The 70,137-nt window shown below is 46.2% G+C and overlaps 2 protein-coding genes, 1 long non-coding RNA gene and 2 pseudogenes across 3 annotated transcripts; 3 read left to right on the top strand and 2 right to left on the bottom strand.

The window, feature by feature from the left end:
* Positions 1 to 15,008: 15,008 nt before the first annotated feature.
* On the top strand, positions 15,009 to 38,908 carry PRIM1 (DNA primase subunit 1). The gene is made up of 13 exons (XM_002720916.6): positions 15,009 to 15,236; positions 15,736 to 15,893; positions 19,657 to 19,763; positions 19,834 to 19,907; positions 21,317 to 21,453; positions 21,897 to 21,955; positions 23,914 to 24,023; positions 24,827 to 24,918; positions 25,084 to 25,225; positions 29,050 to 29,119; positions 29,565 to 29,656; positions 35,765 to 35,863; positions 38,789 to 38,908. Exons 1-13 carry the CDS (start codon positions 15,134 to 15,136, stop codon positions 38,806 to 38,808), a joined length of 1,263 nt encoding a protein of 420 aa, XP_002720962.2. The 5' UTR covers positions 15,009 to 15,133; the 3' UTR covers positions 38,809 to 38,908.
* A 456-nt stretch (positions 38,909 to 39,364) lies between these two features.
* Positions 39,365 to 41,498, top strand: LOC149123494 (uncharacterized). The gene is made up of 3 exons (XR_016216816.1): positions 39,365 to 39,488; positions 41,184 to 41,289; positions 41,465 to 41,498. It is a non-coding gene; the product is annotated as an uncharacterized LOC149123494 (long non-coding RNA).
* A 2,915-nt stretch (positions 41,499 to 44,413) lies between these two features.
* NACA (nascent polypeptide associated complex subunit alpha) lies at positions 44,414 to 56,937 on the top strand. Its single transcript, XM_089308555.1, has 9 exons — positions 44,414 to 44,452; positions 45,261 to 45,332; positions 47,883 to 53,552; positions 54,720 to 54,805; positions 54,977 to 55,054; positions 55,314 to 55,460; positions 56,058 to 56,186; positions 56,492 to 56,614; positions 56,813 to 56,937. Exons 2-9 carry the CDS (start codon positions 45,263 to 45,265, stop codon positions 56,825 to 56,827), a joined length of 6,318 nt encoding a protein of 2,105 aa, XP_089164681.1. The 5' UTR covers positions 44,414 to 44,452; positions 45,261 to 45,262; the 3' UTR covers positions 56,828 to 56,937.
* Positions 56,938 to 57,379: 442 nt separating this feature from the next.
* On the bottom strand, positions 57,380 to 58,112 carry LOC138844360 (large ribosomal subunit protein eL22 pseudogene; annotated as a pseudogene).
* Positions 58,113 to 66,342: 8,230 nt separating this feature from the next.
* Positions 66,343 to 67,044, bottom strand: LOC127487427 (large ribosomal subunit protein eL19 pseudogene; annotated as a pseudogene).
* Between the last annotated feature and the right edge of the window lie 3,093 nt (positions 67,045 to 70,137).

The raw sequence follows: 70,137 nt of genomic DNA, 5'->3' as shown, positions 1-70,137 counted from the left end.
TGCATTTTGGATTTATGTCCATATATTCATATGGACTTATGGGAAGAACATTTTGATAGAACTCCTATTTTTAATGTATAAACTTATATTCTTGACTTTTAAATCCAATTATTAAAATCAAAATGAAGCTCTTGGAAGTTATTCTGTCAAAGGTGGAAAAATACGTGGCATAAGCCGGCACCACGACTCAATAGGCTCAATAGGCCTGCGGGGCCAACACACCGGTCCCAGTTGGGGCGCCGGATTCTGTCCTGGTTGCCCCTCTTCCAGGCCAGCTCTCTGCTGTGGCCAGGGAGTGCAGTGGAGGATGGCCCAAGTCCTTGGGCCCTGCACCCCATGGGAGACCAGGAGAAGCACCTGGCTCCTGCCTTCCAATCAGCGCGGTGCGCCGGCTACAGCGGCCATTGGAGGGTGAACCAACGGCAAAGGAAGACCTTTCTCTCTGTCTCTCTCTCTCTTTTTTTTTTTGACAGGCAGAGTGGATAGTGAGAGAGAGAGACAGGTTGGTTCAGCTGGATTGGAAGTGGAGCAACCGGGACTAGAACCGGCCCCCATATGGGATGCTGGCGCTTTAGGCCAGAGCGTTAACCCACTGTGCCACAGCACTGGCAGTATATATTATTTTTAATAAGAATTTTCTTTTTCAGAATAGATTTGAGAAGAACTATTACGTTTTCCATTAAATTTATAACTAATTTGTGGTGCACCAGGTAAAGCCACTCCTTGCAACACCAGCATCGCATATGAGCACAGGTTCCTGTCCTGGCTGCCCACTTCTAATCCAGCTCTCTGATAACACACCTGGGAAAACAGCGGCAGGTGGCCCAAGCACCTGGCCCCTGCCACTCACATGGGAGACCTGGATGGAGTTCCAGGTTCCTGACTTCAGCTGACCCAGCCTTTGCTGTTGTAACCATCTGTGGGGTGAACTAGGGAATAGAAGATCTCTCTCTGTCTCTCTCTCTCTGCCTTTCAAATAAATAAATAAATCTTTTTTTAAAAAACTAATTTTTTCTGTTACTATATACTTCAAACATTATATGGCTTTATTATTTCAGCACCTTCTTTCGTTCCCCAAAGCAATCTGGTTTTGACCAAAAATTCTTTGATCTTCCTATATTTGGGATCATATGCCATTTTCAACTTTTTCTTTTTTTTCTAAAGATTTATTTATTTATTTGAAAGTCAAAGTTACACAGAGAGAGAAGGAGAGGCAAAGAGAGAGGTCTTCATCCGCTGGTTCACTCCCCAACTGGCTACAACAGCCAGAGCTGAGCCTATCGGAAGCCAGGAGGCAGGAGCTTCTTCCAGATCTCCCACGCGGGTGCAGGGGCCCAAGGGCTTGGGCCATCCTCTACTGCTTTCCCAGGCCACAGCAGAGAGCTGGATCGGGAGTGGAGCAGCCGGGACTAGAACTGGTGCCTATATGGGATGCCAGCACTGCAGGTGGCGGCTTTACCCGCTACACCACAGGGCCGGCCCCTGAACTGTTTTTTTTTTTCTTCCAATTAACATTTTTAAAAATATTTTCTCATACTCAGAAATTTTCAAAACATTCCACTGTTTCTATTTATGATGTGCTGTTCGCCTCTCTGCACTTGTCTCCATCTTTCCCAGCCAAAAGTTTAAAATAAACAACTTGTCTTAAAAGCCGAAAATAATTTTGCTACATTAGAATCTGCTCTTTTCAATTTGACATATTGGTGCTGGAAAATTGTTTATATCCACTTGTTCTACAAATATTTACTATGTTTGGTGCAGGCATGATGGCACAGCTGGTAAAGCTGACACTTGTAACATCCATGTCCCATACAGAGTGCTGATTTGAGTCCCTGCTGCTTTGGGTTCCAGTATGGCTTCTTGCTAACGTACACCCCAGGAGGCAGCAGTTGTTGGCTCAAGTGCTTGGATCACTGTTACCCACGTGGGAGACCCGGATGGAATTCCAGGCTCCAGGCTTCAGCTTTGGCCCAGTCCTGGCTGTTGGGGGTATTTGATCGGTGAACCAACGGATTTCTCCCTCTCTATCATTCTACCTTTCAAGTAGATAAAAATAAATAAATAAACAAACAAACATTAAAATGTAAATTTACTGTGGTCTAGGTTGGCCTAGGGATAGCAGGTACTAAGGGACAAGACGATTTTTTTTAATAATTTTAATGTATTTAATTTCATTGTACTTTAAAGCTGCAAACAAACAAAAAAGACATATAGAGCTCTTCCATGCGCTGGTTCACTCCCCAGATGCCCACACCAGCCAAGGCGTGGGCCAGGCTGTGGCCAGGAGCCAGAAACTCCACCAGGGCTCCCACGAGGGCGGCAAGGACTCGCTCTGGAGCGCTGCTGCTTCCCGGCACGTGCATTCACAGAAGGCGGAGTCAGGAAGGGCTCCAGAACTGAACCCAGGCACTCTGCATTTTAATTGCTATGCTAGACACCCGCTCCCCATGCATCCATTTTTTAAATCAAAATGACAGCACACCATTCACTGTTTGGTAGTCCTTTTTCACTTTTTAAGTACACTGTGAATACATGTATGCAATTCTCATATCAGACTAAGTGTTAATAAAGTTTGGGTGACTTTCATTTAATATCAATGTTTATATGTATCTTATAAATATTAATTTATTGAATACTTTTAAATCTGTAAAAATTTACATATTGTTAAATATATTGTGAGTATTTGTAGTAAATATTCTCCTATGGCATGATTGCTGTGTTTTTGATATAATATTTCCCCTATTTTGGGAAATACACATTATTTCTTAATTTGTCTGTATTTCTTTTTTAAAATACAGTTGTGGGGCAGGCATTTTGCTTACCCATTAAGACACCACCAGTTAGGGCTGGCATTGTGGTGTAGTAGCTTAATCCACCGCCTGCAAACCTGGCATCCCATATGGGTGCCTGTTCAAGTCCCCAGCTGCTCTGCTTCTGATCCAGCTCCCTGCTGATGCACCTGGGAAAGCAGCAGAAAATGGCCCAAGTACTTAGGATCCTGCTCCCGTATTGGGGACTCAGATGAAGCTCCTGGCTCCTGGCTTCGGTCTGGCCCAGGCCTCTCCATTGCTCTTTCTTCCTCTCTCTCTCTGTCTCCCCCTCTAACTCTGCCTTTCAAACAAATAAAATAAAGCTTAAAAAAAAAAAACCCACCTGCATTCCATATTGGAGTGCCTGGAGTCAGGTCCCAGCTCCACTCTCAATTCCAGTCTCCTGCTAATATGCAGCCCACATGGTAGCAGGTGATGCCTCACCCATTTGGGTCCCTGCCACCTACATTGTGGGAGACCTAGATTGAGTTCCTGGCTCCTGGCTTCAGCCTGGTCCAACCGTGGCCATTGTAGGCATTTAGGGAGTGAACCAGCAGATATGAGGTCTCTCTCTCATCCATATTCATTCTCTCTCACCCCACCAATCTCTCTGTCTAAAATAAATTTGTTGGGGCCGGCGCTGTGCCAAAGCAGGTAAAGCCAACACCTGCAGTACCGGCATCCCATATGGGCACTGGCTCAAGTACTGGCTGCTCCACTTCCCAACCAGCTCTCTGGTATGGCCTTGGAAAGCAGCAGTAGATGACCCAAGTCCTTGGGACCCTGCACCCATGTGGGATACCTGAAAGAAGCTCCTGGCTCCTGGTTTCAGATCAGCCCAGCTCAGGCCATTGCAGCCATTTGGGGAGTGAATCAGAAAATGGAAGACCTCTCTCTCTGTGTCTGTCTCTCTGTAACTCTGCTTTTCAAATAAATAAATAAATCTTTTTTTTTTTTTTTTGACAGGCTGAGTGGACAGTGAGAGAGAGACAGAGAGAAAGGTCTTCCTTTGCCGTTGGTTCACCCTCCAATGGCCGCCGCGGCCGGCGCGCTGCGGCCAGCGCACCGCGCTGATCCGATGGCAGGAGCCAGGAGCCAGGTGCTTTTCCTGGTCTCCCATGGGGTGCAGGGCCCAAGCACCTGGGCCATCCTCCACTGCACTCCCTGGCCACAGCAGAGGGCTGGCCTGGAAGAGGGGCAACCGGGACAGAATCCGGCGCCCTGACCGGGACTAGAACCCGGTGTGCCGGCGCCGCTAGGCGGAGGATTAGCCTAGTGAGCCGCGGCGCCGGCTAAATAAATAAATCTTTAAAAAAAATAAATAAAATAAAATAAGTCTGTTTCTATCTATCAAATTAATTAATTAAAAAAAAAACATTACAGGAGGGCCGGCGCTGTGGCGCAGAGGGTTAACACCCTGGCCTGAAGCAGCAGCATCCCATATGGGTGCTGGTTCCAGACCTGGCTGCTCCTTTTCTGATCCAGCTCTCTGCTGTGGCCAGGGAAAGCAGTAGAAGATGGCCCAAGTTCTTGGGCCCCTGCACCCACGTGGGAGATTGGGAAGAAGCTCCTGACTCCTGGCTTCGGATCGGCACAGCTCCAGCCATAGCAGCCATTTGGGGAGGGAATCATCGGATGGATGATCTCTCTCTCTCTCTGTCTCTCCTCTCTGTGTAACTCTGACTTTCAAATAAATAAATAAATCTTAAAAAAAAAATTACAGGGGCTGGCATTGTGGTCCACCAGGTTAAGCCATCATCTGGATACAGTCATCTCATATCAGAGTTCCAGTTAGAGTCCTGGTTGCTCTGCTTCCAATACAGCTTCCTGCTAATGCACCTGGGAAAGCAGTAGAGGTTGGCCCTGCCACCCATGGAAGACCTGGATGGAGCCCCAGGCTCCTGCTTTTAGCCTGGCTCAGCCCAACCTGTTATAGTGATTTGGGGAGTGAACCAGTGAACGGAAGATCTGTCTCTCTACCTGTCTCTCTCTCTCTCTCTCTCATTCTGCTAGTCAAAGAAATATTTTTTTATAAAAATGTACAATGCATAAAGTACAGATCCAATCCCTTGAGATAAACACTAATTGGGATTATATTTCATACACATGTGCACACACATGCATGGATGGATATGTACCAATATAAATTTATTTTTCCAGAAGCTTCATATAACACTTTATATTTGTAATACTTAATAATATATCTTAGCACTGTGGCGCAGTGGGTTAATCCTCCACCTCTGGCACTGGCATCCCATTTGGGTGCCAGTTCTGGTCCTGGCTGTTCCTCTTCAAATCCAGCTCTCTACTATGGCCTGGGAAAGCAGTGGAAGATGGCCCAAGTCATTGAGCCCCTGCACCCACGTGGGAGACCTGGAAGAAGCTCCTGGCTCCTGGCTTCAGATGGGCGCAGCTCCGGCGTTACGGCCATTTGGGGAGTGAACCAGCGGAGGGAAGACCTTTCTCTCTGTCTCTCCCTCTCACTGTCTGTAGCTCTACCTCTCAAATGAATAAATACAAATCTTTAAAATAATAATAATAATAAATCTTAGAGCTTTCCTGATAAGTTGATAATGTAGAGATTTGCTGAAATAGTCCATTAACAGGAAGGTCAAAATTTTGTTTATACCAACCAGCACATCTAAATGAATATGTAGAGGCTCCCAGCATTATGAAATAGTGTAGTGCACAGGAAAATTCAGACCTACATAGAGAGCTATCACACTGTCTTGGGTTCCAGTTGCAATTTAAACACTGCTGGCCGGTGCCGCGGCTCAATAGGTTAATCCTCCACCTGCGGCACCAGCACACTGGGTTCTAGTCCCGGTCAGGGTGCCAGATTCTGTCCTGGTTGCCCCTCTTCCAGGCCAGCTCTCTGCTGTGGCCCGGGAAGGCAGTGGAGGATGGCCCAAGTCCTTGGGCCCTGCACCCGCTTGGGAGACCAGGAGAAGTACCTGGCTCCTGGCTTCGGAATAGCGCGGTGCACCAGCCGCAGTGCGCCGGCCGCGGCGGGCATTGGAGGGTGAACCAACAGCAAAAGGAAGACCTTTCTCTCTGTCTCTCTCTCTTTCACTGTCCACTCTGCCTGTCAAAAAAAAAAAAAAAAAAAAAAAAAAAAACACTTAAACACTGCTTCTTTTTCCTATGGCTTTAACTTAGCAAAAACAACTCCCTCTCAAAGCATCAGAAAAATAGCCTTTTTGCTTCACAATCTTGTTTTCTCTCTGTCTCTCACTGTCCACTCTGCCTGTCAAAAAAAAAAAAAAAAAAAAAAAAACACTTAAACACTGCTTCTTTTTCCTATGGCTTTAACTTAGCAAAAACAACTCCCTCTCAAAGCATCAGAAAAATAGCCTTTTTGCTTCACAATCTTGTATTTCCTACATTTGCCTCATTCAGCAAATATTTATCTATCAGTTGACTGGCTATCAGGACTTCCTGTGAGTGATCTGCCTGAACAGATTCTTTATAATAGTCTTTGGCCACAAGAAAACTCCCAGCAATAGTCACGAAAATATAGAAAAGCAAATCCAAATTACTAGTCCCTGTTGAAAATGCAGCATATGGCTTACTTTCTATGTTCAAAAAATACTTTTTGACTTGGGTACCCTGTAATAGGTATATAAAGAGGTAGGTCCTAAAGTTTGAGATTATACAGACCAAGAAATCCACTTAAATTTTATTTTTACTATTAGATATTTGAGGCACAAAAATAGTATCAAGAATATTAACACTTACACTTATATACCTAATATTCAGCTTAAGAAATACAACACTACTACAGTTGACATCTCGGTATACACATCCTCAGTCCCAAAAGGTAATCATTGTCAGGAATTGCATAATTATCATCCTCATAACCACTGTAGTACTTTCATTATTTACATATTTATCCAGACACAACATATAGCATTGCTATGGTCTGGATATGATATGGCACTTGAAAACATGCAGACTTTAATTCTCAAAATCATGTGTTAATAGTACTAAGAAAGCTGGAAATTTAATCCAATGACAGTATTTGAGAGGTGGTCCTAGTAGGAGGTCCTTGGGTCACTAGAGACATGCCCTTGGAAAGTAAATCTCACAAGAGATTTGGTTATAAAAGCCACGTTGGGTCCAGCCTCTCTGCTTCCTGGCTTGCTTTGTGATCGGTCGCAGACTGCCCAGACAATGGAGATCTGTGAACCTTCAAAACCATGAACTAAAATAAACCTCCTTCCTTTGTAAGTAGCTTCTCTCAGGTATTTTGTTAGAGTGATGATAAGCTGACTAACACAAGTATTTTCTGCAAGTTTTAACACCTTGAACAAAATGTCATACCACTAATCACATCTTCTATAACTTAATTTTTTCATTCATATGTTCTTACATTTTACCTACATTGATACATGTAATTCAATCTCATTCATGTCAACCATCATAAAAATAGATGACTGGATGGATTAATGGTGGATGGGCGGATGGATGGAGAGTTAGCTATAGGCAGACCAAACAATCAACCCATTCTCCTGTGAACAGGCATATAAATTGTTCTAAATTTATCATGATTTAAATAATAGAGCAATGAAGATTCTTATACAAGTCTCCTTTGCACTTGCATGATATTTACAATATGTATGTGATATTGAAATTGTTGCATCATGGGTTAAATAGTTCAACTTTTTAGTTATCAGCTGTTTCCCAAACTGCTTACCAAAGTTGCTATATAAATGTATACCTGCCTGCAGGAGGATGTGAGCTCCCAGGGATCTACAGCTTCATTCTTGGTACTGGCTGGCTGTAATTTTTGTCAACATTATAAATGTGAAATTGTGTCACACTATGGCTTTATTTTGCATTTCCATGACAACTAGTGAAAATTAACATATTTTGTATGCTTATTGGCCATTCTGATTTTCTTTTATTCTATTTTTGTCAAGATCTCTTTTGTTTGTAAATTGACAGGAGTTCCTCCTACTTCTTAATAATAAAACTTTGTGGTTCTCTATGATGCAAATACATCCCCCAGTTGGTGGATTATTCTTTTGCTCTAAGTAAGTTGTGTTTTGTTGTAGAGAAGGTCTTGATTTTATTGTAGTCATATTTAACAAAGAGAGAAGAGACAGAGAGAGATCCTCCATCCACTGGTCACACCCCAGATGGACAGGGCTGGGCAAAAGCCAGGAGCTAGAACACTATCCGGGTCTCCCAAGTGGGTGCCAGGGACCCAAGCACTTGAGCCATCCTCTATTGCTTTCCCAGGCACATCGGCAGGGAGCTGGATGGGAAATGGAGCAGCAGAGACTCCAATTGGCACTCATATGGGATGCTGGCATTGTAGGTGACAGCTTAACCTGCAGTAGCACAACACCAGCCCCAAAAATAAATTTTTGGTATCAAAATAAACTTACCTGTAAATCCATTTTTTCCACTAACTTTTTGAAGTTACATAACAGGTTATTGTGAATTATGAGGTTATACAGTAGGTTATTGTGAATTACGGTCACCCCACTATGCTGTGCAACAGTAGAACATATTTCTTTTCTCTGTGTTCCGGTGGCCATTATCCACCCTCCCTTGGCTCACTCCCACCCATGTCAACCTATAATAATCACTATTCTAAGTTTTTTTTTAAGCTTCCACATATGAGAGCGAGCATGCACTAATTGTCTTTCTGTGCCTGGCTTATTTCACTTAGCATAATGTCTGCCAGTTCCATCCACTTTCCTCAAAATAGCAGGTTTTATTTCTTGTCTAAGGCTGAATACTATTCCACTATAGAGTATATCACATTTCTCATGCATGCATCGGTGAGGAAGCACCTCCATTGGTTTCTTTTTTTTTTTGACAGGCAGAGTGGACAGTGAGAGAGAGAGACAGAGAGAAAGGTCTTCCTTTGCCATTGGTTCCCCCTCCAATGGCCGCCGCGTCCAGTGCGCTGCGGCCGGCGCACTGCGCTGATCCGATGGCAGGAGCCAGGTGCTTCTCCTGGTCTCCCATGGGGTGCAGGGCCCAAGCACCTGGGCCATCCTCCACTGCACTCCCGGGCCATAGCAGAGAGCTGGCCTGGAAGAGGGGCAACCGGGACAGAATCTGGCGCCCCGACCTGGACTAGAACCTGGTGTGCCGGCGCCGCTAGGCGGAGGATTAGCCTATTGAGCCGCGGCGCCGGCCCGGGAGATCTATTTTTATGTTTCTTTAGGAACCCCCATACCATTCTCCATCATGATGCCCACTGTGCTCTGTTGCCCTGCTAGTCCTCATGTTTAGACTCTAAAGCTCTTGGAAGCCCATCTGCAGCTGGCACAGGGAATGGTGCATGACAGATGTTTTGTAAATGTTGTTAGATGCACCAAGTAATACTAAATGAAAATATCCTGAGGGAGAAACAAGGAACAGGGAGAGTGAACCAAAAAGTAATAGGAGCTGACAGGAGCCCAGGGAAGAGGGGCAGACTGGGGCAGACCGGAAAGCATTCGGAGGGCGCTGGTGGCCTTAACAGGGAGATTCTTAGGAAGCAAAGGGCACAGAAGCCAACCTGCTGCAGGCTGACGGAGGCATTGGAGGGAGAAGGTGGAACCACTTGGAGGCTTTTTCCAAAAGCCTGGTCTGGGACGGAGGGGAGAGAAGGCAGAAGCCAGTGAAGTGCAGTGCAGGGTGAAGAGAGCACAGGGAAGGAGGAGAAAATAGTTGGCAAAGGCAATGAATGCTCCTCCCCCTTCTCTCCTTCTCCACTACCCCCGCCCACCGCAAGCCTTCTGCTCTCCCGGGTCTGAGAGCAGGTGTCCTCCAGCCAGCGGCCTCTGTTCCGCCCACCTGGCACTCTCTGGTGCACTGCAGTAAGGCAGAGGGCTCCCGCCTGCCTGTTTATTTCCCGAGGTCGGTCAAAGGTGAGAATCCACATCCCCCATTAAGGAGAGGCTTGGACCCACAGTCTCCCTGGGTGCCTAGGGACAAGAACACTACACTTGCAGAACAGACAGGCCTGGCAGAATCCCAAACTCCAGGTCAAACATGATCAAATACCTGTTTCAAATATCAACCCAGGGGCCAGCACTGTGGAGCAGTAAGTGGGTTAAGTCACAGCCTGCAGGTCCAGCATCCCATAGAGGCACTGGTTCGAGTCCCATCTGTCGCTCCCTGTCTTCGTGGAGGAACGACACAGGACCCTGCGCTGTTCTTTCGTCTGCTCGGCCCTCCCCGGGTTTGCTGCTGGTTCTTCCCGGGTTGGCTACCGTCCCTTCCACCTCCGTGGAAGGGCGGTTCCCCCTGCCACATTCCCCACTTCCGCGGGGGAGCGGCACACCGCCGGCCGGCTCTCTCGGGGGCTGCACAGGTGTTCCTCTTAGATGTTCCCCTTAGATGTTCCTGGTGCATGCCGTCTCTCTCCTCCTTTATAGTCCTTTTCCACCAATCCCAACTCTGCTACCCACACGCCGAGTACGCTGCTCTCCTCCAATCAGGAGCAGGTCCTACAGTTTATTGGTTGAACTGGAGGCAGCTGTGTAGAAGCTGTTTCCCTTCTCAGCGCCATATTGTGGGAAAGCAGATGCATAGAATAAGTCTTAATTCCAGTAACTTAGTCTAGTCCGAGTTGCTCCCAGTTGCTCCCCACACCATCTGCTCCACTTCTGATCCAGCTCCCTGCCAGTGTGCCTGGGAAAACAGCAGGAGATGGCCCAAATGCTTGGGCATCTGCACCAATCTGGGAGACCCACAGAAAGCTCCTGGCTCCTAGCTTCCACCTGGCCCACCCTGGCCATTGCAGCCATATGAGGAGTAAACCAGCAGATGGAAGATACCTATCTCTCTCTCTCTCTCTCTCTCTCTCTCTCTCTCTCTCTCTCTCCCCACCCTCCTTTCCTTCTCTCTCTGTTAACTCTGTCTTTCAAATAAATAAATCTTTATAAAAATAAAATCCTGGCAATAACAAATATGCTGGCACTCTTCCATTTTTTAATAGTTTATGCTAACAAGAGACATAAATCATATAATCTGAAATACAACCTTGATCCCATGTGGATAGTCTCCCTTTGTTTATTATGTTCCCGTATCAACAGAACAAATTCTCTAATATTCTCTTCCTTATCTGATTGAAAGGGAAAACTATCATAGAGGTACATTAAGTTTTCAACAGCTTATTTCAACAAGAATATTACTTCCAAGTTTGCTGATCAAATGTTGATATGATCAGTATTTTCTTTCAACCAAAGCTGAATAAAAGTGGAAGAGGAATAATTTTTACTTCCACATTCCTGCAAAGCTCAGTCCATGGTTTGTCTCTCAGCCGCATTCCCCACTATGCCTCCCCTGAGTCTGAATGCTGTCTGTGTGGATCTACTGATGGTTTCCTGAAAGCGCCATGCCACTTCAACTTTGTGCCTATGTTCTCTGTACCAATCTTATGCAAGTTTTAAGGACTATCGTGATATCAATATAGAATGCAGGGGCTGGCACTGTGGCGTAGCGGGTAAAGCTGCCACCTGCAGTGCTGGCATCTCATATGGGCGCCAGTTCAAGTCCCAGCTCCTCCACTTCCAATCCAGCTCTCTGCTATGGCCTGGGAAAGCAGCAAAAGATGGGCCAAATGCTTGGGCCCCTGCACCCACATGGGAGACTGGGAGGAAGCTCCTGGCTCCTGGCTTCGAATCAGCCCAATTCTGCCCTTTGTGGCCATTTGAGGAGTGAGCCAGCAGATGGAAGACCTCTCTCTCTCTCTCTCTCTCTCTCTCTCTGCCTCTGCTTCTAACTCTCTGTAACTCTACCTTTCAAATAAATGAAAAAATCTAAAAAAAAAAATTGCAGCTATGAGGGTGCTTCACAAAGTTCATGGAAAAATGGAATTGCAGAGTTTGTTTTGGTGCAAAAATTTTTGAAATTCATGCATAGTTTTTTCATGATATGCATTTTCTGTGAACTTTTTGAAGACCTCTCACATAGGATTTTATTTTTTTTTAATATTTATCTTATTAATTTGAAAGACAGAGTTACAGAGAGAGGTAGATACAGAGAGAAAGAGAGAGGTCTTCCATCCACTGATTCACTCACCAAATGGCTACAATGGCCAGAGCTGAGCTGATCCGAAGCTAGGAGCCAGGAGCTTCTTCTGGGTCTCCCACATGGGTACAGGTGTCCAAACCCATCTTCTACTGCTTTCCCAGGCCATCAGCTGGGAGCTGGATCAGAAGTGGAGCAGCAAGAACTCAAACTGGCGCCCATGTGGGAATGTTGGCACTGCAGGGGGCCTTTAACCCACTGAGCCACAGCACTGGCCCTTATTATACTTTTTTATTTGTGTCTATTGCCCCAACAAAAAAACTGCTTTCTTGGAAGCAGAAGCCATTCATTAGTTTTTTTTTTCTCCCTAGATTCTACCTAAGTGTCCAACACGTACGATATTGGTCAAGATTCTCATGTACATATGTGTGTGTGTGTGCGTGTGCATTTATACACACACACACACACATATATATGAGTACTTCACAAAGTTTGTGAAAAATAAAATTAAAAGATAAACTTATTTTGGTGCAAAAAAAATTTAGAAATCCACATACATACATTTTTCATGAATGTTTAAAAACCATCTCATATGCACAGGTTTCAAAATTTTTTGCACCAAAATTAATTTATTTTTTAATCCATTTTTCCACAAATTTGTTTGAAGTACCTTCATACAGCTATAGACTGCGATATATGAGAAGGGATTTATTAGGGGAACTGTGTCACACCATGGACGATAGGGGTGGGGTGGGAAGAAGTCCCATGCCAGGGACTCTGGTGGCTGCCCAACTCCAAGTCCAAAGGCCAGGGAAGGCCTGGCAAGCCTGGAATTCTCATGTCCAGGAGCAGAAGAGTGACCCTATTCCTAGAGAGCGGAAACCACCTTCCCTTTGCCTCATTCGTTCTATCCAGGTCCCCAGCTGATTGCCTGGGGCCGGCCCACAGTGAGGTGAGATGTCCTCTTGGTCCATAGATTCCTGTGCCAGTCTCCTTACAAACACAGATGCAACGCTTTACCTATAGTTTAGGTGTTCCTAGTCCAGGGGACACATAAAATTAACCATGGCAATACGTTCATTAACTATTTGCGAAATAAGTGAAAGAATGAAAGAGTGACTGATGAGTCATCTTCACAAAATAGATCATCCTTTTAGATGCTAAAAACACCCAGAATAACGTTAGAGTTGAATGGCAAGGGAGGTCCATGAGTAGGTTCCAAGCCTGCAAAGAACTTAGGGAGAGAGATCTGGGCTGATAGGCAAGTCCAAAAAGGTTGAAGAGCGTGGGCTAACCAGAAGCCGTAAGACTTGATGGAGAAAAGGGTTTTGTATCACTGTGGATAAAAGCACAAGGGGAAATTATCTGAATGGCAACACCGCCTCCTAGTGGCACTTGGGATAAAGGTCTCTACAGTTGATCTTAGCCAAAGGGCTGAGAAGCAATATAAAGGTCTCCACACCAAAGCATCTTTAAAGAACCTTGTCTTGTGTGGCTCTGGACTTTGGACTGTGTACCACATACTCCTTAGTTTATCCAATGTAACCCTCACAACAACCTCTTGTAGAAAGATACAGCAGCATACAGCTTAGGAGTTAAACATAAAGACTCTGGAAGCCAGGCTATCTGATTCTCTGCTTCATGCCTCTGCCACATACTAGCTCTGTGATGTCATTCATGTTACTGAAATTTTCTGCATTATGGGAGCACTTCAAAAAGTTCATGGAAAATGACAGTAGGGGTGGAAGCTGTGGCACAGGCGATTAAGCCACCACTTGTAACACCCACATCCCGTATCAGAGTGTCAGTTCAAGGTCCGGCTCCTCTGCTTTGGTCCAGCTTCCCACTAATGCATTCTGAGAAGCAGGGGGTGGTGGTTCAAGTGCTGGGGCCCCTGCTACACACATGGGAGTCCCAAATGAAGTTTCAGGCTCCTGGCTTCAGCCTGGCCTATCCCTAGCATTTGGGGAGTGAACCAGCAAGTGGAAGATCTCTCTCTTTGTCTCTCTCATCTCCCTTTCAAGTAGATGCAAATAATTTTTTAAATTACTTAAAAAATAGGGACTGCTGTTGTGCCAGAGTGGGTCAAACCACCACGTGCAATGCACGCATCCCATATGGGTACTGGTTTGAGTCCCGGCTGCTCCACTTTCAATCCAGCTCCCTGCTAATGCACCTGGGAAAGCAGCAGAGGATGGCCCAAGTGCTTGGGTCCCTGCACCTATGTGGGAGACCTGGAAGAAGTTCCTGGCTCCTGGCTTAGGAGTGGCCCAGCTCTAGCCATTGTGACCATTTGGGGAGTAAACCAGCAGATGGAATCTCTCTCTCTCTCCCTGTAACTCTTTCAATTAAATATATAAATCTTTAAAAACAAATAAAATCAACCAAGTTTTGCATAGGAAGCCAGATCTCTAGGAATATTCAAATAGGTCTGATATACCTAGAGCCCATTTTTTTACTACTTTGCCCACAGGCACGAGGAAACCAGTTCATTTTCTGAATTAGACTAATTAGCAGCTGACTAGAGAGTCTAGTCTTTCCTTCCTTTCCTACTATTATTGTAAAAAATAAAATTTATTCAGATGATGGTTTTCTTTTTTTTAAGATTTATTTTATTTATTTGAAAGGCAGAGTTACAGAGAGAGAGAGGGGTCTTCTATTCGTTAGTTCACTCATCAGATGGCCTCAACAGCCAGAGCTGTGCCAATCTGAAGCCAGGAGCCAGGAGCTTCTTCCAGGTCTCCCACGTGGTGGGCCATCTCCTACTGCTTTCCCAAGCCATAGCAGAGAGCTGGATCGGAAGTGGAGCAGCCAGGACTAGAGCCACTGCCCATATGGGATGCAGGCACTTCAGGCCAGAGCTTTAACCTGCTGCGCCACAGCGCCGGCCCCATCAGATGATGATTTTCAAGTGACAGGATACTTGGTCCCCTGTCTTTCCCTCTCAATGTCTATAACTCAGCCTCTCAAATAAATAAATAAATCTTAAAATGAAAAAAAGCCCATCTTTGTACACAAACAAGCTAATAATATATTTTTTTAAATGATATGTTACTTCTAAACAGCCATAAGGTTAGCATGGAACATCTTTTTCACTTCATTCCCTAAGTCAGAACGTTTCCAGCCTCGTGTCTCCGGGGATCCTTCCAGAATAGACAGGGACCACAACAGCGGTGCCCCTAGTGCTCCCGTGGCCTAGGCCAACCCTAAGCAGGAACTACAATTCCCAGCAGCCCCAGCGTCGCGGGGACGCGGCCCAACGCGCCTGCGCAGTAGTGGGCGCTCGGGTCGTGCCGTTCCCGCCAATTCTTGCGGTAACCCTGCCTGGACCTGGTTCTGCGCTCATGGAGTCGTTTGACCCAGCCGAGCTGCCCGAGCTGCTTAAGCTTTATTACCGGAGGCTGTTCCCCTACGCGCAGTATTACCGCTGGCTCAACTATGGCGGAGGTGATGGAGGCGGGCGGCGGGGCGGGAATTGGTTGCAAGCGGGGGTCTTAGAACGACCATAATGTGCCGCCTGCGCGCCGAGCGTCGCGCCGGAGCCTTCCCACCGCTCTGCAGTGGGCGCCCCCGAACTCCCATCCCGGGTGTGAGCAGCTGGCGACCCCTACGTGGTCGGGCGCACGGCGGGAGCGCGTTACCGGGTCGCAGCAGGAAACTGCGGAGGCGTGATCTGCCCGGGACGGAGGCGCGCCTCCTGGGGAAGTGCAGCGGAATTTATTCGTGCCCACCGAGGAGAGAGAAGTGACATTACAAGTTTTAATATCGCTTATCCCTCGTAAATGTGGGATGGTAAACCTCTTCAAATTAGGGACTAGGTCCTGTCTTTTTTTTTTTTTTTTTTTCACCCCTAACACATTGTGGGGCATCTTCTGATGGATTGATGTCATAATATCCAGAGCTGACTGCAGCACCGAATTGACTAAAATGCGCACTTGTTTTGCAGTGGTAAAGAATTACTTCCAGCACCGTGAATTTTCGTTCACTTTGAAAGATGATATTTACATTCGCTACCAGTCCTTCAACAACCAGAATGACCTGGAAAAGGAGATGCAGAAAATGAACCCATACAAGATTGATATAGGCGCAGTGTATTCCCACAGAGTAAGAGAGCTCTTCTGTGTTTTGTGGCTTTGTTTTGTAAACCAAGAATGGGTCGACGCGCCCAGCGTTTTTAGATTAAGTTTGTTCTAGAGTGTGGAGAGCCGCGGCTGTAGCCTGTTTGTGTGCTTTGGCTTGCTGTGTTGCTGACTGGAAATCTTCTGGAAGTGATTTGCTTGCATTCTCACTGGGACAAAAAATTGAGTTATCTGGTTGAAAATCGGACTGGGGAGGTCGTGTGGTTTAAGAGCAGGCAATACTCATAAAAGAAGCCTTCGCTTCCAGCACTGGAGGTGTTTTCGATCATCTCTCACACTTGTACCCATTCCAGTCCCTTTGACCTGGCCGTGGTAGACACCTGAAGTCCAGCTACCGCTGCCAACATCATTCCTCTCACTTGCACTACTATAAAATCCTCCTCCCAGGGGGTCCCTGGAGACTAGAGGCCGCTGTCAGCACAGCAGCCACAGTGTCCCTGGTCCTCCTAAACCAACGCAGATTTTCAGATTTTCTGCTCAAAACCACCACGTCTCGTCCACCCCCCCACCCCCGTTTCACTCAGACTAGATAGCTCCTCCCTCTCCTCTCCTCACGCCCCTCCTGGCACACTGGCCCTTGCTCAGGGCATTTCCACTGCCAACAACCCATTTCCCCAGATCACCACTTGGTTTATTCGCCCACCTCCTTCCAGTCTGACCCACATAGCCCCTTCTCAGTGAGACCTTCTTCATCCTGTCACTGGACCATCCTGAGTGCCTAGAATAACACCCACCAGAAAGAGTACACCATAAGCATTTGGTAAATGAATGAGCAAATTAAAATTTTCTTCATTCCCCTCCTTAAGCATATACATAGGATAATAGCTTCTTTATTAAGTTTTTTACGTGTTATACGGTTATCCATGTCTGTGGGAGGTTAGTTGCAGAACCTCCTGCAGACGTTAAAATCCCTGGATACTCTATTGTCTTACGTAAAATGGCATAATGTTTGCATATAACCTACACATGTTCTCCTGCATACTTTAAATCATCTCTAGATTATTTATAATACCAACTATAGTATAAATGCTTTATAAATAATTGTATTGTTTAGGGAATAATGCAAAAAGTCCACATATTCAGTGCATACGCAGGTTTGTGTGTGTGTGTGTATGATTGTTTTTTAATCTGTATTTTTTGTTGTTTAATCTTTTAATAAAATGTAGAAAGAAAAACTGGTTTACTCTACTGGTTTCCTCCCACAACAGTCAGGGCTGTGCCAGGTCAAAGCCAGGAGCCCAGAACTCATTCTGAGTCTCCCATGTGGGCAGGGTCCCAACTACTTAAGCCATCACCTGCTGACTCCCAGGGTATGCATAAGCAGGGAGCTGGAATTGGAGCAGAGGTGCCAGGACTGGAACCAGCACTCCAGTATGGGATGCAGACGTCCATGCTGCAGCTTGACCCGCTGTACCACAACCTATCCCAGTGGCAGTTTTAAAAGTTCTTCTGTTACACTTTTCTCTACATTGCTTTTTTTCTATTTTCCCCCTGTCTTTCATATTAGAGGCTTGCCTCAGATGTCTGGTTATTTTTTGCTTGCTGTTCATATTTAAGATTGGAGTACTAAAAAGCTGGCTAGAAGCTCCATACAGACATCTGTGATTTCTCTGCTGCAGGGGTGACCTGGCTAAACCGTGTTATTCTGGAATCTAACGTGAATTTCTCTAAATCTTTGTCAAAGAATGAAAACTCCATTAGTACAGAAATATTTGTTTTGATTGCTGATCTATACCTTGAGCCTAGAACAGTGCTTGGCCCGTCTGGTCAGTTTCTTCAGAGAAAAATCTTCCAGTCTCCTGCCTGGGTTGACAGTGGAAAGGTATGGAAGTGGAGCTCCACATTCCTCATATAGAAGTTGAACCCCCCTAATAGCAGGACAATACACTCTTGTTCAGCTGTGCCTATTGTCCCCTCAGCCTGGAGACTGCTTATGCTGTCCAGATAATCAGGCGTCTTCTGCCATTGACACAGAGAGCAGTCACCTGGCTCTGCAGGGATCTGGGGGGCATCCTGCTTCTTAAACAGGCTTTGAATCAATCTTTTTTCTAATCTCAGCATCACCACCACACAAATGCTTCCTCTTCCAGAGACACCTGGTATTGCTACTGCTGAGCCTCTCCAAGTTCTCAGGTGTAAATTGGTATCTCTTTCTTTACAATTCAGCTTTCATGAGTCTTAAGTTTTCTTCCTGAGTTACAAAGTTATAAATTTATAAAACATTCTGGTGGTAGTATCTCCTCTCTGATTTTTTTAAAAGCCTTATGCCTTAAAAAAAAAAAAAAAAAAAAAAGCTTTACTCACTTTTGTAGGGGTTTGAAGAGAGTAGAATAAGTACCTATATTCAGTCCACCTGCTTTATCTGGTAGACCATAGCCTCTTGATAATAAACCTTGGTTCAAACTACCTGGGGAGATTTTTTTTGAGTTATTGAAAAATTTAAGCACCGGCGCTGTGGTGCAATGGTTTAGTTAAAGCCCCAGCCTGCAGTGCCGGCATCCCATATGGGTGTCGGTTCATGTCCTAGCTGCTCCTCTTCCAATCCAGCTCTTTGCCTATGGCCTGGGAAAGCAGTGGCAGATGGCTCAGGTGCTTGGGCCCCTGCACCCACATGGGAGATCTGGAGGAAGCTCCTGGCTCCTGGCTTTGGATCCACTCAGCTACAGCCGTTAGGGGAGTGAACCAGCAGGTGAAAGACTTCGCTCTGTCTCTGCCTCTCTCTATAACTCTGTCTTTCAAATAAATAAAATCTTTTTTTAAAAAAGAAATTTTAAAATTAATACATATTTGTTACCTTCGTATAGTACCAAGTAAAAGTCCTTAAAACATCTTGCAATAGGGCATTATCTCTACATACTTGTCCTTATCAGAAACCTAAAAACAGCTCTATTGTAATTTCTCTCAGCCAACAAATATTAAGTGGGTAAAAGTGAAAGCTGTCTTCAATTCTGGATACGTGGGATCCAAAGTAATGCACTTCAGGGCCAGGCGTTTGACACAGTGATTAAGTCACTGCTTAGGATGCATCCATCCCATATTGGAGTCCTGGCTACTTCGGTCCAACCCAGCTTCCTGTTCATGTACGTCCTGGGAGGCTGCAGTTGATGGTTCAAGTATATGGGTCCCTGACACCCACGTAGGATACCACAATGGAGTTCCAGGGCTCCTGGCTTCAGCGTGGCCCAGCTCTGGCTGTTGCCACCATCTGGGGAGTGAACCAGCAGGTAGAAGATTGCTGTCAATGTCTCTGCTTTTCAAATAAAATGAAAATCGTACTTTAAAAAAAAAAAGTGATGAGGGGCCAACATCCCACATGGGCACCTGTTCCAGTCCCGGGTGTTCTACTTCAGACTCAGCTCCCTGCGAATGGCCTGGGAAAAGCAGTGGAAGATGGCTCAAGTGCCTGGGCCCCTGCCTCCCACATGGGAGACCTGGAAGAAGCTCCTGGCTTCAGCATGGCCAAGCCCTGACCATTGTAGCCATCTGGGGAGTGAACCAGCAGATGGAAGCACCCTCTCTCTCTCTCTCTCACTTTCTCTCTCTCTCTAATTCTGCCTTTCAACTAAATAAATAAACCTTTTTAAACAAAATGATGAACTTGGACATAGACTTGGCATTATATAGTTTCTTCATTTCGTTTTGACCACTTTTTCCACATAGCTAAAAAATAAACTTTTAGCTACATGGCAGCTACTGTAAAAACTAAGCAGTGTTTTTTGTACCTGCAGCCCAGTCAACACAGTACCGTGAAGCTGGGCGCTTTCCAGGCTCAGGAGAAAGAGCTGGTGTTCGACATTGACATGACCGACTACGACGACGTGAGGAGATGTTGTAGGTGAGCCCCGGGGCCTGGCTGCTGGAGCGGGGGACCTCACTGACGGGCAGTAATGGCTCCTCTGCTCCAGTTCCGCAGACATTTGTTCCAAGTGCTGGACCCTCATGACCATGGCCATACTCATCATCGACCGAGCGTTGAAGGGCAAGTATCAGCGGTGTCTGAGCGGGATCAACTGCGAGGCAGTGTTCTCCTCCGAAGAGTAGTCTCTGCGTTTGATAAGTTTCTAATACGTTTCCTTGAAGCACATAAGAGGAAAATAAATTATAAGGATGAAGTTGGAGTGGAAACATTACTACAGCTATTGAACAAGCCAGTTATTTTTTTCCAATTCAGTCATCTATTGAGCAGGGATAGGCACTAGGTACTATTCTAGGTGAGAGAAATAAAAAAGTTAATTTGTGTAGGTTACACAGTCTGAGGAGACAAGTAAGAAAAGTGAGGGTTAGATTCGTGGTGACTAATATGCACAGCGAGGTGTGGGGACACCGAAACAGCAGGGATGCAAGAAGGGCTGGGGAGAGTTTGACTCAGAAGAGACTCCCAGAAAGGGGTGGTGGCAGTCACAGCAAACTCAGGCTTGTATAGAGGGTTCATTGTGTGCCAGACGATGTTCTATTTCTACTCTTTAAATATTCCTAGACCAAGGTTTTTTTGTTGTTTTTTGTTTTTTTAAGATTTATTTATGTAGTTGTTTTGAAAGAATCCTACAGAGAGAAGGAGAGACAGAGAAACAGATCTTCCATCTGCTGGTTCACTCCCCCAAGACAGCCACAACAGCCAAGGCTGGGTCAGTCAGGAGCCAGGAGCTTCTGGGTCTCCCATGTGAGTGCAGGGGACTTAGGACTTGGGCCATCTTCTGCTTTCCCAGCCCATTTTCAGGGTGCTAGATCAGAGTGCTAGAAATGGAGCAGCTAGGACATGAACTGGTGCCCATATGGGATGCCAACATCACAAACTGAGGCTTTACCCACTATGCCACAAGGCCAGCGCTGTGGCATAGCAGGTAAAGCTGCCGCCTACAGTGCCGGCATCCTATATGGGCGCCGGTTTGATCCCAGCTGCTCCACTTTCCGATCCAGCTCTCTACTGTGGCTTGGGAAAGCAGTAGAAGGCCCAAGTGCTTGGGCCCCTGCACCCATGTGGAAGACCTGGAGGAGGCTCCTGGCTTCAGATAGGCATAGCTCTAGCCGTTGCGGCCAATTGGGGAGTGAACCAGGAGATGGAAGACTGACTCTCTCTCTCTCTCTCTCTGCCTCTTCTCTCTGTGTAACTCTGACTTTCAAATAAATAAATAAATCTTTAAAAATAAATAAATAATAAAGATAAGTGGTGATGGGTCAGGGACAGATGGAAGTGCTTCTTGGCAGAGGAACCAGGATTGGTAAAGACAGGAAGGCAAGACCATGAGGGACTCAGGAAACCGGAAGCCATTTAGTAGTGAAGAGGAGAGCACATGTAGATAACGGGTGAGACAAATGGAAGCCGGGAAGTAAGCAAGAACTGGAAGTTTATATATTTGTCTTAAAACCTGTGGTTGCTCCCCTCCTCAGAGGACTTTGGATTTAAGCATCGTCTCTGGGTGTATTCTGGAAGGAGAGGTGTTCATTGTTGGGTCTGCGATGAATCGGTTAGGAAATTGTCCTCCGCAGTGCGTTCTGGAATAGTTGAGTATTTGAGTCTTGTAAAGGTGAGGCCCTTTAAATTATAGTTTTATGTGTTTTTGTTTGTTTGTTTGTTTACTAGATGTTTGCAAGCCTGGTATGTTTAGTAAAAAAGAAAATTAAACCATCTTTACAGCATTCACATTCCAGAGTGGATTATTTTACCAAAAGATCAATTTAAGTCAATAGCTGCATTTAAGTATTTCGTAACTTGCTGTAAGTGTCCTCTTTTGTGGCAAAAGGAAAATTAATTTACTTTGCTATTATGTTGGTTAAAGTTAGCCCAGATAGTTACAGTTGTTGAAACTCTACAAAATAGGTTTCAAGCTTCTGTATTTTGACAGAATTTAATCAGTATTTTTGAATTTACACGATCTTAACTATAATAATAGAACACATTAAAGGAAATTTTAAATTATTTCTGTTATATAATATACATGAAGTATTTTTTTGATGGTTTATTTTTCAGGGCGGTCAAGACGTTAAGAAGAAAGTTCACCTAAATGAAAAAGTTCACCCTTTTGTCAGGTCAGAAAATACTCCACACAGGTTAAGCTGTGTCTCATTTGCCTGCGTGTGCGTGTGCTGTTAGAATTACCATGCCATCAGTTTTCACTGCAGGGTAGCATTTTACAACAGTAACAGCTACAGTTGCTTGAGAGCCTGTTTTCTGCAGCAGTATTCATGAGGGTGCTCTAACATTGTTCCCACTGTCTTTACCATCTATGAGAAACATGACAGTGTCTCCACTTATGGGATGAGAAAAGTATGATTCAGAGAGAGTCTATAATTTGGTGTTACACAGCAAGTCTTTTTTTTTTTTTTTTTTTTTTAATTAATATCCCAGGTTCTTTTACTTAGAGAAGAATTTTTTTTTTTTTTTTAATTTTATTTATTTACTTGAAAGAGTTACAGAGAGGCAGAGGCAAAGAGAGAGGGAGATGTCTTCCATCTGCTGGTTCATTCCCCAAATGGCTGCAATGGCCAGAGCTGAGCCAATCTGAAGCCAGGAGCGTCTTCCAGGTCTCCCACACAGGTGCAGGGGCCCAAGGATATGAGCCAGCTTCCTCTGCTTTCCCAGGCCACAGCAGAGAGCTGGATCAGAAGTGGTGCAGCCGGGACTCGAACTGGCGCCCATGTGGGATGCCGGCACTGCAGGCGGCGGTTTTACTTGCTATGCCACAGCACCAGCCCCAGCAAGTCTTTGTTAAATTCAGCATTCATGGCCCGGTCTGCCTGGCTCCAGAGCTCATGTTCTTCCATTTAATTCACTACTTCTCTAAGACAGCAGAAAGAATGTTGCATTAGGAGTAAGAATCCCTATTCCACCTATGACCTTGATGAAATATTGGAGCCTCCATTTCCTTGTCTGAGGAGAACCTCACCTGCTCTCAGTCATGGCAAAGACTACTGAAATGTTAGATGAGAAATACAATTTGCAAGCACTATAATTATTGAGATGTTAAAACAAGCAATCAGAATATAGACTGTATCCCCACAACCTACTACTCATGTCTTTGTTTTTATTTTAAAGATATACTTATTTATTTATTTGAGAGGCAGAAAGAGAGAGAGGTCTTCCATTTGCTGGTTCACTCCCCAAATGGCCACAATGGCCTGATTTGAACCAATCCAAAGCCAGGAACCAGGAGCTTCTTCCGGGTCTCCCACGTGGGTGCAGGGACCAAGCACTTGGGCCATCCTCTACTTCTTTCCCAGGCTATAGCAGAGAGATGGATCGGAAGTGGAGCAGCCAGGACTCAAAATAACACCCGTGGGATGCCAGCACTATAGGTGGTGGCTTTACCTGCTACGTGAAAGCCCTGGCCCCTACTACTCATGTCTTATGAAGTCCCGGCGTTGGTCACTTTCTACCATTGTCGCACAGGGGCTTGAGCCACCATCTGCTGCTTTTCCCAGGCCATTAGCAGAGAGCTAGATCAGAAGTGGAGCAAACTGGTGCCCAAATGAGATGCCATCATTGCAGGCAGAGGCTTTACCTGCTGTGCCACACCACCAGCCTGTTATACAACCTGGATGCCTGTTCTTTTCCAAGTACTATGCTGGGGTCTTTTTTTTCTCATGTAACACTCATAACCCTGCAAAGAAATATATAATTCTGATTTTAGCTGATTAAGTTATAGAATTTCTCTTTTTACTTGTTCAGTATGTTTAGTGGTGAATTAGAAGTCTTTGAAAATAGAATGGATTAAAATTATATCTTTGCAAAAAACGATGAAGAGAGGGGAGAGAGGGACAGGGATGAATGGGGGGAGCAGGGGAGTGAAGGAAGTGTGGTTGTCTTCCTGGAACCGTACCTATCAAATAAATAAAATCTGTTCTCTTCATTTTAATAAAAATTAAAAAAAAAATTCCAGAAATTCGGTAAAAATAAGCGTAGCCTCCCACCCAGTGGCAATAATACCTGTGTCGCATATGTAATGTTAAACAGTGTTGGGACTTTGTTGTCATTGTTGTTCCTGCAGAAGATCCATAAACATAATTAAAAAATACTTTGAAGAATATGCCTTGGTTGGTCAAGATATTCTTGAAAATAAAGAAAGCTGGGATAAGATATTAGCCCTTGTTCCTGAAGATATCCTTTCCTGAGACTATTTCTAGTTGTATTTATCTGTGATATGCATTTTGCTTGCATATTCTCTTATGCTTATTCCTGTAAATTTAACCCTTATTGCTCAAAATATCTCAAGTGTTTCTGCCTTTTTATTTTTCTTTTATTTCTTTTTTTTTAAGATTTTATTTATTTGAGAGAAGGAGGTCCTCTACTGGTTCACTCCCCAAATGGCCGCTAAGGCCAGACCTGGGCCAATCCAAAGCCAGGGCCTAGGAGCTTCTTCCAGATCTCTCACACAAGTGCAGAGGCCCAAAGACTTGGGTCTTTGCTGCTTTCCCAGGCCATAATAGAGAGCCGGATCAGAAGTGGAGCAGCCAGGACTCAAACCAGCATCCATATGGGATGCCAGCACTGCAGGTGGCAGCTTTACCCGCTACGCCATAGCACCAGCCCCACCTCCTCTTTCTATCATCTTCCTGCAGCACAGTCAGAAAGAGGATCATTTTTATAAGCCAGTTTCCTCATTTTGGAAATTGGTCCTAGAATGAATGGCTAAAGAATGTTTCATCATTTAATCAAAATATGTGCAGGCCAGGGAAATCTTTCCCTCTTGCAGCTGCTCTGACATTCTTTCTCTGATGTTACCGCTGAATTTTTACTGGGGAATTCTCTAAGGATATAAATGTTTAACGTTTATGTTTTAGAGGACCTTAGTAATTACTTTCTCAGTAGTTAGAAGTGTTAGAAAACATGATGATCCACACTGAAAACTGAGTTGTTCGTGTATATGCCCTGAGTGGGTGTGTTCCTTAATGATCCATCACCAATTCATGCTGATCTTCAACAAGGCTTCCAGAAGTGTCACAGCTCTCTTCAGCGTTGGGAGCACCTGAAGAAAACAATAGCCAAACATCAGGTATGTTCCACTGAATCTGTGTTACAAATATAATATGGCAATTCTTAGTTAAACTCTGTTTTGCTTAGTCAGCTAATGATGGTTGGAAATCATTTTTTAACCTTCCTCAAAGAAATCTTCAAAAGGTCCTACCAGTCCTCATAATGAGCTTACCTCTGTTTTTAGAATAACACCAAAAATGACAAATGTGCACCCTGGCTGGAGTGGGAGATTATGCTGCAGTACTGTTTTCCACGGCTGGATATCAATGTTAGCAAAGGAATCAATCATTTACTGAAGAGCCCTTTCAGTGTGCATCCTAAAACAGGTACTGTGTGACAACAGTAAGGAAAACTAAAAGGAAAATTAGTTGTTTTTCTGTTTCAGCGAGCATATCACTAGGTGTGAACACACGTGATGTCTGATTAGTAAAGGCTAAAGGATTGCTCTGTCAGCCAATACCTAAGTTAACATTTTGCATTGTTGATTAAGTAGCTACCAGGTGAGTTTCTGCTATGCAAACATTTTTCAGTTGGGTTTCTGAAAAGTCAGAAAGTGTTAGAATCAGAGTTGGCGAGTACTTCATAATCTCAGGACAACAGGTCTTGTAATACAAAGAAGACAGTGGCCCAGGAGTTTAAAATCACTTGTCCAGAGTCATAAACAAATGTCATATGTCAATGCCAGGAACAGAGTTCGCTCCTTAAAGTTCTGGGGCCGGCATTGTGGCATAGCGTCTTAAGCCACTGCCTGTGATGCTGGCATCCCATATGAGCACTGGTTTGAGTCCCAGTTGCTCCACTTCTGATCCAGCTCCCTGCTAATGTGCCTGGGAAAAGCAGTGGAAGATGGCCCAAGTCCTTGGGCTCCTATACGCACATGGGAGACCCAAATGAAACTCCTGGCTCCTGGCTCCATCCTGGTCTAATCCTGGCCATTGTGGCCATTTGGGAAGTGAACCAGCAGATGGAAGCTCTCTCTATCTCTCCATCTCTCTAACTCTGCCTTGTGAATAAATAAAATCTTAAAGAAAAAAAAAAACTCAAAGTTCCTTGCATTTTCCACTATGCTGCTTCCTTCAAAATTTTCTTAATAGTTCTGTCTTGGCCAGCACCACAGCTCACTAGGCTAATCCTCCGCCTTGCGGCGCCGGCACACCAGGTTCTAGTCCCGGTCGGGGCGCTGGATTCTGTCCCAGTTGCTCCTCTTCCAGGCCAGCTCTCTGCTGTGGCCTGGGAGTGCAGTGGAGGATGGCCCAAGTGCTTGGGCCCTGCACCCCATGGGAGACCAGGATAAGCATCTGGCTCCTGCTTTCCGATCGGCGCGGTGCGCCGGCCACAGCGCAGCAGCCGCAGTGGCCACTGAAGGGTGAACCAATGGCAAAGGAAGATCTTTCTCTCTGTCTCTCTCTCTCACTGTCCACTCTGCCTGTAAAAAAAAAAAAAAAAAAAAAAAAAAAAAAACTGTCTGCTCATTTACATTTTTCTTAAATAATACTTGATGGACTGAAGTTAAAGTAGATATAAAAGTAGCTATATTCTCATAAAACATTACTCCATCCAATCAAGGGACATATTGTAGAAGTGTATTTAGTTGTGCTCTTTAAAATTGTTTGGAAAGCAGAGAGAGAGAGATGGACAAAGAGGTCTTCGCTCATTCACTCCCCCGGTGCCAACAATAACCAGGCTACGCCAAGCCAAAGCCAGGAGCCTAGAACTCCATCTGGGTCTCCCAAGTAGGTGACAAGGACCCAAGCACTTGAGCCATCATCTGCTGCCTCCCAGAAAGCGCATTGGCAGGAAGCTGGATCAGAAGTGGGGGAGCTGGAACTTGAACCAGGCATTCCAGTATGGGATGTGGGTGTCCCAAGCAGCAATGTAACCACTGCACCACATGCCTGCGGCTAGTTGTTCACTTCAGTGTCAACAGTCCAACCCCACCACTTGTTATGAGATCTTAGACAAATTAACTCTTTTCTGTGCCTCGGTTTCTTCATCTGTAAAGTGGAAATAATAGTGTCTACCTCAGTGAGGTATTTTAAAGATATAAAATGTAAAGTGCTTAGAAAAATATCTGGCACACATTGCATTCTTCCAAACGGTTCGGTTTCCTTTAACAGTCTATAATGACTGCAGTTTATATGCTTACATAGCAGTTCTTCAAACCTGTCAACTATGTGTTTTTAGCTTCTTTTGCTAATGAGCTTAATATTTATTTTATGGGCCGGCACCATGGCTCACTTGGTTAATCCTCCACCTGTGGCGCCGGCATCCCACATGGGCGCCAGTTCTAGTCCTGGTTGCTCTTCTTCTAGTCCAGCTCTCTGCTATGGCCCAGAAGGACAGTGGAAGATGGCCCAAGTACTTGGGCCCCTGCACCTGCATGGGAGACCAGGAGGAAGCACCTGGCTCCTGGCTTCGGGTCGGCGTAACTCCGGCCATAAATCTTTTATGCTTAATTCTAAAGCTCCAATAGGTATCAGGTTTGTGTAAATAATTTTGCTCACTCATAAGTGTATACATTTTCAGGGCATCTGTTTGCCTTTTCTATCAAGTAACTGCAGTCCTGTTACTCTTTCTTCAAGTAACAACTCCTAATTTTCTTAATTATTCTAGTAGCATTCTGGCATTCTGTAGACTCATTTTGAAAATGTGGTCTCCCAGGTGTAGATGTTGTAGAAAAAGTAAGATACTGTTAACTACAATCATACATCATTTAACAATGGGGATACTTTCTGGGAAATGCATCATTAGGCAGTTTTGCGGCTGTGTGAATATTATAGCAGATGAAAGATTGTTTGTGTGCCTTCACTTGTCTCTTCTCCTCTGTCTGCCTTTCAAGTAAGTAAGTAAGTAAATAAATATATAAATAAACTGAGAAGGAAGTACGTAGTTAAGATGCCCAAATCTAGCTTCTGATTTCAGCTTCCCACCAATGTAGACCCTAGGAGGCAGCAGTGATAGCTCAAATAATTGGGTTCCTATAACATCGACATGGGAGACCTGGATTGAACTCCTGGTTCAGTTGTCCCAGCCATCATAGGCATTTGAAGAATGAACCAGTTCTCTGTCTCTCTGCCTCTCTATTATTCGAAAGAGATATGAAAGGCACAGTTAATGTGAAAATGTGAAAGTATATTTCTAAATACTGAGGTATTTTGTTTTGTTTTTTTTTTTTTAATATTTATTTATTTATTTGAAAGAGTGAGACAGAGAGAGAGAGAGAGAGAGAAAGGTCTTCCATCTACTGGTTCACTCCCCAATTGGCCACAACGGCCAGAGCTGGGCCAATCCAAAGCCAGGAGCTTCCTCTGGGTCTCCCATGTGGGTGCAGGGGCCCAAGGACTTGGCCATCCTCCACTGCCTTCCCAGGCCATAACAAAGAGTAGGATCGGAAGTGGAGCAGCTGGGACTCAAACCAGCGCCCATATGGGGTGCCAGCACTGCAGGCAGTGGCTCTACTTGCCACGCCACAACACCGGCTCCTTTTATTTTTAATTAATTTATTTACTTGAAAGGCAGAGTTACAGAGAAAGATCTTCCATCCACTGGTTTACTCCCCAAGTGACTGCAACGACTGGAACTGGGCAGATCCGAAGCCCGGAGCCAGGAGCTTCTTCCAGGTCCCCCACATGGGTACAAGGGCCCAAGGACTTGGGCCATCTTCTACTGCTTTCCAAGGCCATAGCACAGGGCTGGATTGGAAGTGGAGCAGCCGGGACTCCAATTGTTGCATATATGGGATCCTGGCTCCACAGGCGGCAGCTTTACCCCCTATGCCACAGTGCCAGCCCCTAAATATTGTCCTTAACAGATAAGTCTATTTCATCTGCTTGGTTCACTCCCCAAATGGCCACAATAGCCAGAGCTGGGTCAATCCAAAGCCAGTAGGATTCTCCGGTCTCCCACAGATGTGGATCATCTTCCGCTGCTTTCCCAGACACATTAGCTAGGAGCTAGATCAGAATTGGAGTAGCTGGGACTCGAACCAGTGCCCATATGGGATGCTGGCACTGCAGGTGGCAGCTTTACCCACTACACCACAGTGCTGGCCCCAGATAAAAATTTTAACCAAAAATAACTTGTAGAAGATAGCCAGTCTATGATGATTTGTATTTTGCAATCATCACTTTGTAATGTTTGGTTTTTACAGGTCGCATTTCTGTGCCCATTAATTTACAGAAAGTGGACCAGTTTGATCCGTTTACTGTTCCAACCATAAGGTATGTACCAGATCATTGAACACTGATTTGTGTGTGAGTGCTGCTCTGAATCTGAAGCCAGTTAGATTAGATACCTTAGAGACCAGCTGGAGGGGCATGCTGTATATCGTCATGGAGATGGTTCTAAGGTGAGATGATGATGCCCTGAAATAGCTGCTATACAAGCTGTTCCGCTGCCACGTAGGAAAAAGATTTTAAGGTCAAATCAATTTGGGAAATGTGGACTGAAATAGATTATTTCTTTTATATAGGATTTCCCTGTCTTTAGTATGATAATGCACATCAAAACCTCTAAGAAGAGACCATAGTTTTTAGAATATGCCAAATTTAGTTGGCCACATAATTTTTTCACAGAAAATATTGTAGGATTTGTGTTCTGTATCATACATACACAGGGTAATGCCGACCAGGACCCAGGTTAAAATGCTTATTCTGTTACTTGTAGCTCCATCTGCCGTGAGTTAGATGCCATTTCCAACAATGAAGAGGAAAAAGAGGAGAATGAAGCTGAATCAGATATCAAACGTAGAACCAGAGGTTGGTTAATATATTGAAACTTCAGATGATCACAGGCTTTTTATTTTATTGTTATTATTTTGTAAAGATTTATTTTATTAGAAAGGCAGAGTTACAGAGAGGGAAGGAGAGACAGAGAGAAAGATCTTCCATCCACTGGTTTATTCCCCAAATGGCCTCAGTGGCCAGGGGTGGGCCCAGCTGGAGCCAGGAACTTCATCCATGTCTCCCCTGTGGGTTCAGGGGCCCAAGTACTTGGACCAACTTCTGCTTTCGCAGGCATATTAGCAGGGAGCTGGATTGGAAGTGGAGCAGCTGAGACTCGAACTGGTACCCATATGGGATGCTGGCACTGCAGGTGGTGGCTTTACCTGCTACACCACAATGCCAACACAGGCTTTTTATATGGATAAGCATCTGTCACTCCAGTCATTAATTCTTGGATTTAGCAGAGGATACCTCAATGTTTTAAGCAATTTGAAAGCAACTCAGTAACAAGTAAGTTTGTAGCAATGTTTCTGCCTTCATCAATTGCCCAAATGGTATTTTTGCATCCAATATTAGATTCAACAAATATTTACTAAGCAATTTCTAAATGCTGGAATCTAAGAACAGTGAGTTGTCAGTTGTTACTGATAATTATCTAACTCAGCATCTTAGATTCAATAACTATTTATTTCACACCTAGTCTGCATGCAGTACTTATGTTCTTTATTTTGGATAAATCCAGATGGGTTTTATGGTAAATATGTTTAAGCTGTTGACTGCATTGTATATTCAAGAGTTCGAAGGAGCTGAGGAATCTAAATCTCCCTGCTACTCGCAGTTAGATCTTATACTAGCACCCAAAAGACGCTCTGTAGCAGTAGAATCAAATAGCACTTTTTGTAGCGATGGGAATGTTATGTATTCCACTGCCTATTACGATAGTCACTAGCCACATGTGGCTTCTGAGCATTTGACATGTGCCTGGTGTGACTGAGAAATTTTTAATTTTGCTTTCACTTAAATAGCCAGAATGGGATGCTGGCAATTGTACGGTACAGATATGTGGTCTGTTAGATCTTTTTTACTCAAATATTACTAACCTCTGTTAACATCCAACGCCTAATGTTGCTTCAGCCACTCCAGCTCTAACATGATACCAAAACTGTGGCTGGCATTGTGATGTAGCAGGTTGAGTTCACCATTTGCAATACCATCATCCCATATGGTCAAAGATTCAAGTCCCATCTGCTTCACTGCTGCTGCAGTTCCCTACTAATGTGCCTGAGAAAGCATGGAAGACGGCCCAAGTACTTAGACCCTGCCACCACATGGAAGAACCAGAATGAGGCTCCTAGCTTCAGCCTGACCCAGCTGTTTGGGGAGTGAACCAGCAGATGGAATATTCTCTGCCCCTCTTTGCCCCAGTCACTGCCTTTCAAATAAATAAAATATTTTTTTTGAAGTTCAGTTTCAGAATCATCTTCCCCTCAACCCCATCCCTCCAAAAATCCACAAACTTAGAAGGAATGACCTCAGATTTCTAAATAACAGAGAAAATGCTAATTTGTTAAATGTAGTTGTCATTCAAGAGCACAGAAGTCAGAATTAGGGCAAATGGCTGCTACTGTTTGCATTATGCACCTGTTAGCGCTAAATTTATTATTTATGTGTTTGAAAGGCGGAGCAACAGAGAAAGATTTCTGTCCTCTGGTTCACTCCCCAAATGACTGCAACAGCCAAGGCTGGGCCAGGCTGCAGCCGGGAGCCAGAAACTCACTCCAGGTCTACCACATGGTGGCAAGGGCCCAAGTACTTGGGCAATCCTCTACTGCCTCCCCAGGTGCATTAGCAGGGAGCTAGATGGGATGTATGGCATCCAGGACTCAAACTGGCCCTCCAATATAGGATGCCATGTTGCAAGTGGCTGTTTAACCCACTGTGCCACAATGCCAGCCCCTATTTTATTCTTTGAATAGTATGTATTTATTACTTTAGCACAGCTTTTCAAGCTGAATATTATCTTTGTGAACATCTTTTTTGTTTTACTCAAAGTTTTTAAGGAGACAAGTTTGGTTTCTTACAAGGAAAAACTTATTAGTAAATACAACTGCAGGAATAAACCGAATGGCCTGTCATTTCATGTATTCATAAATAGGCAACTCGCTGCTAGTCTGGGATGTTTTAGAACTGATGGACATTGGAATAGGTGACATGTAAATTCCTTATTATCTGTTTAGTGCCTATGATTTTAAGCCTTTGCCCTTTTCACAATAGTTCTGTTTGCTCTTTATATTCTTAAATCCTTAATGTTCTCCAACCTCCACTCTGTTCTAATTGTGCCTTTTTCTAAGATCCAACTCATAATCCACCTTAGTCAATATGCATGGATTCTTTGGATGCCTACAATTACCCCATGCCTGTTTGGCCTTTAATACATATATTGATTTTATAGATAGAATTTTATAGATAGATCTTGTTATTCAGAGTTAGACAGTGAGAGAGAGAGAGACAGAGAGAAAGGTCCTCCCTTCCGTTGGTTTACCTCCCAAATGGCTGCTACAGCCAGTGCGCTGCGCCAATCCGAAGCCAGGAGCCAGGTGCTTCCTCCTAGTCTCCCACGTGGGTGCAGGACCCAAGCACCTGGGCCATCCTCCACCACCCTCCTGGGCCACAGCAGAAAGCCAGACTGGAAGAGGAGCAACCGGGACAGAATCCAGCACCCCAATCGGGACCAGAATCCAGGGTGCTGGCGCTGCAGGCGGAAGATTAGCCAGGTGAGCCACGGCACCGGCCAATATGCCATATGCTTTTATAAAACTTAGAAAATGGGACCAGTGCTGTGTCATGGTGGGTAAAACCACCACCTTCAATGTTGGCATTTCGTATGGATGCCAGTTCGTGTTCAGCTACTTCACTTCCAATCCAGCTCCCTGCTGATGGCCTGCAAAATAGCAGAAGATGGACCAAGTACTTAGGCCCCTGCCACCCAAGTGAAGTTTCTGGGTTCAGCCTGGCACAGTCCCAGCTATTGTGGCAATCTGGGGAGTGAACCAATGGATGGAAGATCTCTCTATCTCTCCTTCTCTCTCCATAACTCAGCCTTTCAAATAAATATATCTTTAAAGATATATCTATTTACATTTATATATATATGTAACTTAGCATAGTACTTAATATATAATATGTGGGCAGAAAATATTTGTTTAAATAATTATTGACTGTTATATCTTCCAAATGGTAAAAAATATAAACCTCATCCAACAGGCTTAGAATCTTGAATTAAAAGCTCAAAGTACCATATAGCTGATCCCAAAATAAGCTGTTTCTTTGGTATAAATTTATTCATTACATGAAAATTCATTACATATAAAGTTAGAACAAAATTGTATATACTATCATAATTGCCACAGCTCAGATATTCATCCTTAAATATTGTTGTCAAGATGGTTTTTCCAATCTCAAGTAAACCCTGTAATTTTTTTAAGATTTATTTATTTGAGAGGCAGAGGGAGAGAGATCTCCCATCCACTGGTTCACTCCCCCAAATTCCCACAACAGCCAGGGCTGGATCAGGCCAAAACCAGAAGCACAGAACTCAATCCAAAGTCTTCCAGGTGGGTGACAAGGAGCCAAGTACTTGAGCCAACATCTGCTGTCTCTCAGGGTGTACAACAGCAGGAAGCTGGAGCAGAAACATCATAACTGGGACTCAAAAATACTGATACAGGATGTGGGTATCCCAACCAGCAACATAATCACTGTATTGGCCGGTGCCGCGGCTCACTAGGCTAATCCTCCGCCTAGCGGCGCCGGCACACCGGGTTCTAGTCCCGGTCAGGGCGCCGGATTCTGTCCCGGTTGCCCCTCTTCCAGGCCAGCTCTCTGCTGTGGCCAGGGAGTGCAGTGGAGGATGGCCCAGGTGCTTGGGCCCTGCACCCCATGGGAGACCAGGAAAAGCACCTGGCTCCTGGCTCCTGCCATCGGATCAGCGCGGTGCGCCAGCCGCGGCGGCCGTTGGAGAGTGAACCAACGGCAAAGGAAGACCTTTCTCTCTGTCTCTGTCTCTCACTGTCCACTCTGCCTGTCAAAAAAAAAAAAAAAATCACTGTATTATGCTATGTACATTTTAAACATTCTTTTATGAATCAGGTAAGACCCAATGCAGTGCATTTATCACCATTCTGAAGTTTAGTTTTGTTAGTAAAAAGCTATTTCTTGGGGGCTGGCATTCTGGCACAGAGAGTAAAGCTACCTGTGATACCAGCGTCCCATATGGATGCCAGTTCAAGTCCCAGCTGTTCCACTTCTGGTCCAGCTCCCTGCTAATGTGCCTGGGAAAAAAAGCAGAGGATGGCTCAAGTACCTGGGCCTCTGCCATCTGTGTGGGAGAACCAGATGAAGCTCCTGGCTCCTGGCTAAGCCTGGCCCAGCGTTAGCTGTTGCAGCCATTTGGGGAGTAAACCAGTGGATGGAAGATCTCTGTGTCTCCCTATCCTGTAACTCTTTCAAAGAAATAAATAATTTTTTTTTAAAGCTACTTCTTATTAAAGCCAGAGTTTCTAAAGAAGGGAATGGTAGGGCATGCATTTGGCAGAACAGTTAGAGTGCCACTTGGGATTCCTGCGTCCTGTGTCAGAACGCCTGGCTCCAGATCCCAGCTGCGCATCCTGAGAGGCAGCAGGTATTGCCTCCAGTACTCGGTCCCTGCCACACACCTGGAAGACTTGGATTAAGCTCCTGGCTCTTGACTTAGCTCTAGCTGTTTTGGGCATTTGGAAAGTAGACTGGCAAATAGAAGGTATCTGTTTCTATTTTTAAAAAAAGCTGGGGTGGGGGATGTTGAGTGGGGCTTAATAGAGTATGTTGGTCTGATACCAGAAAGCATGACTACCAGAGTAACTGTGGTTTTAGATGCTACAGAGCAGCCCCGTTCAACAGTGACCACATATGCCTACTAAGCACTTGAAATATGGCCAGAATAACTAAGGAACTAAAGTTTTTCCTAATTAATTTTAATTAGATTTAAAAGCTAAGGATAGGGGACTGGCACTGTGGTGCAGTGGGTTAATGCCCTGGCCTGAAGCACCGGCATCCCATAGGCGCCGGTTCGAGACACGGATGCTCTACTTCCAATCCAGCTCTCTGCTATGGCCTGGGAAAGCAGTGGAAGATGGCCCAAGTCCTTGGGCCCCTGCACCCATGTGGGAGACCCAGAGGAAGCTCCTGGCTCCTGACTTTGGATCAGCACAGCTCTGGCCGTTGCGGCCAACTGGGGAGTGAACCATCAGATGGAAGACCATTCTCTCTCTGCCTCTGCTCTGTCTGTGTAACTCTGACTTTCAAGTAAATAAATAAATCTATTAAAAAAAAAAAAAAGCTAAGGATGAGCATTTGACACAGCACTCAAAACACCACTTGGAGCACCTGTGTCCCACACTGGAGTGCCTAGCTCGAGTCCTAGCTGTGCTCCTGGTCCAGCTTCCTGCTACTGCAGGCCCTGGGAGACAGCAGGGATGCCTCAAGTACTTAGGTCCCTGCTGCCCATGTAGGAGACCTGAATGGAATTCCTCGCTCCTGGCTTTGATCTGTTACAGCCGTTCGGGGAGTGACCCAGTGGACGGAATACTTCTATGTCTCCTTCTCTGTTGCTCTGCCTTTCAAATAAGTAAATTAAATAAAAGATTCCCACTTCAAGGTCCCTGAGTTCAGTACTCTGACTTCTTACTCTACCTTCCTGCTAATGCAGACCCTGGGAAGCAGCAATGATGGCTCAAGTAATTGGGTCCCTGCCATTCACAGGGGAGACATAGATAGCACTCCTGGATCCTGGCTTTGGCCTGGCCCAGCCGCAGCCATTGCCTGCACTGTAGGAGTAAACCAGCAGATGGGAAGAGTAAATCAGTGGATGGAGCACTGTCTCTCTCTCTCTCTATTGAAATAGTACTTTAGATATAATGGGTTAAGTATCTTATTAGAATGAATTCTGCCTTTAATATGACTATTAAACTTTTAAATTATTTATGGTTTTCTCATATTTCTGTGGGGTGGCACTATTTTACACAATTCTTACAAGAAAGTCAAAGTTATATTTTCCTTTTATTCTTGCTGCTAACATGCTAATAATATGCTTTCTTCATTCAGATTATAAGAAGACCAGTCTGGCACCTTATGTCAAAGTTTTTGAACAGTTTGTTGAAAACCTCGATAAATCCCGAAAAGGAGAACTCCTCAAGAAGAGTGGTAAGACTGTGCCTCTTCCATTTATTCAGTCAAGTCTTAATGTAGCACTTTAAAGCACCCAACAAATGAGAGATTTCTGAACTCTAGTTTTTGCCTACCTCCCAAAATGTACTATTTTACCAGCTTTAATTTTTTAAGTTTTTATTTATTTATTTTAGAGACAGATAGAAAGATCTTCTGCCTTCTGGTTCATACCCCAGATACCTGCAACAGCCAGGGCTGGGCTGGGACCACAGCCAGGAGCTAGAGTGTCAACCCAGGTCTCCCACATGGGTGACAGGAACCCAGTTACTCAAGAGTCATCACCACTGCCTCCAAGGGTTTAACATATATCTATTGAACACATTTTCTCTGTCAAGGTACTATGACAAGCAAAGATGGATTATACAAAAATGAATTCCATACAGTGGAAAACGATGGTATGTGAACTCCTTTCAGTGAGCTGCTGTTGGGAATTCTAATCCCCAGTGTCTTGAAATCTGAGTAGGATTTCCATAAGCAGAGATTTGGTGAGATAAGGCTACTGCATACAGAAAGGAGAAGAGCTGTTCACTCTTCTTTTTTTTTTTTTTTTAAGATTTATTTATTTATTTATTTGAAAGGCAGAGTTACAGGGGTTGGGGAGGGAGGGAGGCAGAGAGAGAAATCTTCCATCTGCTGGTTCACTTCCCAAATAGCTACAACAGCCAGGGCTGAGCCAAGCTATAGCCAAGAGCATGGATCTTCATTCAGGTCTCCCATGTGAGTGGAGAGTCCCAAGGACTTGGGCCATCTTCTGCTGCTTTCCCAGACACATTAGCAGGATTGGAAGTAGAGCAGCTGGGAACTGAGCCAGCACCAATATGGGATGCTAGCATTGCAGACATCAGCTTAACCCATTACGCCATGACGCCGGCTCCTAGCTGTTCATTCTTGATGGAGCAGCAAGAGCAAAGGAATAGAGGCAGAAAAACATCCTATCACTCTGGAGGTAATCAAATCTATCAGGTAGTAGAGCTAACCTGGAAAAAATTATGTCAGGATGTGAGGAGGTGCAAATCTGAAGAAGCAGGCTGAAGCCAAAGTGTGATTGGCCTTGAATTACTCCAGACTTGGGAGTTCAGGCTTCATTTGCTGGGAACAGGAAAGTCATTAGAGGTTGTGCAGGGAGTGCCTTGATGTGTAGGTTTATGTGGAAAGAAAAATCTGGGGGAAAACAGGATGGGAAAGAACCTAAGAGGCCAGTTGGGCTATTGCCATTAGGACAGTAGCATTGGAGTTTCCAAAAGATACCAATACTGGAACCATCCTTGACACTTGGTAATGATTTAGAAGTGGAAAGGTCTGGGTACTGGGGCCAACGCTGTGGTGTAGCGGGTAAAGCCACTGCCTGCAATGCCAGCATCCTATATGGGTGCTGGTGGTTCAAGTCCCAGCTGCTCCTCTTCTGATCCAGCTCTTTGCTATGGCCTGGGAAAGCAGTAGAAGAGGACCCAAGTCCTTGGGCCCCTGCACCCGCATGGAGACCCGGAAGAAGCTCCTGGCTCCTAGCTTCTGATTGGCACAGCTCCAGCTGTTATAGCCATCTGGAGAGTGAACCAGCGGATGGAAGACCTCTCTCTCTTCTCTCTCTCTCTCTCTGCCTCTCTGTAACTCTGCCTTTCAAATATTTTTTTTAAAAAAAAGGAAGGGAGGGAGGAAGAAAGAGGTGTAGGTATTGTGGTACAGCAGGTTAAGCCTCAGATCGGGATCTGGCAATCCTATGGGAGTGCCTGGGTGTGAGTCCCAACTCTGCTTCCAATCTAGCTTCTTGCCAATGCCCACCTTTGAAGGCAGCAGATGGCGGCTTAGGTAGTTGGGTCCCAGCTACCCATGTAGGAGACCCAGGTGGAATTCCAGGCTTCTGGCTTTGGCCTGCTCCAGCCCTGGTTGTTGCAAGCATTTGGAAGTGAACCAGCAAATGGAAGATCTCTCTCTCTCTCTCTCTCTCTCTCTCTCTCCCTTTCAAGTAAATAAACATTTAAAAGAAGTAAGGCCCATTGTTGTGGCACAGCACATAAAGCCATCACCTGCAACACTGGCATTCCATATGGGTGCCAGTTTTGAGTCCCAACTGCTCCACTTCTGATCCAAATCTCTGTTTATGTGCCTGGAAAAAAAGCAGCAAAGGTTAGCCCGAGTGCTTGAGCCCCTGCCACCTACATGGGATTCCCAGATGAAGCTCCCAGCTCCTGGCTTTGGCTCGGCTCAGTCTGGCTGTTGTGGCCTCTTACAGAGTGATCAAGCAGACAGAAGTTCTCTAATTCTCCCTCTCACTCTGTAACTCTGACTTTCAAATAAATAAATATTTTAAAAAGAAGAAGCCATAGTAGAGAGATGCAAGGTAGAAAGGACGGTTTCAAGATGAGGAACTGATGGAGTCCTGTAGTCCTGTAGGATACAGCAATGAGGAGGTTCAAAGAGAACAGCAGTGTCAAATGAAGAGCTCTTTGAATGGGAGACCTGAGCGTATGTGTGAGCCAAAAGGAAAAAAGTCGGAATACTGTTCAAGAGATTGATGGGTACGCTAGGAAACAGAGGCAACGTTACAGAAATAGACTCCCTCTCCGCTTTATTTTCTAATTAAATGTGTGATAGTTTAAGGAGTACTGCCTAAGATAATGCTCTACTCAGACACTCAAATTTGTTCTTACTGAATGAACAATGATGACTCTGAACTTGGAAAGCCTTGCTGAGCCACCATTCCAACTGGCTGTATTAAGTCCTTTGTATTCTCGTTGTTCCATACTGGCTCAGCCTAGAATGTGGGCTTCAGCAAATGTGAAAGCAAATCTTCATGCATGATGTGAATTTAATGGAGGCATTAAGCAAATCAGAATGTGAAAATAAATGGGTTTTGTTTTCTTTTCTCTTACTGTCCCTTGATGAAAATATATTTTATTTTAGATTTACAAAAAGATTTCTGAAGACAGCGTGCCTCAAACCAGTGTGGATATCTTCTGTTTTCACCCAACAATCAAGTATTTCTAGAGACATTTTAATAAATATGGCAGAACTGTGTAGGCATCTTCATGCTCAAAGTAAAATTTTCTTTTCTTGAGAAGTAATTTATGTTGAAAAGACATCTTGAGACAACCAAAGGGGAGGGTTGAGCTTCCTGGAAGGAGCAATTAAGGAAAGAATAAGTAGACTGCAGACAACTTGTAAATTTAATATTATACAAAGGTCCTAAGACATCAGATAGAAATGCTGAGTTCTGGGGCCAGTGCCGTGGCTCACTTGGTTGGTCATCCGCCTACAGCGCCGGCATCCCATATGGGCGCCGGGTTCTAGTCCCAGTTGCTCCTCTTCCAGTCCGGCTCTGCTGTGGCCCGGGAGGGCAGTGGAGGATGGCTCCCTGCACCCGCATGGGAGACCAGGAAGAAACACCTGGCTCCTGGCTTCAGATCGGCGCAGCACTGGCCGTAGCGGCCATTTGAGGGGTGAACCAACAGAAGGAAGACCTTTCTCTCTGTCTCTCTCTCTCTCTCACTATCTATATCTCTACCTGTCAAATTAAAAAAAGAAAAAAAGAGCCCAGGCTCTATTAAAAGAAAAAAAGAAGAAGAAAGAAAGAAATGCTGAGTTCTACCAGCTGCCATGTATAGTAAGTAAGCAGTAATATGTCCAAGACTTTCATCTCAGTCCACTGGATACCATCTCTATATTTCTGGGTCATTGAGGGCTTTGTCCTTAAGTCTTTTTTTTTTTTTTTTCTGACAGGCAGAGTGGACAGTGAGAGAGAGAGACAGAGAGAGAAAGGTCTTCCTTTGCCGTTGGTTCACCCTCCAATGGCCGCCGCTGCAGCCGGCGCACCGCGCTGATCCGATGGCAGGAGCCAGGATCCAGGTGCTTTTCCTGGTCTCCCATGGGGTGCAGGGCCCAAGCACCTGGGCCATCCTCCACTGCACTCCCTGGCCATAGCAGAGAGCTGGCCTGGAAGAGGGGCAACCGGGACAGAATCCGGCGCCCCAACCGGGACTAGAACCCGGTGTGCCGGCGCCGCAAGGTGGAGGATTAGCCTATTGAGCCACGGCGCCGGCCTGTCCTTAAGTCTTAAGACATTTAAGTTGGGGCCAGTGCTGTGGCGTAGCGGGTTAAGCTGCCACCTTCAGTGCCAGCATCCCATATGAGTGCCAGTTCGAGTCCTGGCTGCTCCACTTCTGACCCAGCTCTCTGCTATGGCCTGGGAAACAGTAGAAGATGGCCCAAATCCTTGGGCCCCTGCACCCACATGGGATACCCAGAGGAAGTTCCTGGTTCTTGGCTTTGGATCGGTGCAGCTCCAGTCACTGCAGCCATCTGGGGAGTGAACCAGCTGATGGAAGACCTCTCTCTCTCTCTCTCTCTCTCTCTCTCTCTCTCTCTCTGCCTCTCCTTCTGTCTCTCTGTAACTCTTTCAAATAAATAAATAAATCTTTTTAAAAAAAAATTGGTTAAGTTGATTAAACCTGGAGTGTATGTTCAGACACTTCCTGATTCGCCTACTGATATTTTCATTGGTCAGGTGACAGCCTTCTTTTTCTTTTTTTAATATTTATTTTATTTATTTGAAAGAGGTAGAGCCAGAGAGAGAGAGGGAGGTCACTCCCCAAATAACTGCAATGTCCAGAGCTGAGCTAATCCGAAGCCAGGAGCCTCTTCTGGGTATCCCACATGGGTGCAGGGGCCCAAGCACTCGGGCATCCTCTGCTGCACCACAGCACCAGCCCCCTGCCCGTCTTTTTAAAATCACTTTTTGGGCTAGCGCTGTGGCTCAGCCTGCAGTGCCAGCATCCCATATGGGTGCTTGTTGAAGTCCCAGCTGTGCCACTCTGATCCAGCTCCCTGCTAATGTGTCAAGGAAAGCAGCAGAGGATGGCCCAAGTGTCTGGGCCCCTGCAACCCACATGGGAGACCCAGGTGAAGCTCCTGGCTCCTAGCTTCAGCCTACCCCAGTCCTGGGCAGCCATTTGAGGAGTGAATCAGCGGATGAAAGATTCTCTCTATATAACTGCCTGTCAAACAAATAAATCTTTAAATAAGTAAATAAAATCACTTTATACTGTGTATCTAAACCTACCAAAAGTTCAACTCGAAAGATATGTTACTAGATTAACAATATTAGGGCCTAGTAGGGTTGTTTTCACAACTACAGCTATCATAGCTCCTAAATTTCCATCAGAGAACAAAGGGGTTACTGTAAAGAGCAGCTTAGAAAAAATAACCCAACTTTATTTACATAAAACCTGTTTTTCTCAGAACACTTGGACTTCTTACATATCTACATAACTTGTTTCTTCCATGTTTGATTTTGTTTGAGGGATTCTAAGTGTCATGTTGCTCTCGCCTGGATTTACAACAAGATTAAACAAGACAGTCCTAGTGTACTTTCTATCTTCTGAGAAGAAGGAGAGGCAAGCTGTCAGGTTGGTGCTGCCGTTTAATGGAAATTTTCCTTCATGTTTCCTTTAACATAATTTCTTTTTTCTTTCTTTTTATATAAAATGGATTATAATACAGTCAGCATGCTAAAATGCTTTGCATTTCTTCAAACTTTTTTCCTGTTTTTTAAAAAAATACTGGGATTATTGACTGGCATAGCTGGTAAAGCCGCCATATAGGCACCAGTTTGTCTCAGCTCCACTACTGATCCAGCTCTCTAAAGTGCCTTGGAAAAGCAGGCGAAGATGGCCCAAGTACTTGACCATGTGCACTCAAATGGGAAACCTGGAAGAAGCTTCTGGCTCCTGGCTTTGGCCTGGCCCTGGCCATTGCAGGCCATTTGGGAAGTGAACCAACAGATGGAACATCTCTCTCTCTCTCTCTCTCACTCCCTGCCACTCCTCTCTCTGTAAGTCTACCTTTCAAATAAATCTTAAAAAAAAGACTGATGTGCCAAGTTCCTCATTAGTTGAGCACCAGGGCCGGTGCTGTGACATAGTGGATAAAGCCGCTGCCTGCAGTGGGTGCCGGTTTGAGCCCCGGTTGCCCAACTTCCAATCCAGCTCTCTGCTATGGCCTGGGAAAGCAGTAGAAGATGGCCCAAAACACTTGGGCCCCTGCACCCATGTGGGAGACCCAGAGGAAGCTCCTGGCTCCTGGGTCGGATCGGCACAGCTCCAGTCATTGCAGCCAATGCAGGGAAGTGAACCATCGGATGGAAGACTCTCTCTCTCTGCCTCTCCTCTCTGTGTAACTCTGACTTTCAAATAAATAAATAAAATCTTTTAAAAAAAATAAAAAATTACTGATGACTTACTAGTTCGTCTTAGTGAGAAAGACTGGTATTAGGCTTCCAACAAGAGACACAATACTCATGGTTTTTAAATTAACACTTCTAATATCAAAGTACTTGGACAAAAGCTGGTATACTTGTCAGTGAACTTATTACAGAACATACTACACTCGTTTGAAGAAAAACCATTCTCAGAGAATGCTAGCTTTCTTTTTCTCTGACTTTCCAATTCACATATACTAAAATGTAGAACCAAAGGGCCTCATCCCCAAACTTGGAAATGTAGAAATAAGCCCAGAGAAAAAGAAAATACATCCTTAGGCTAGTGACTTCAACACAGAGTTAGGGAAACTCAGTGTTGGGGAGGAAGGGGGGACGGTCCCTGTAGGAGGTCTGAGGAGATGGCTATTTCTAGTCCTGACTGTAAACAGCAGAGATCGCATATTTACTTCGCTAGAAATGAATCTTATCTACAACTTCAATAGTAACTAACATTTGCTCAGCAAATGACATGTATTACCTAATCTTCCTAGTGGTCCCCATTTGACATATAAGGAAACTGGCAAAGATGAATTAGCAGGGATGGGGGACCTGCCAACGGCCATTTGGATATTTATGATATTTGCAGGACATACAAAATTATCAACTCAAAAATTATCCTACTCTAGGGGCCAGTGTTGTGGTGCAGCAGGTTAAGCCGCCACCTGCAACACTGGCATCCCAAATAAGCACTGGTTTGAGTCCCAGCTTCACTTCTCCCTGGATGTGCTTGCAAGGCAGTGAGAGATGGCCAAATACCTGGGCCCCTGCCACCCATGTGGAAGACTTGGACAGAGTCCAGATTCCTGGCTTTTGCCTGGCCCAGCCCCAGCTATTATAGGCATTTGGGGGAGTAAACCAGCAGATGGAATTTATTCTCTCTCCTCCTTCCTCCCTCTGGGAAGCTACCTTCCAAATAAGAAAAATCTTAAAAAAAAAAAAAAAAAAAACTCTCACTGTCCACTCTGCCTGTCAAAAAAAAAAAAAAAAAAAAAGTTATAGATGTTACTAAATCTTGAGTCCTGCCTGTGGTTCCCTTGGCAGCATAGGCCTACTGGCCAGACCCCCCGCCACCCCTGGAAAGTGAGTTGAGATTCAGATAAAGAAGTCTGACTTCCGAGTCTGTTCTTAATATTTCCACAATACTGCCTCCTGAGAATTTCAAAATTTCCCATTCGTAGTAAGCTCAATCTCATTTAATCCTAACCCTCAATTTACTGTGGCAAAGCTGTCAGAAATTTTAAAACAGCTTTCAGGGTATTTTAAATTCCCTACTTCCAGGGCAGGCACTTGATGTGGTTAGGACCTGGCTTGGAACACCTGCATCCCATACTGGAGTGCCTGGGTTCCCATCCTGGCTCTGATTTCTGATCCCAGCTTCCTGCTAATGCAGACCCTGGGGAGCAGCATGTGGTGGCTCAAACGGTTGGGTCCGTGCAAACTATGTGGAGACCAGGATGTAGTTCCTAGCTCCTGGCTTTTGCCTGGCCCAGCCCCAGCTGCTGCAGATATTTGGAAAGTGAGCCTCTCTCTGTACCTTTACTCTTGCCTTTCAAAGAAATAAAAATAATTTTCACTTCTCGCAAAAAGCAGCCGCCAACTGTCTTAAATGGCTTAGAGAATTCAAGGACGTGTTCGCTGCGTCCTATTCCAGGAGAGTATGGGAGTCAGTGGCCCTTGTCTTACCGAAGTGCTGATTTCACATCCTACTTTTCAAGACTGCGTTAAGGACCTGCACTCCTAAAATGGATGTCTAAGGATATCCAGGACGCGCCCAAAAGAGCAGGCAGAAAAAACTGCGTGTGTGCCTGTTTTCCCGGGAGGGGGACACGCTGTAACAACTTCAGCGTCGTGTACTCCAATAGAACTACGTCACTTCTTTCCGGCGTTGTGAACACCACCTCTGAGCCTCTCGCTCTAATTTATGGTCCCCCATCTTCCCGCTGTGGTGTCACGCAGGGAAATCGCGAAGGCGCCTTCCCACAGACGCCAACCGCGAGACTTTGGCGACCGAAAGCCGGAGCCTGCTTCTCACGGTTTCTCACACACGCTCGCGGGTGTCTGAGGGCCGCGCCGAGTTCCGGCCGGACGAGCTCGCCCAGTTCGGAATTCTTCCCTTATTTAGACCTCGCCGCCACCCCGGCCCCAGGCACAGCCGGACGGTCACGCAAAGGAAGTGGCCGCCTGCGCCTCCTGACCCGGAATCGGATCCGGGCCCCGCCCCCCGCGCGCCGCGCTGCCTTCTGCAACAGGCGTGGGTCACGCTCTCGCTCGCTCTCTTTCTGCCGCCATCTTGGTTCCGCGTTCCCCGCACAGTAAGTGCTGTCTGCGCCGCTACTCTCTATCCGCAGCCATCCGCCCTTCTTGCAGGCCGGGCCGCCCCTGGGATTGAGAGTTCAGGCGAATTGGAGGCTTTATGAGCCCACGGGCTTTCTGCTCGTCCCTGGGCCTCAGGACAAAATGGGGACTGCCGTTGGTGTCGGGCAAAAGCAGGGCATAAGGGCCGCGGGGGCCGTGGACCCTGCGTCCGGGCCTGGAGACATGGGGGGCCGTTGTCGTAGGTGGGCGGAAGCGGAGTGCGAGTGCTGTTGGGAACGGCTTCGTAAGAACCCGGAGGTTACGGGGTCACGGCCTTCGAACCCCTCACACCGTACTTATGTGACAAGCGAGTGTTGGGATTTAGACGCCCCCACCCCCCGCGCCTTCTCCCCTGCTGACCCCCGAAGACTGGGCAGAGGGGAGGGGGTTCGAGGTAGCGTCTGAAGCCCCCCGCGCTCGGGAGCCGGACTGGAATGCCGCCCCTCGGGTGGAGAACGCACTGGCTCCCGCTGGCCTGGTGGGGTTTGGAGTGTGGGATAAGACGAGCCCGGGCCACCGGGACGACCCGTGTTTGCAGTGGGAAGCGGCTCGAGGAGAGGTGATTGGCTTGCCGGAGGGAGTCCTGAGGGTCGCGTCGATTTCTGCCCGTTCCCTGCTGCCTTGGAGGGGCGGGTTGTCGCCAAACTGTCGCGTGACTTGTTTTCTCAGGAGCCCTCCGCGGAGTTCTAGAGGATACTTGACCCTGGGTTAAAGAGGGGACTCCTGCCTGTCCATTGAGGCCTCCTTTTTATTCCCTTCCTTCAGAAATGCCCGGCGAAGCCACAGAAACCGTCCCTGCCACAGAGCAGGAGTTGCCCCAGCCCCAGGCCGAGACAGGTAGGTGCCCTTCGCCCGCCTGCGCATCATTAACACGGACCCTGAGGCCTTTGCTGGGGGAGGGGGAGTGAGGAAGGGGATGTGGGCTGCTGCCGCCTTTCAGAGTTAGCTGTCATTGAAGTTGGGGTTGCAGCTTTACCGGGTAACAGCCATCCTGGGAGGATTTCTTCAGGGGGTGGGCTAAAAGATAGTACCCTTAGGATGTGTGGACATTAGGAGCCCCCTAGCCTATTTTGTGATTTAGCCAACTGCCTCAGAAGAGGCTGTGCTGGGCTCAGGGATTCCTGCCTATGAGGACTGGGTCACACAGGCAGGCCAGGGAGACCTGAGCTTTTGAGAAGTTCAGCCAGCAAGTTGGATCAAGGTTTTAGATAGCAGGGCTTGGCACAGTGCCTTCATCACATGTCTGGATGACACGGGTGCTGGTGGTAACCGTGTCCTGCTGGGCCCCAGAGCTCTCCGAAGTCGGTTCGCTTGCCTTATGGGTGGGTGCTGAGATATTTCTGGTGTGCTGGAATAATGCCTGTACTATCATCTGGCACTCGGGATTGATTGAAACAAAGCCTGCCTTTGCCTCGTCTTAGGTGTTGGAAATAGTGGATGGAGAATATGGTGTGAAGGCAGGTTTTGAATTCTATTTAGAACATGTCTCTGTAGAAGACTTGAGGTGGTAGTCTTGCTAAGTCGTGCAGTATTAAATGAAAGGCATCTTCAGGCTGTGACCTCCGCTCCCCTGTGTTTATGGTAAATTTAATATTTCTTCAAGTTCCACCTGTCGCTTAAGGGCATCTTTTGGAGTTAAAATAGAGTTGTTTATGGCTGAAAGCATTGAGGTTCTCCCTCTCCACCTGTCTGATTTTAGCAGCTGAAGGGATTACTACAGCTGCTAAGAGAGGAGGGGGCCGGGAGCTGGGGTGTGAGCAGTGTGAAATACTGACCCACACAGATCTTAAGGAAGAGGGAAATAAAGGACTAGTGTAGATCCTGTAGTTTTAATGCTAGGCGGTATATTTTAGAGATTGTTTCGTTGAACAACTTATTTACAAATGTAGAGAGTGAAGTTCAGGTACATGTAGGGTATTCTGGTTTCAAGCTTTCTAACTATAATGCCATATACTTCGGAAGCAGTCCCCAGACAGTGTTACTTAAACATACATACACCTGAATAGTCTGAGCTTGTCCAGGTTTATAATAAAGCTGTGCTGGCTAGAACACAGGTTCTGTCTGTAGTTAAATAGAATGAATGAAGTAACTAGTTCAGGGAACAAAGCAGGTAAAAGTGTATTCTAATCCTGAGATTTTGAGCTATCAATTCTCTGGAGAAAAATGGTTGAACCATTTGCGATTCTACAGTGGGACGCCATAAGAACTTCAGAATTACTGGTTAAGTGAATTTTGAATGCTACTGGCTTTTTTTTTTTTTAACACCCCTTCTAGGCATTGAGCATTTGTTAATCTAACCCTGTGTTACTCCTGAATGACAGACAATGGTGTTTTGCCCCTCTATGACAAAACCTTTTATGCAGTTTTACTGTAGTGCCAAGTATTGGTCTGTTTTGAGAGAATGAAAAATAACTTGTCCAAATTAGTGGGTAAGGATCCAGTATATTCTCTCCACTCTAATTCTCTCCTTCCAAAATAGAGCTACAGTCTGGTTTAACAAGTTGGGTTACAATTTCATAATACAGTCCCTACCCTTGTGACTAAGCTGTCTCCCTGGAGGTTTTATTCATCTTTGATTGATGTCTGAAGATCTAACATTACCAAGGAAGATTTGTAGAGACTAGAGGCCAGCCCAATCATGGTTGGTTTTGTTTGTTTTCTTTTTGGTTTTGATGAATAAGTAACTTGGCATAAGGAAGCTAAGGGACTTAGTAAAGGACTAAATTGTACCAGGCACCCATTTCCTAAAACTGTTCTAGCACAGATTTTTTTCCTAGTGGAAGCCTGGAAGTATACACACCCTGATTTTCTGTTTTGTTTTGTTTTGTTTTGTTTTTTTCCGTATTCAGCTCTGATTTGCCATTGTTGTCACTGCGAGTTCCAGTTTTCAGTATCTGTTTCGGTCAGACCACGCTCCTTGGGTGGACAGGGCAGCACAGCTGTTCTTCAGTGGTAGTTCTGTCGACTGTGTGAAATGCTTAGGAGTGGGGTCCGTTTCAGGAGGCAGTTGGAGGGCACAGTGGAACACACTACAAAGCTGTTCCCAGCCTTCTGGGCCTGTGCTCCCTCTTACAGATAAGCTTGTCTTACATTGTCCTCCTGTCCTATAATAGTTGGTTTATTTTAGTAGAACTTGGGAAGTGTGGGGAGACGAGGAGAGGAATGTATTCTCTTGAACACTGATAGGTGTTTTGGGAAGGTTTGTTGCCTGTCACCTTCATCTAATCCTGTGTGGTGACTCTCAAATCTCAGATTTTAAGTTCCAGTGTTCCCTGTGAGGCATGTTGTGCCAAGTTGGGCTGCATAACTCACCTTTGTTTTTGTTTTTGTTTTTTTTTCCTTCCCTTCTTTATCTCTTTTTTGCTTTTCCAACTGTGCTTTTTTCAGCTATGCGTGTCACTGCTGCCTTAGGGCAGCCTGGACCTGCCCTTCCCCCTCCTGGCTCCCTTGCCCCCCAACAGTGCCCTCTGGCAACTGCTAACCAGCCTTCCCCGTTCCCTCCTCCCTCTGCTATTGCCTCAACCCCCTTTGAAGTTCCTTTTCCCCAGTCATCTTCTGGAACAGCCCTGCCTTTGGGAACTGCCCCTGACACCCCGGTTTTCCTGCCAAACCTGATAGGGCCTCCAATCTCCCCCGCAGCCTTAGCTCTGGCCTCTCCCATGATAGCTCCAACTCTGAAAGGTGCCCACTCCCCTTCAGCTCCCTTGGCTCTGGTTGCCTTGGCTCCCCACTCAGTTCCAAAGAGTTCTACTTTTCCACCTCTTAGCTCACCACCTGCAGTTGCTGTAGCTGAGTCAGGCTCAGTGACATCTAAATCAGGCCCCACTGCTCCAGAATCAAAGACTTCTCCTATTCAAATTCCCCCTCAAGGAGTCCCTAATCCGAAAGGTATTGCCAGCGCTCTTCCCTCCAACCTTGTAACCCCCTTGGCATCTGTTCCATCTGGAGTAGCCTCCTGTCCTCAGACACCACCCGCCACTCCCCTGACCATTACTTCTCAGGTCACTTCCTCAGCTCTGACTTCTCCACAAAACCCTGTAAACCTCCCCCTGAAGGAGCCTGTTAGTCCACCTGCTGCCTTACCCTTTTCAACCCAGTCTGTTCCTGTGGTAACCTCTTCTCAAAAGACTGTGGCTCCCAGCAGCCCCTCAGTTTTCCCCACCATGCTGGGTTCTCATCTTGGACCTTTACATCCGAGTTCTTCTGTTGGTTCTCCTGTACAACCATTAGGTCAGAGAGAGCCTAATGATCCGTGCACACTGCGTACCACTTCTCTAGAGCCTTCTTCAGGAGCATCTTACCTCTCTCACAGGTCTGCCGTTCCTCCCCTTCCTTCCAGAAATGAGCCAGTGACTACTCTTCCCACAGGAGCTGCAGCTTCCCCTCTGGCTCCATCAGTGAACAAAGGGCCCATAATCTACAGTCCTTCTGACTCCCCAGATGTAACCACTTCTTCACTATCTCCTACATCCTCTTTTGTTCTTAAAGGCTCTCCTAATGCCACTCAGCAGCAGCCTTTTGGAACGCAGATTCTTCCTTCTTCAGGAACAGGCATTGGAGAAGCACCCATTTCTTCTGTTGGAACCTCCCCATTTGTGATGACTACTAACCCCTCTACAATTTCTGCAGCACCTACTACCTTTCAGGTAGCTACTTCTGTCTCTTCTCCAATCTCATCTGGTCCAGTAAGTGGGAAAGAACCAACTTCCCCTAGCGCCATGGTTGCGGCACCTGTGGCTCCCCAAGTGCTTGCTCCTACTCAAGCAATAGCTGGTTTGGCAGAACCAGTCTCTCCTCAGCCAGTCCCTGAAGACTTCAAAAATCTCCCCACTTCAGAGTTGGTAAAGTTCCCAACCCAAAAAGATCTTCAAACTATATCATCCTGTCCTGTAGGAGCCCCTGTTTGTCCAGCCCAGGCAGGACTCTCTACCGAGAATGACCCTACTCTACCACCATTGGCCTTGGCAGCCCCTAAAAATTCCCCTTGTCCTCAAAAGACAGCATCTTCTCTGGACATGCCACTTTCTCCAGAAGCTGCCCTAGCAAAGAAAAGCCCTGTGGGTGCTCTCCCTGTAGATAAGTCAGCAGTTGCTGCTGCTGCTCCTCTAGGTGGTAAATCCCCAGCCTCTATCATTGAGACAGATTCTCACATAAGCACGGACCCTGCTAGTCTGCTTCTCAAAGGTTCTTTCACCACCTCACCCGTGGTTCCATTTTCTTTGGAAAGTAGAGACCCTGTGGCTCATAAAACTCCCACAAGTGCCTCTGCTGTCACTATAAGCAGCCATTTCCCAGAAGGAGCTGTCTCTTCAGCTCCTACTACAAAGGGAACTTCCACTCTTCCTACTTCACCTGTGACTCCTGAAGCCTCTGGAAGTTGCCCTGTGCCTCCTGGCGTTTTATCCTCCCAGACTATTTCTGCTTCTGCAGATGTCTTGGCCCTGGCCCCTGAAATTCCCAAGTCTATGCCCTTTCCCTCTCTTCCCCCAGCTGGGACTTCTCCAGGCACAGAGAAAGTTTATGGTATTTCTCAAACCTCAGCACTGGCTCCTGTGACTTCCTCTCCTGAGGGTGCTGGTGCCTCTGTCACGGCATCTTCCAAGGGCTCTCTGACTTGCCCGGCTGGCTCCCCGTCTCCTTCGGGACCTCTTGCATCTCCTCAGACTAAAACACCTCCAGCTAAGAAGGGGTCTGCTCTTCCTGATGCTCCGGTTGGGAATCTCTCATCTGCTGTTCCTTCAGCGGAAACTTCCTCTCCTCCAGAGGCCAGTCTGTCTGTGCAAGGCCCCAAAAGCTCACCAGCCAAGAAGCAGTCTTCTATTTCTCCATCCTCCCAAGAGGCTCCCCCTCCCCCAGCTACCCCATCCCTTAAAGGAGTCCCTGCTAAGACTTGTCCCTCTCCCAAAAAGGCCCCATCCTCCACAGAGGTCCCTGTTCCCCCAGCTGTGACTCCCTCCCCTAAAGAGCCCCCAAAAACTTTAGCCCTCAAAGAGGTCCCAGCTACCCCATCTACCAAAGAGGACTCTCCTCCCCCAGCAGTGACAATTCCCTCCTCCAAAAAGGCCCCATCCCCCAAAAAGGTCTCCACGCCCCCAGCTGTGACACCTTCCTCTCCCAAAGAGGTCTCAGTTACCCCATCTCCCAAAGGGACCTCCACTCCCCCTGTTGCAACTCTGCCCTCCCCCAAAAAGGCCTCAGCCCCAAAAGGAGGCCCGGCTGCCCCACCCCACAAAGAGGCTCCCTTGCCCCCAGCTGTGACACCTCCCTCCCCTAAAGGAGGCCCGATTTCCCCATCCCCTAAAGGGACCCCTATGTCTCCAGCTGTGACACCCCCATCTCCCAAAGAGTCCCCCGTTCCCCTGGTTGCATCTCTACCCTCTCCGGAAAAGGCCTCAGCCCCCAAAGGAGGCCCAGCTACCCCACCCCCCAAAGAAGTTCCCATGCCGTCAGCTGTAGCACCTCCCTCCCCCAAAGAAGTCCCAACTACCCCATCCCCCAAAGAGTCCCCCACTCCCCCAGTTGCAACTCTTCCCTCTCCCAAAAAGGCCTCAGCCTCTAAAGGAGGCCCAACTACCCCACCCACCAAAGAGACCCCCGTGCCCCCAGCAGTAACACCTCCCTCCCCCAAAGAGTCCCCTCTTCCCCCAGTTGTAACTCTTCCCTCCCCAAAAAGGGCCTCAGCCCCCAAAGGAGGCCCAACTACCCCACCCCCAAAAGAGACCCCCGTGCCCCCAGCAGTAACACCTCCCTCCCCCAAAGAGTCCCCTGTTCCCCCAGTTGTAACTCTTCCCTCCCCAAAAAGGGCCTCAGCCCCCAAAGGAGGCCCAACTACCCCACCCCCAAAAGAGGCCCCCGTGCCCCCAGCGGTAACCCCTCCCTCCCCCAAAGAGTCTCCTGTTCCCCCAGTTGCAACTCTTCCCTCTCCAAAAAAGGCCTCAGCCCCCAAAGGAGGCCCAGCTACTCCACCCCCCAGAGAGGCCCCTGTGCCCCCAGCGGTAACCCCTCCCTCCCCCAAAGAGTCCCCTGTTCCCCCAGTTGCAACTCCTCCCTCTCCGAAAAAGGCCTCAGCCCCCAAAGAGGCTCCCTTGCCCCCAGCTGTAGCACCTCCCTCCCCCAAAGAGTCCCCCATTCCCCCAGTTGCAACTCTTCCCTCTCCAAAAAAGGCCTCAGCCCCCAAAGGAGGCCCAGCTGCCTCAGCCCCTAAAGGGACTCCTGTATCTCCAGCTGTGACACCTCCCTCCCCCAAAGAAGTCCCAACTACCCCATCCCCCAAAGAGTCCCCCACTCCCCCAGTTGCAACTCTTCCCTCTCCCAAAAAGGCCTCAGCCCCAAAAGGAGGCCCCACTACCCCACCCCTCAAAGAGGCCCCCATGACCCCAGCTGTGACACCTCCCTCCCCCAAAGAGGGCCCAGCTATTCCAGCCCCCAAAAAGGCCCCAGCCCCTAAAGGAGGCCCAGCTGCCCTATCCCCTAAAGGGACCCCCACTTCTCCAGCTGTGGCACCCCCGTCTCCCAAAGAGGCCCCCCCTCCCCAAGCTGCAATTACTCCCACCTCCAAAAAGGCTCCATCCTTCAAAGGAAGCCCAGTTACCCAACCCCCTAAAGAAGTCCCAACAACTTTAGCCCCTAAAGAGGTCCCCACTCCCCCAGCTGCAACTCCTTCCTCCCCAAAAAAGGCCCCAGCCCTCAAAGAGGCCCCTATTTCCCCAGCTGTGGCACCTCCCTCCCCCAAAGAGGCCCCAACTACCCTATCCCCCAAAGGGGCCTCTACTTCCCCAGATGCTACTCTCCCCTCCCCCAAAAAAGCCCCAGCCACCAAACCAAACCCACCTACATCACCTAAAGGGGTTCCCACTCCCCCAGCTACAACTGTTCCCTCCCTCAAAAAGGCTCCATCCTCTAAAAAGGCCTCTACTACCCCAGTTGAGACACCTCCAGCCCCTAAAGGGGCCCTGACTCCTGCCACTTCTCCCCCAAAAAAGGTCCCGACCCCCAAAGCAGATCCAGCTACGCCATCACCCAAAGAATCTTCCACTTGCCCAGTCATGACTCCACTTCCACCCAAAGAGGCTTCCACGCCTCCAGTTGCAGCTCCTCCCTCTCCCAAAAAGATGGTCGCCACTCCAGCCCACAAAGGCGTCCCAGCTGCTCCACCCTCCAAAGAGGCTCCCATATCCCCAGCTGCAACACCTCCCTCCCCGCAAAAGGCCAGAGCCACTTCAGCACCCAAAGGTGGCCCAGCAACCCCATCCTCCAAAGGAGCCCCGGCTGCCCCATCCCATAAAGAAATTCCCAGTCCTCTACCTGTGACTCCTGTCTCTCTCAAAGGCTCCTCTAGTTCCCCAGTGTCAGTCAAAAGTACCACTGAGGCCATTGCCCCTCAGGCCTCTGAAGGGCTACCAGCTCTCAAAGAAGTACTTGTTGCTCCAGCTCCAGAAAGTGCACCCGTCGTGACAGCTCCCACTCAGAAAGGTCCACCACCCAAGAAGAGTTCTGCTACTTCAGCTCCTGTGTGCTTGGATCCTTCAGCTAAGACTGATACTAAAGGACCTGTTTCAGCATTGGCTACAGCCCCTCTACAGACAGTCCCCATTCACAAAGACTCTGCAAAGGCTGCAAAAGTGGTCCCTATTTCTCCTGTGAAAGGCAAAGATTGTTTTCATTCCCCAAAGGGTCCCTTGGCTCCTCCCCCTGAGTCTGAGACATCTCCCCCTCCAGCAGCAGCTGCCTCTGAGAAGGGCCTTCCTAAAGCTGGATCAGCATCTGTCTCTCCAGCATCCACCCCACCAGTCTCTCTGCCTCTTGCTCCCTCCCCAGTTCCCCCTCTGCTTCCTAAACAGCAATTTCTGCCGTCCTCACCTGGGCTGGTGCTGGAATCACCCCCTAAGCCCGCAGCCCCTGCTGATGAGGATGAGCTGCCGCCTCTGATCCCCCCGGAACCAATCTCTGGGGGAGTGCCTTTCCAGTCGGTCCTCGTCAACATGCCCACCCCTAAACCTGCTGGGATCCCTGCCCCAACCCCCTCTGCCAAGCAGCCTGTTCTGAAGAACAACAAGGGTATTTGCCTTGGTTTGCCGTGTGCATGGTGTGTTGCCCACACCCCTCTTGGGGGCTACCCACCAGTACTAACCCTAGGATGCGCCGCTTTCTCCAGTGTATCTGCTTGTGTTTAGACGTAGAACATAGAGTGATAATTCTAAATGCAAAAGCTCTAGGAATGAGAGATTGAATCTTGGTGTTCATCACCTCAGGTAGTTTGGTATGGTCCAGAATAAACCCTTGGTCTGCCATCTATTTTACCTACCTGATGTGACATTGAAAACCAAGACCTTGCAGACTTTGATTTGCTCTAATCCCTATCACATCACTAACCTTGTCCCTGGGCCTGGGATTTGCTAACTATTGGGGAATCTGAAGTTAATGTCAACTTCTTTTCACTTCTTAGTAATGACCAGTTGCCCAGGAACTCCCTTTTCTTTAAAATGTAGAGACCTGTTTTTTATAGCCTCAGAATGGTGCAGATGTACGCTTTTTTCCCTCAGTAGTCTTTATTGATGCTTGGCCTTTCAATGAAGAGAAACTTAATGTGTTTGGAAGAAATGGAGGAAGTCATAGGACAGTATCTAATAGAGAAAATGACTTATTGGATCTGTAAGTTGCCACTGAGAATCTTCCAGCTATGCTGACTGAATCAAATCACTATGATGGATGGCTTGAAAATAAGGCTGAATGTGTGTACACAACTGCTTCTGGCCTCCTCCAACCCAGTTTAAAGGATGCAGGGAAAGCACCCTGCTTTTTCTGCCTCTACAGTGTAATTCTATTGTTTTCCACTTAAGTATATATGGAGATACCTTCTACCAGAACTTTTCCAGGATTGTTGTGCTATTGGGTACAATTGGAGTTAATGGGTCATTGGTGTTTATTTGTGCCAAGAAATAAAGACCTCAAGGGAAAGAAAGCAGTTATAGTGCATAAACTGCTCGGCTATATCTAGTGATTACCTCTCGTTTCTGGGACTAGGACTTTAATAGATATGTACACACTACTTTATGACCGAGTTCGAGGCTCTCAAGCTGGCCTCACACAAACCAGTTGGCTTACAAATGTTTAACTTTGTCAGGTCTAGCATAGAGCAGTGACCTGTAGTCTAGATAGGCCGTGGTGAGGTACCTCCTCCTTACCATCTGTACTATGAAATGTAAAAGTTGTTTGTTGTCTTAGGGTCTGGAACAGAATCTGACAGTGATGAATCAGTGCCAGAGCTTGAGGAACAAGATTCCACACAGGCAACCACGCAGCAGGCTCAGGTAGGTATTCTAGTGGTATGTGTCCTTGAATCATGGGAGCATTGGACAGTCAGAGTTGATCACAGATGACTTTTGTATTGGAGACTTGTGAACTTTAATAAAGGGAAAACCCTGTGGAACATGTGGTATCTAGATCTTAGTTTCATTTAACTCAAAGCTGTTTTATCTTAGCTGGCCGCCGCAGCTGAAATCGATGAAGAACCAGTCAGTAAAGCAAAACAGAGTCGGAGTGAAAAGAAGGCACGGAAGGTAAAACTGAGTGATACGCAAGGATAAAATGGATCTGTAGTAGAACCCTTGGTAGCAGTAGAATCTTCCTTAGTTAAATTAATGTCATATAAAAGCCACTATTGGAGAAAGCCCAGGAATCCTGAAAAACGATTCTCTATTATTGTATAAACTTTTAACCTGGGGAAAGACTTTGCTTTGGGTGTTGTATTACTGTGTTCCTTGCTTCCTGGAGCTACTTCTAAGAAGTTGAAACCTGATGTTCTTTTCTGTTCTGTAGGCCATGTCCAAACTGGGTCTTCGACAGGTTACAGGGGTTACTAGAGTCACTATCCGGAAATCTAAGAATATCCTCTTTGTCATCACAAAACCAGATGTCTACAAGAGCCCAGCCTCAGATACCTACATAGTTTTTGGGGAAGCCAAGGTGAGTACAGTTTTCTGTGGATTACTCTAGATCAGGGTTTTCAACCTCGACTACTGACATTGTGAATCAGATAGTTCTTTGTGGTGGAAGGGCCATTCATCCTGTACATCTTAGACATTTAGCAGCATTGTATCCAGTTGTGATAACCAAGAAATTGCCCAGACATTGTCAGCTGTTCTTTGGAGGCATTATCACCCTTCTTTGAGAACCACTTCTCTTTGTACAATGATACATAGGCTGAGTGAGGGGGAAGCAGTTAAAGCTATTTAGTAAGTGGGTGTAGACTGAGGGTTTTGAGGGACTTTGATTTCTCTCTCTCTTTAATTCTGGCTTTCAAATAAATAAATAGGAGCCAGCACTATGGTGTAGTAGGTTGAACCTTTGCCTATAGTGCAGGTATCTTACATGGGCATGGGTTCAAGTCCCAATGATGACTTGGGAAAGCAGTGAAAGTTGGCCTAATGCTTGGGTCTCTGCACCCACCTGGGAGACCTAGAAGAATTTCTTAAAAAAAGAATGAGGATTTTGAGAATACATACATGATTTTTTATTTCATGCACACTAATTACTTCAATTCCTGTATTCTCTGCCCTATAGATTGAGGACTTATCTCAGCAAGCACAGCTGGCAGCAGCTGAGAAATTCAAAGTTCAAGGTGAAGCTGTCTCAAACATTCAGGAAAACACACAGACTCCAACCGTACAGGAGGAGAGTGAAGAGGAAGAGGTATACCAGGAAATGTCTTACACTTTGAATCCTCTCAATAGCAGTGTTTGTGTTGGCGGATAAAGACTTTACTGTTTCAGGCCAGAGGCAACTGCTGTCAGGACTTGAAATTGAGCAAATCTTTAACAAGCTAATTTGTAAATTGAAAATTTGGTGCAGCCTGTAAGTGATATTATAAATATGCAAATGGCCCTGCTTGAGGCACTCAGCTTGCATTGAGTTGAGTGGCTTTTGAATTATATTATCTAGATTTAAGAAACTAACTCCAAAGAACTACTGAAGTTACTCTTGCCCTCTCCTTTCAGGTCGATGAGACGGGTGTGGAAGTTAAGGATATCGAGTTGGTCATGTCACAAGCAAATGTGTCAAGAGCAAAGGCAGTCCGAGCCCTGAAGAACAACAGTAATGATATTGTAAATGCTATTATGGTGAGTGTCCAAGCCCTCTGCCCTGACCAATTAAGAGTGGCATCATTTTTTCTCTGCTTAATATCAGCCACTTAAGAAGCCTCATCCCAAAGCCTCTTCTGAGTTGCCTTAGGTTTTAGTGACCTGGATTTGCCCATGCTGTCTATAACTACCTCTAACTATCTTTTTTTTTTTTTTTTTTTTTTTTCCCTCTTACAGGAATTAACAATGTAACCATCTGAAAAACAAGGATCTTTTTTGGTGTTTCAACGAGTAACTGCAGCTTGGTTTGAAATTTGTACTGTTTCTATCATTAATAAAGTTATGGCTTCTTGTTGGATGAACTCAGTAGGTGCTTGGTCTCTTCCCCCAAGAAAAACCAGGAAGCTTCTTATTTGGTGCGGTCTTTAAGATGCAGTTTGGAAAACCACATCCCATTGTCAGTGTGCTTAATTTTAGTAGCAGCTACACTACTTTTGATCCAGCTTCCTGCTAAGGCACACCCTACGAGGCAGCAGATAATAGCTCAAATTGTTTGTTCCCTAACACCCCCATGATTTCAAGCTTCTCTCCCTTTCAAATAAAATGAAAATAAGCAAATTTTTTGTTAAAATCTCAGTCTTTTCACCCTTTGTAAGAAGTTTTTCAAGATTTATTGTATTTATTTGAATGGCAGAGAGAGAGAGAGGTCTAACATCCAATTCCCTAAATGGCCACAATAGCCAGGGATGGGCCAGGCTGACGTTAGGGGACAAGAGTTTGTTTCTGGACTCCACTGTGGGTGCAGGGGCCCAAATGCTTGGGCTATCCTCCTGCTCTCCAAGGCAAATAAATCTTTTTTAAAAAGAAAAATTGTACTTGCGAGTTTGAATTTTCATCTTTTCCTGAGCTGGCAATATGTGATCTAGTATACCAGCTGGGCACAGGGGACCAGGGTAAGCAACAGATTCTTGCCTTTTTTTTTTTCCCCCAAATTTTATTCAAGAACTCATACAAAATAGTCCAGATAAATGAGTTTTAATCCTCCTCTTCATCCTGGTTAATCTGGAAGTATAATTCCCAATTCTGTTTGCTGTTAGCAACTATTTGTAACCAATCATGTAGATGATTATTTAAATTTTTTTAGCAAGATATTTCAAATATTTTTTGGAAAAAGGCACCTCAGAAGTCATGGTGATCTCACTCTTGCTCCTTTTCGATGGTCACAACCCCTCCACCAAGATTCCCAGCTTTTCCATTCAATTTGATTCTCTGGAGAAACTGCTCAAAATTTGCAGTATCAGGTTCCATCTTCTACAGGGTGGGTGGGGTTGAGGGTGAACCTCAGAACCTGCTTCTGCCCCTGTTTGCTACAAGCTTTTTCACGGGCACCATAGCAGCAGCCTAAGTGCATTTCCAACTTAGGTGTTTCACAGCTTTAGGTAGGTTTCTCAGAATGTAATCGCATGCTACCATCTATACAATCTTCTCAATGTACACTGAGGCTTGTGTGGCCTCTGGGGAGTTTAATTTTGACATCTAAGTGCTTGTACAGGACTAGAGAAGATGGATGCAGATGAAGAGTCTGCTGCTGTGGCATATACACGTGGGCTTTTTGTTGTTGTTGTTTACAAAGTAATGATGAGGATAGGTGAAGACCAGTGCTGTCTTAAGGCAAACTAGAACATAAGAAAAATCATTTATGATAAAGATTAACTGTATGAGAGTTTGGGTTGTCAGAGAACAGTTTGGGGAGCAGAAGGATGAAATTTAAAAACAGGCCACAAGTAAATTTAGAAGCAAAACTCCTAAAACTACAAGTGAATACACCTAGAAGGAATATGTTAGAATAAATTAATACCATGGGAGGTTTTTTTAGAGCTAAACTAAGACTCATTTTGATAATTCTGTGAGAAGACTTTAGCAGATGTGAGTGCAAGCTGAGGAGTAGAGAAAGGAGAGTTGGGTCTTCTCATTTACCTCACACCTAGAAAATCAAGTTTTGCAAAGAATAATGGCTATCTCACATGGGTAAAGCAGTTTGGATCATTTGATGAAAAGAACCCTTACAAGGATACAGATAAGCCCCTTGAAGCGAAATTAGAGTGAACACAGTTTCCATTTCAGGAAAAAGTTTTGGGATGTTAACTTCAAATATCCTCACTCTTCCAAACAAAAAGTAGTAACTGGGGCCATTGCTGTGGCGTAGTGGGTAAAGTGGCTGCCTACAGTGCGGGCATCCCATATGGGAGCCTGTTCGAGTCCTGGCTGCTCCACTTCTGATCCAGTTCTGCTATGGCCTGGGAAAGCAGTGGAAGACGGCCCAAGTCCTTGGGCCCCTGCACCCGCGTTGAGGACCTGGAAGAAAGTCACAAGCGGGGAAGTCTGGATTACTTGCTAGGGATCTTGCTCAAGCACAGCCATTCCTGTCCCCAGTGCTGTGTTGTCATTCTCCAGAACTGCTACATCACTTTGCTTGCTTTCCCCCACCGTGCTTGATATGCAACTAGCTTCTGTTCACCAGACTGATTAAATTTGTTCGCACATTAGGAGATGTATGTGTAATTTGAATGAGGCTTTTAAAAGGAATTCTTCCTGATGTAAAGCTGAAACACTTGTATTAGAATACTTTAACAATGACATTTTAAGTAAAACTGCTCTGACCACATGTGAAGATAGACCTAATTCTCCCAAAATATATATAGAAGCCTTTGCTAAAGGTCGGTGTGAAATCATTGGCACTGGACATTGACTAAGTGACCCTTCTGATTCCCAAAGAAAATCTCATTCATTAGGTCAGTTTGGCTAACTTATTTGTATGATTCTTATACCATTTTACTTAATTTTTCAATGGGAAATAATTGAAACAGATAAAAGGCTATATGTATACCCACTGCCCAGCTTGTTTTGTTGTGTGGGTCTCCAGTGTGCCCTTAATCCCAAAAGGAACACGTTAAAACAAGTGTTCAGGGCCGGCACCGCGGCTCGCTAGGCTAATCCTCCACCTTGCGGCGCTGGCACACCAGGTTCTAGTCCTAGTCGGGGGGCTGGATTCTGTCCTGGTTGCCCCTCTTCCAGGCCAGCTCTCTGCTGTGACCAAGGAGTGCAGTGGAGGATGGCCCAAGTTCTTGGGCCCTGCACCCCATGGGAGACCAGGATAAGTACCTGGCTCCTGCCATCGGATCAGCGTGGTGCGCCGGCCGCAGTGGCCATTGGAGGGTGAACCAGTGGCAAAGGAAGACCTTTCTCTCTCTCTCTCACTGTCCACTCTGCTTGTTAAAAAAAAAGACAAGTGTTCAGCCTAGGGGTTAAGAGGCCAGCTATGAGGTGCCTACCTCATACCTCATACCATATTGGAATGCCTGGGTTCAAAGCCTAGCTCCATCTCCTGACCCCAGCTTCCTGTTAATGCCCAAGTATTTAGGTTCCTGCCACTTTCTTGGGAGACCTGGATTGAGTTTCCAGTTGCTGGCCTCAACCTGGACCTTTCCCGTCCCCACAGTTGTAGATCTTGGTGTAGTGAACGAGCAGATGAGAGCTCTCACTCTACCTCTCAAGTAAATAAATGCATGTAATCCCTATCATAATCTACTGTTTTATAGCATCCATACATAAGATGGTGCTCTTAATATACCAAAAATAAAATTGTGCTAGTGTTACAACTTTTTAGTAAAACTTATTTAACACATAACGTCCTACAATTTTTTTTTTTAAAAAACAGGCAGAGTGGACAGTGACAGAGAAAGAGAAAGGTCTTCCTTTTTTGCCGTTGGTTCACCCTCCAATGGCCGCCACAGCTGGCGCACCGTGCTGATCCGAAGGCAGGAGCCAGGTGCTTCTCCTGGTCTCCCATGGGGTGCAGGGCCCAAGCACCTGGGCCATCCTCCACTGCACTCCCATAGCAGAGAGCTGGCCTGGAAGAGGGGCAACCAGGACAGAATCCGGTGCCCCGACCGGGACTAGAACCCGGTGTGCCGGCGCCGCAAGGTGGAGGATTAGCCTAGTGAGCCACGGCGCCGGCAAATTATTTTCAATTCTAACTTGTTTTTAAAATTTATCGGTAGGGGTAGATACAGCTGTATTCATTTCCTTCCGATCCAGTGCAGTCTGCCTCTCATCAAGGTCATAAAGTTGCTAATTCCCCTGGATATTCATCACACATAGCTGTGTTTGTGTTTTCTTCAAAGGGGTTTCCTTGACACCTTTCTTTTGGTTTGTCTTAGATCTCTTTAGGAGCCGGTGTTGTGGCACACAGTTAAGGCACTGCATGTGATGCTAGCATCCTAGAGTGCTGGTTGAAGTCCTGGCCACTCTACTTCCCATCCAGCTCCCTGCTAACGGTGTCTGGGAAAGCAGTGAAAAATGACTGAAGTACTAGAGCCCCTGCTACCCACGTGGGAAACCCAGATGGAGGTCCTGGCTCCTGGCTTTGGCCTGCACCAGCCCCAGCTGTTGCAGCCATTTGGGAAATAAACCAGCAGATGGAAGATTTCTTTCTGTCTCTCCCTCTCTGTCTGCCTTTCAAAAAATTATGAATCTTTGTTTAAAAACCTAGTTAATCTTCAGTTTCAAAATGTGTGGAATTACGTTATTTTCTAGGAGCCTGGAACTCCATTCAGGTCTCCCATGAAGATGGCAGAGGCCACCCTCTGCTGCTTTCCCAGGCACATTAGCAGGGAGCTGGACCGGAAGCGGAGCAGCTGAGACTAACCAACACTCCTGTGTGAAATGGGGCTGTTCAGAGCATCTTAACTGCCGTGCCAAACAACTACCCCCTCTCAGTGCCTTTTATTTTCTCTTTGCCTAATTGTCCTGGGTAGACCCTCCAGTACCACACAGAGCAAGTGAGACAGGGATAAACTTTTTTGTCTTTTTCCTGATCTTAAAAGGAAATCACTAAATCTTTCACCATTAGTAAGATGTTTAGCTGTGGTTTGTTCTTAGTTGCTCTTATTTATAAAATTGAGGAGTTCCCTCTTTTTCCAGTGTTGAGTGTTTTTGTCCTGAATCTGTTAAATGCTCTCAATTGCTTTTCTGCATTTATTGAAATATCCTGTGCTTTTTGTCTTTTATTCTATGGATATGGATAGATGTGTTACATCTATTGAATGTTGGCTATTAATTTTTTCTTAATTGTGTCTGTATACATATTTTTAAATTATTGGCTTATTAATTTGAGAGACGAAGAGCTCCCATTTGGGTTCAATCTCCAAATTCCCACAGTGGTGTGGCTGGGCCAAGCCAAAGCCAGGAGACAGGAATTCAATGCGGGTGTCCCCTCTGGGTGTCAGGGACCTGACAATTTGACTTATCATCTGCTATCTCTCAGGGTACACATTAGCAGGAAGCTGTCATTGGAATCAGAGCTGGAACTTGAATCCAAACACTCTGATATGGGATGTGGGTGTCCCAACTGGCAGCTTAGCTATTAGGCCAAACACCCACTCCTCTCTTTATTTAAAGTGGGTTTCTTGTGGCAATATATAGTCGAGTCTATTTTATTAATCTGATAATTTCTGTCTTTTAATTGGGAATTTTTTTATTTAAAGATTTGCTTATTTGAAAGGCAGAGCTACAGAGAAAGGGAAGAGAGAGATTCCACCTACTGGTTCATTTCCTAAATGGCTGCAACTGCCAGGACTGGACTAGGCCAAAGCCAGGAGCCAGGAGCCAGGATCTTCTTTTGGATCTCCCAAATGGGTACAGGAGGCCAAGCATCTGGGCTTTCTATCTTTCAGAAGCTGAGCAACCAGAACTCAAACCAGCGCCCATAAGGGACAATAGGCACTTCAGGTAACAGCTGCCATGCCATGATGCCAACCTCAACTGGGACTTTAAAGAGCATTCACATTTCATGTGATGGTTCAGATAATTGTATTTAAATCTAACTTTTTTTTTCCTTTTTAAAAGTTTATTTACTTATTTGAGAGGCAGAGAAACAGGCAGAGCTCCCTTCTGGTGGTTTACTCCCCAAATTCCTGAAATGGCCAGATTGGGACTAGAGCTAAAACCAGGAGCTGCGAATTCAATCCAGGTCTCACATGGGTGGCCTTTGAGCCATCCCTATCAGCTGGCAGGGTCCCCATGAGCAACATGGGTCACATTTTCCTGCTTTACATGTGTGTTATTTTTTTAAAAAAGATTTATTTTATTTATTTGAAAGAGTTAGAGAGGTAGAGACAGAGAGAGGGGTCTTTTATCCGCTGATTCACTCCCCAGATGGCCGCAACGGCCAGAGCTGCACTAGTATGAAGCCAGGAGCCAGGAGCTTCTTCCAAGTCTCCCATGCAGGTGCAGGAGCCCAAGGACTTGGGCCATCCTCTACTGCCTTCCCAGGCCATAGCAGGGAGCTGGGTCAGAAGAGGGGCAGCCAGGACTAGAACCAGCGCCCATATGGGATGCCAACACTTCAGGCCAGGGCTTTACCCCTCTGCGCCACAGAGCCGGCCCCATGTGTGTTAATTTTTTATTGAGTGCCAGACATGTGAATTTTACTTTGTTAGGTTCTTAATAGTTTGATATTTGTTCTAGGATGCAGTTAATTACTTGGAAATAATTTGATCCTTCCAGGTGTGGCTTTTAGCCTTGTTAAATGGTACCAGAGTACAGTTTAGTCTGGGCTAATTCTCCACAATTCATTCCCCAAATGGCCTCAGCAATAGGAGCTGGGCCAGACAGAAGCAAGGAGCCAGGAGCCAGGAGCTTCATCCAGATCTCCCACGTGGGTGCAGGGGCACAAGGGCTTGGGCCATGTTCCACTCTTTTCCCAGGCCATAGCAAAGAGCTGGATCAGAAGAGGAGCAGTGGGGTTTCGAGCTGGTGCCCATATGGGATGCTGGCATCGGCTTATCCTGCTATGACACAATGCTGGCTCCTCAGATGCTAGTTTTTATCAAACATTTTTAGCAGTTATTACAATATGTTAATATGATCAAAACAAATTATAGTTATTGATATTCTTAAGATTAAACCACCACGGTATTCCCAAAATAATTTAACTTGGTTGTAGAGTATTATTATACACTGATAGAATCTCATTACTATTATTCTATTTAAAATTTTTCACATCTGTGTTTGTAAATAGTATTGGTCTATAGTGTGTTTTTTTTTTTTTTCAGAGAAGTGTTTATCCTTTTTTAAGATTTGTTTTATTTGGGCCGGCGCCGTGGCTCACTAGGCTAATCCTCTGCCTTGCGGCGCCGGCACACCGGGTTCTAGTCCCGGTCAGGGTGCCGGATTCTGTCCCGGTTGCCCCTCTTCCAGGCCAGCTCTCTGCTGTGGCCAGGGAGTGCAGTGGAGGATGGCCCAAGTGCTTGGGCCCTGCACCCCATGGGAGATCAGGATAAGTACCTGGCTCCTGCCATCGGATCAGCGCGGTGCGCTGGCTGGGGCGGCCATTGGAGGGTGAACCAATTAACTTATTTTTTAAGGAATACAAGTTTCATATGTACAACTTTAGGAATATACTTATTATATATATACTATATATACTACATATACTATAACTATACCTGCCCTTCCACTACACTCCCAAGCCTCCTCCTCTCTCCCCCCTTGCCAGTCCCATTCTCCGTTAAGATTAATTTCAATTAACTTTATACACAGAAGATCAATACGATACTAAGTAAAGATTTCAACAATTCTCACACACACACACACACACACACACACACACAGAACTAGTTTCACAGTTAACTCTCACAGTACAATTCATTGAGGACAGAGATCCTGCATGGGGAATTAGTGCACAGTGACTCCTGTTGTTAACTTAACAATTAATACTCTAATGTGGCCGGCGCCGCGGCTCACTAGGCTAATCCTCCGCCTTGCGGCGCTGGCACACCGGGTTCTAGTCCCAGTCGGGGCACCGGATTCTGTCCTGGTTGCCCCTCTTCCAGGCCAGCTCTCTGCTGTGGCCAGGGAGTGCAGTGGAGGATGGCCCAAGTACTTGGGCCCTGCACCCCATGGGAGACCAGGATAAGTACCTGGCTCTGCCATCAGATCAGCGCGGTGCACCGGCTGCAGCGCACCGGCCGCAGCAGCCATTGGAGGGTGAACCAGTGGCAAAGGAAGACCTTTCTCTCTGTCTCTGTCTCTCACTGTCCACTCTGCCTGTCAAAAAAAATAAATAAATAAATACTCTAATGTATGATGTCTGTGATCACCTGAGGCTCTTGACATGAGCTGCTTAGGCTATGGAAGCTTTTTGAATCCACAAACTGTCAGTAATTAGACAACGTCATAAGCAATGTGGAAGTTCTCTCCTCCATCCACCCTGTAGTTTTCTTAGAAAAGAAAAAAACCGGAGCTGGCTCTGCAGCATAGTAAGCTAAGCCTCTGCCTGCGGCACTGGCATCCCTCATGCGCTCCATTTCATGTCTCTGCTGCTCCTCTTCTGATCCAGCTCTCTGCTATGGCCTGGGAAAGCACCCACTTTGGGGACCTGGAGGAAGCCCCCGGCTCCTGGCTTTCATCAGCCCAGCTCTGGCTGTTGCGGCCATTTGGGGAGTGAACCAGCTGATGGAAGATCTCTATCTCTGTCTTTAACTCTTTCTATAGCCCTACCTCTCAAAGAAATAAAACCTTAAAAAGGAAAAAAAAAAAAAAAAAAAAAACTATAGCAGACTGTAGTGAAAAGGCTGGAATAGCTGTGATGTAATAAGAATATGTTTACAGGCCAGCGCAGTGGCTCACTTGGCTAATCCTCCACCTGCGGTTCCGGCACCCCAGGTTCTAGTCCCGGGTGGGGCGCCGGATTCTGTCCCAGTTGCTCCTCATCCAGTCCAGCTCTCTGCTGTGGCCTGAGAAGGCAGTGGAGGATGGCCCAAGTGCTTGGGCCCTGCACCTGCATGGGAGACCAGGAAGAAGCACCTGGCTCCTGGCTTCGGATTGCCACAGCGTGCCGGCCGTAGCGACCATTTGGGGGTGAACCAACAGAAAAAGGAAGACCTTTCTCTAACGCTGCCTGTCAAAAAAAAAAAAAAAAAAGAATATGTTTACAAATCAGAAAATGACATTATTACATTAATACTAGCAAATCAGAATAAAATTTTTTTAAGATTATTTATTTGTTTGAAAGGCAGAGTTATAGAGAGGCAGAGGAAGAAAGAGAGAGAGGTCTCCCATCCGCTGGTTCGCTCCCCAAGCAGCCGCAACAGCTGGAGCTGGGCCAATCCAAAGCCAGGAGCCAGGAGCTTCTTCCAGGTCTCCCATGCAGGTGCAGAGGCCCAAGGACTTGGGCCATCTTCTACTGCCTTCCCAGGCCATAGCAAAGAGCAGGTTCGGAACTGGAGCAGCCCGGACTCGAACTGGTACCCATATGGCACTGCAGGCGGTGGCTTTACCCACTACGCCACAGCACCAGCCCTGGAATAAAATGGTTTTTTAAACATTTATTTATTTGTTTGTTTTAATTGAATGGCTGATCCACTGTAATCACTGATGCTACTAATTGCAGACAAGAGAGGTGAAGTGAAGATTCATTTCTTGGTCTCCTTCCTTGGACCTTGGACAGTCTTTTTTTTTTTTTTTTTTTTTTTTTTCCCAAGATATGTTTATTTTGGGGCCTAGCTGTGGTGTAGCAGGTTAAATTGCCACCAACAGTGCCAGCATCTCGTATGGGCATCAGTTCAAGTCCCAGCTGTTGCACTTCTGATCCAGTCCCCTTTGGCAGAGTTACAGAGAAAAAGAGAAAGAGATCTTCCATATACTCGTTCACTTTCCAAATGGCTGCAATGGCTGGATCTGGGCCAGGCCAAAGCCAGGAGCCTGGAACTCCATCTGATTCTCCCACATGGGTGGCAGAGACCCAAGCACTTGGGCCATCATCGGCTGCCTTCCCAGGCACATTAGCAAGGAACTGGTTCGGACGTAGAGCAGCCAGGACTCAAGCCAGCACTCAGATGGGATGCCAGTAGCCTAACCCACTGTGCCACAACAGCGGCCTCTGGACAGTCTCAATGGTCTCCTCCTTCTTGGCCTGAAGGCGCTCTTCATGATGTTTGCCTGCTCCTTTGGTCTTAGACCTGCAGGCTTCAGCCGGGGCAGCCTGAAGCTTCTTGCGGGCCTTGTCTGCCTTCTGTCTGTGGATGTGTTCTCTGAGAATCCCCTTGTTTTCACACATTTCCCCTTCCGTTCAGGTGCCAGCTGTGTTGCATGGAGCGGTCAGTCTTGGATTCACAGTATTTTCTGAGCAACTGGACTGAACCCACCTCCTCCTTCTCCTCCTCCAGGTTACCTTCTCTGGCTTTTGAATGTTGGCTGGGCGCTGTTGTGCCCATATGTTTGCCCTTCCGCCTGGCCAAGGTGTTTTTCTGGCTTTGAGCCCTGGAATGGACAGGCGCAGGCTCCAGAGCTTCCAGATCTGTGGACAGGAGTTGGCATGGGAGATTTCCTGAGTCTCACTGGGATCCAACTAGGCCTTTCTAATAGCAGAAGACCCTGAAGACAAGTCTTTTCTGAAGCCTGAGCATGCTCTTGGCTGTGGCTGAGGTAGCAAAAAGAACTCCCATCCATAGATTTTTGTCTTTTTTTTTTTTTAAAGATGTATTGATTTGAAAGACAGAGGAAGAGAGAGAGATATCACAGAGAGAGGATACACAGAGAGAGAGAGAGAGAGAGAGAGATCTTCATCTGCAGGTTCACTCACCAAATGGCCACAATAGCCAGGACTGGGCCAGGCCAACCCTAACAGTCAGGAGCTTCTTCCGGAGGCAACAGTGATGGCTCAAGTGGCTGGGTCCCTGCCACCTCTGTGGGAAACTTAGATTGAGTTCCTGGTTCCCAGCGTCTTCCCAGCCCTGCACCAGCTGTTGTGGGCATTTAGGGAGTAAATGCAGATGGGAGCTTTCTGTCTGTCTCTGGCTCTCTGCCTCTCAAATAATAATAAATATTGAAATCTTCTTTGCTCGTACTCTCACCCCAGGAACTGTAGAATACATCAACCACTGAAAACCTAGGCACACAGGTGGAAATCTGTTGCTCTCATAGGATAATGGAGGGCTTCATGAAAGCTCTAAAGAAGGGACCCAGAGATCAATTGGATGCAATTCACACAAGCCTCTCTCCTTACCCTCTCAAGGTGCCTCATTTCTGCTATGCCTTCTCCCCTTACTTGAAAACCAGAAATATAATCAAATGGTGATATTAAAAAGTGGTTCTCTCAACCTCTGACTTGGAGAGGGTGGGGTGAGAGTCCACAGACACAAGACTACAACAACTTACACTCGCAACTGAACCTACCGAAGGAATGTAGAAAACTCATTTACAATGGGCAGTAAAACTACATCCCCTTCTCCCCTTCAGTTACCTAGACAAGCAGAAGAAGATAATTTCACCTTGAAGAAACTCTGAAGGAATTAAAGCTGGCGAACACTGGAGCTGGGCTCTCCAAGTTTCTTGGTGGCTTCTGGGCCATGATGCAGAACCAGAGGAAAGGGCAACCTGACCCTACTTTCTCTGCAGTTTACAAAACTGAAGTGAGGGTGGCTGAAGCTCTCTGTACAGTGAACACAGCTCATTAGGGTAGGCAGGAAATCAAGATTGGTTCTTTCAGGAATGTGTTGTGCATTTGACAGGTAGGTCCCTGCCTTTTGGATTATACTTCTATCAGGTACAGGTAGCTGTGAGAACTCCCAGAACCTCAATAGGATGCAGCTCAGATAAAGCTACCAACAGAATCTTCTTGCCCCAATGAATTGAAAGGTGTGTGTGTGTTTTGTTTTTTTGAAAGAGGCAGGTAAACAAGGTAAATGCATTAATAAGTGGTACCACAAGTTTTAATTTATAAATATATACATGCACACATAGTTGATCCTCATTATTTACAGATTCTGTGTGAATTTGTGGTCATTCATGGACACATGCAGAGCTGTGCAGTTCCAGCTGAGTTTGAACAAGAACATGTTCTGTCTTCTTGTTTCAGCTCTCATATTGTAAACAATTATCTTCTTTGCAGATAACTTAGTGAATTTTTCACATTTTTGCGGTATTTGTTGGTGATTTCACCATCTAAAATGGCCTGCATACTGGCATTGTGGCCCAGCAGGTAAAGCTGCCGCCTGTGACACCAGCACCCCTATGGGCGCCAGTTCGTGTCCTGTCTGCTCCACTTCCAATCCAGCTCTCTGCTAATCACCTGGGAAAGCAGTGGAAGATGGCCCAAGTGCTTGGGCCCCTGCCATCAGCATGGGAGTCCTGGATGAAGCTCCTGGCTTCTGGCTTGTGACCATATGGGGAGTGAACCAGTGGATAGAAGATCTCTGTGTGTCTCACCCCTTCTCTCTTTTAAAATAAAAAAATAAGCAAATCTAAAAAAACATCTCTATGGAGACCAGAATTGTGGTATAGCAGATTAGGCCTCTGCCTGCTATGCTGGCATCCCATATGGGCACTGGTTTGTGTCTCAGCTGCTCCAATTCTGATTCAGAGAGAGAGAGAGAGAGAGAGAGAGAGAGAGAGAGAGGTCTTTCATCTGCTGGTTCACTCCCTAAATGGCTGCATGGTTGGGGTTGAGCTGATCTGAAGCCAGGAGCCAAGAACTGCTTCTGGGTCTCGCACATGAGTGCAGAGTCCAAGACTTGGGCCATCCCAGCTGCTTTCCCAGGCACATTAGCAGGGAGCTGGATCAGCAGTGGAGCAGCCAGGACTCCAAACCAGCACCCATAGGGGATGCTGTCACTGCAGGCTGGGGCTTTAACCCACTGCATACAGTGCCGGCCCCAATTTACCAGTTATCATTGCACTTATTCGTGTTCTCACTTCATATAGATGGAAATTATAGGTTTCTGCCTCTCTTTGTGCTTAATCAGTTTTCTACTCATAATCATCAGGAAATAAATCATATACCCTAACAGAGGGCCTAAAAACCTAAGTGGCCTTCGGCATTTTCCTGAAAGTTTCAAAGCATTTCAAGTTACCTATATTGGGGCAATATTGCGGTACAACCCCAGTTTCATGCTAATGTGCCTGTGAAGGCAGCAGGAGATAGCCCAAGTTTTTGGGCCCCTGCCACCCACCTGAGAGACCAGGCCATACCTTCTTCACTCCTGGCTTCAGCCTGGTCCACCCCAGCTGTTATGGTCATTTGGGGAATGAACCAGCAGATGGAAGGTCTCTGTCTCTCCATCTCTCTCTCTCTCTCTCTCTCTCTCTCTCTCTCCTTCCCTCCTTCCCTCCCTCCCTCTCCGTCACTCTGTTTTTCAAATAAATAATTTTTAAATAAAGAAAAGCATAGTTATTTATATAAAATGTAACATACAGTGTTAGAGTTAAGATATTAGTTTTATTTCTATATTGCATAACCTATCAAGTCTGGAAACAGAACTCAAGTGGAACATATTTTTCTGTCTGTTTCACCCTATCTGTATGCCTCTGCCTTTCAAATAAATAAATAAATATTTTAAGAATTTATTGGCCGGCACTGTGGCATAGTGGGTAAAACCACCGCTTGCGGTGCCGGCATCTCATATGGGCGCCGGTTCAAGACCCGGCTGCTCCACTTCCAATCCAGCTCTCTGCTATGGCCTGGGAAAGTAGAAGATGGCCCAAGTCCTTGGGCCCCTATA

Source organism: Oryctolagus cuniculus, chromosome 11, assembly GCF_051225735.1.
Source record: "Oryctolagus cuniculus isolate XC-2025 breed Fujian yellow rabbit chromosome 11, ASM5122573v1, whole genome shotgun sequence".
NCBI classification, from domain to species: domain Eukaryota; kingdom Metazoa; phylum Chordata; class Mammalia; order Lagomorpha; family Leporidae; genus Oryctolagus; species Oryctolagus cuniculus.
The sequence above is the reverse complement of the archived record's forward strand: the minus strand, read 5'-3'. Positions and strand labels throughout refer to the sequence as shown.

Excerpts from the sequence above, each read along its gene's own strand:
- NACA (XM_089308555.1), top strand. The coding sequence starts at position 45,263 with ATGCCCGGCGAAGCCACAGAAACCGTCCCTGCCACAGAGCAGGAGTTG. Across the intron at positions 55,461-56,057 it reads TAGTTTTTGGGGAAGCCAAG|ATTGAGGACTTATCTCAGCA; the intron begins GTGAGTACAGTT and ends TCTGCCCTATAG. Across the intron at positions 56,187-56,491 it reads AGGAGAGTGAAGAGGAAGAG|GTCGATGAGACGGGTGTGGA; the intron begins GTATACCAGGAA and ends CTCTCCTTTCAG.
- PRIM1 (XM_002720916.6), top strand. The coding sequence starts at position 15,134 with ATGGAGTCGTTTGACCCAGCCGAGCTGCCCGAGCTGCTTAAGCTTTAT. Across the intron at positions 21,956-23,913 it reads AAAGTTCACCCTTTTGTCAG|AAGATCCATAAACATAATTA; the intron begins GTCAGAAAATAC and ends TTGTTCCTGCAG. Across the intron at positions 29,120-29,564 it reads TTTACTGTTCCAACCATAAG|CTCCATCTGCCGTGAGTTAG; the intron begins GTATGTACCAGA and ends TGTTACTTGTAG.